Genomic DNA, 71313 nt, shown 5'->3' with positions numbered 1-71313 from the left:
AGCAGTTTATAATACTCTGAGAAAGAATGATTTAATTGTAAAGAAGTTATAATGGTGGCAGTTATGATTTGTTGCAAACGTGTTGAGGTAAACAGTAAAAAGACAGCGTTATTGTTACAAACCAGGAATATGCATTTGCATGTATTCGATTAGTCACCGCAACATCGCCGTGCTGCATGTTGAATGAGAAGGTTGTGTTTTGTCATGTAGAGCCAACGTTTGTGTGAATGCGGCCGAAGAGCACAAGGTTCAACTTGTTTTTATAGGGCAACTCTCCCACTCTTATCCCCTTTCCTTCAAAGTGTGTTAATTCTATTCAGGTCTCTGTAGAAACACTTATACGGTCATTTAAGGGCTAGAGCCCCCTATTAACCTGCAACTGGACTCCCTTTAGCTGAGCAGTAGGTCAGCTGGCTCAACTGTACCTGTGGTGTGGCAGGTCACATGCTAACCTTTCTTAGGCGACTAAATGTGATCAGCTGTAAACACAGTCATGATGAACTTTTTGGGCTGCAGATGCTGAAGCATTAGATATATAAACAAAACATGTGGTAAAGTAGTCTGAGCGATAAATCCGACATACTTCAGCTCGTCTAAAATGGCGAGAAACAAAGACTACAAATGATGGAAATGATCCAAAAGGGGATACATGGACTGCAACAAGGATTGGATAAAGACTTAGCAAGCATAAGCCTTTATATCTCCAAACGCATACAACATGCAGTCTTCATTAACAATACGGTTTCACAGACAGTTAAGGTCAGAGGCTCGGGATAGAGGTAAGACGATCCCAGGCCTGTGCGTAAAGTCACCCCAGCAGGTTTTCATTACAACTCTGTGTGAAAATGAGACGCAGCTTGTCGCACCTAGTGGTCCATCTGTAGCCCAGTAACTCTTTATTCTTTCTCTTTCTCTTTCCCCTCCACTACCATCCAGCCTTCACCCCTTTCTTTCCTTTTTTTCCACGAAGAATCAACGGCTAAACTACTGTCAAAAGCAATTACAGGATGTATGGTGCAGGTTCAAAAGAAAGCAAAACCCCAGTGGAAATGTTTGAGGAATCAATTTATTCGATGTTCATGAAGACTCGGCCCTCAGTGTGAGGAGCATCAAAGCCATGAGGACTGCTGTAAACCAAACCGAGCCCTGTTTCTTACCATATTCCCCATAGTCCCAGGCTGCCCAGATCCATGCGGGATTCTGGGATTTTGCGCAAAATTACATCTGATCAGAACAGATTAAACGATAGGCTTGGTGAAAATCTATTTTGTGTTTACTGTCAATAAATCACTTGAAAAGACCAAATCCAAAAATGAAGGGATCCTCCTAACAAGTATTGTTTGTGTAGTCATAGCGTAAATCACTGCAAAACCACAATGTTGCACTGGGTTAAATGTTACTTAATTCCCATGAATATGGACACTAGAGTTTTGTTTGAATCAATACACCTTCCTGCCTTAGTGCACCAAATCTGTATTAATCCGCAGATGAAAATAGTCCGTAGCCAATGCACAATTTAGTCCTGTTTGAGTAATGTTGACTAAAACCTGCAGCTGCTTTAGGAAGTTACTGAGCCTCTAAATTTAAAAAGATTTACGTCTCCAGTAGAAACAAATGGGCTTCGGACTGAGTGCTATAAATGGGCTCGGGAAGTGGGAGATTATCGAGAGACAGACTAATATAATGTTGGTTTTGCTTTTTTTTAAGGGTGTTTTGTGGAAAATGTATAATAATGGCAGCCTTATTCTTTAAAGAAAAAGTATTTTACAGAATAACTTCATTGGTCTGAAATCTCTTCTGGAGGATTTTGCTGACTATTGGTATCAAAATACTTTGCTTGGACGTCTTTGAGAGGGTCTATACCTTTACGAAAATGTTGTTATCTGTCTGATAAAATAAGGACTAGAATAAAACAGATCCCCAAGCCCTCAGTGTTAGGACCATTAGTATTAATCTTCCACGGCCCTTTGACTGCCAACTGAGAATCAACCGTACAGCGCTGAACATTGTCCTGATGTGCACTAATGAGCTTGTTAACTTCAATCACTCCTTCTGCATTGACATTTGGGAAAGAATTCATCCCATCCAAGAGGAAGTAATCTCATTAGAGCTCCAGAATCATATAGATTGTGCCTGCTTGGCGTAATTGATGTTCCTATTGTACAGGTCTAATTGACTCAGTATGGGGCTTCAGAGCAGCTGTGGGACACGTAGACGACTCTACCAGACTTTGGGAAAACCACATGCATATTAGAAATGTGGGCACTGTACATAGCAGTACAAGATTGCTTAAAGCTAAACTGCAGTGTTAAAATACTCAGTTACAAGTAACAGTCCTGCATTCAAAATGTTACTTAAATAAAAGTGCATAAGTGTTGGCATCAAAATATACTTAAAGTACCAAAAGTAAAAGTACTCATTGTGCAGAATGTCACATTTCAGAATAATATATAATGGACTATAATTATTGATGCAGTAATGCTGCAACTGGTAATGATATGGCTAATTGTAACTGCTGTGTAGCTTAATCTATAATAGTACATTTTTTATATGTTTATATTTATATATATATATGTAATAATAATCTGACTAGTAACTAATATTGTCAAATAAATGTACTGGAGTAAAAAGTAGCATGAAATGAAAATACTTAGGTAAAGTACCTTAAAACAAATGTGCTTAGTTACTTTCCAATAATGTAAGATTGATCCCACTCTCATGTCTGTACGATAAAACAGCAGCTGTTAGCTTAGCTTAGCATAAAGACTGGAAACAGGGAAACGGTTAGCCTGGCTCTGTACAAAGTCAGCCTGCAAGCATCTCTCCTGCTCACTAATTAATGAATTAAAGCATGTTATATCGTATTTGTTTAATTCATACAAACCCTGACCCTCATGCAAAAACCAAAGTATATAAATGACAAGTTGCAATTTTATTAGCTTTTATATGCCAAACAACGTTTTTGCCTGAAAGCAGTTAATCCCGTGGTGACAAGACTTCAGGAAGTAACTTGTCATTTTTACACTTAAAAAAGATTTAGAGATACAGATATACTTTAGATTTAATGTGTTAGTTTGTGAGCTTTAGAAGAGCTGCTCGGCATATTTTGTTACCTTTGGACCGAGCTAAGCTAGCTGTTTCCACCCGTTTGCATTCTTTGTGCTAAGCTAAGCTAATTAGCTGCAGGCTGTAGCTTCATATGTACCATGAAACAGAGATACAATTACTTTTTAACCACGCCTTCGTGTCGAGCGTTAATTTCTGACGACGTACATAACCAACGCTCTAATCGGACGCAGTATACGCGAGGCAGCGTCATACGAACACGTAGTTAAAAGCAAGTATATCTCCGGCCTTACAGACATGAGAGGTATTGACCTTCTCATCTAGCTCTCGGCAAGAAAGCGAATAAATGCGTTTCCCAAATTGTCGAGCTGCTGCTCTAATGGCTTGTGATGACCACCATACAGCCATGCAATGTTAGATCGCTCAAGATTTGTGTTACAGGATCTAAAAACAGTTGAATTGTATCTTAAACTACAGCAGTGAGCCAGACAGACTTACGCTTGCAGGATGTCTATGGATCAGTGTGACAAGCAGATCCTTCTGTAGGGCCCTGCTCATTGACCCCTGACCGATACTGAAGCTGGAAGACTCACACTGTGAAGGGCTCTCGGGGGATATTTTACAACTTGAACAAAGTACAAGCAGCTTTTCCGTCAGAGAAGTGTTTTCTGAATGACCTGTACCTGATCACCCCATACGGAGTGGGGAACCTCATAGTCCTGCCCCTCGCCACCTTTACACATTCCTCACAAAAGGGATGTTGTTGTTCTCTATCTAATTAGCAAATTAACTTTTACTTCATGAATGAAAGTGAAAAGATACATTTATCTTGAGTAAGGGAGAGTTTCCCACTTTTTTAAGGAGGTTTTTAAGTCAAGATTTACAGAAACAACATGACTTCATTAGTTATGTTTGTCAATGTGGTACTTCTCCAGTTTGGTTTCCTTTTTTGTCCTTTTTATGATTTCATCTCATTTATATTTTTTATAAATATATTAAATTGTTAGTGATTCAACGTCTTACTTTCTAATCGAGATATTAAGGATTTTGCGCAAATAAAAATAATGTTTTGAAATTTAAATTACACTTAAACACTTTAAAATCAACAATATGGCAGAGTGGCTTGTACAAGTCTCGGAATAGACTTTTCCTGCTCTGAGAATACAAGTGATTATATTTTATGATCACATAAATGACTCTACACTTTGCTGTAAGTAGGAGTAAGCTGCTCAGTAAAGGTTTGTTATTCGTTACACTCTGCAAAAAACTTTTCTATTCCTAAATTGCCTTTTTGTAATTTTTAAGGAAGTTTGATAAATGTGGGTCCTGGATCTCAACACTGCATTAGAATAGTATTGTGCTGTTGGACTTAGATTTATGACACTAATTAGCAACACTTGTGTGTGTTGGATGTAAATGCAAATAAAAAAGGCAATTAATTTGATATTAAAATGTGTTTTCTTTCCACTAAGTCTTGAAATTAATTGACTTCCTACAAAGACAAGTTCTCCGTGACATGAACAAATTACCACTCTGCCAGAAGTCATGTATCGTTTGCCTTTTGACAGTTTATGTTGTGAAATATAATCTCACATACCTTCATCACAGGAATTTGGGGGTTAGAAAAAAACTAAAGAGAAAAACCACCCCTCTTAATTTTAGCGACAGTGGCAGCGGGTTAGCAAGTGACCCACAGTGACCCCTGGAATACCAGACACAGGCTCAAGTGTAAATAAAGGTTTGGCATTCATTCCCAGTCGTGACACCACAACAAGGACACATTTGAGAAGTGTGTGTGTGTGTGTGTGTGTGTGTGTGTGTGTGTAAACCTGAACAGAAACAGACTTTATATCAAGTTCAGCCCAAACTCTGAACAACCTCGAGTCAGCGATTCTAACTCTTAACTTCAAAACAGCAACTCTGCACCATGAAACAAGATTTGACTTGTAGTTGCTTTCTACAATTTCAAGAATGAGACAAGGCCGTTAAAATGTATCTATATCCGTACAGAAAACAGATTTCCAAGATCTTTTGTTTTTTTTACATTTTCCAGATGTACGTGAAATTATTTATTTCCTCTGACACTGTTTTTTAGTTACTCCTAGCATCATGCAGGTACAACTGATATCTCCACTCAGGAGCATAAAGTAGGGAGGGGGGGGGTCAATGGCCGCTTACCTGTTAAGTTTTGAGACAGGATCACTGTTGCGACACTACAAACACATGCACGCACAAAGTTTAAAACAATACCAGTATCGCTGTCGTGGCTGATAATTAAGAGTAATTTTATCCAGACTTACAAGTGATCCAGATAAGATCGGAAGGAAAACAGCACATGAAATTATATTCTTTGTATCTGTTTTTCTTAGTATTTGAATTGTGTATTACTGGTTGATCTTGATTCTGCACACTCAGCTCTGTTTCATAATTAAAACAAATGTTCCGTGTAGAAGGGAAGGAGTTACTGCACGGACATTAGGAAAACCATAAATAGGCTCAATACCTACAACACATAAAGACACTATTCTCAAAACCCTAGAAGAACTCTAACGTATGTATCAGAGTACTGTATATATATATATTTTTAATACCCTAAAACAGAGTTACTGAGCTACCGGCAGTGCTGTGAGATGAAACTGGATATTGTTTGACAATACTTTTATAGTCATTGATCCTTCATTCTTGTGACAAGCATAGATTGTGTATAAGAAGTGGACGTAGTCACTGACGTCCCTCGTTGGTTTGTGGACTGCGATTTTGAAGGCATTTTGGCCGTCGCCATCTTTGTTTTTTGGAGCCAGAAGTGACATGAGAGTGTGGAGAAGATGCTGACTTTCTGAGCCAAAACATGTGTTTTCAGTGAGTTTTCCTTTCAAAAGCCTTGAGCAAGACTAGATTATTATGTCTACTCTCACCCCAGTCAAATGTTAATGTTAAGACAAAAAGAAAAGATGGACTAGATTAACCTCAACAGTTTAGAGAAAGCCTTCATGTCTTGATGTATTCTTTCTTTCTTTTTTAACCGTGCTCTGTACTTTGTCTTTTCATACTTCATCTTTTCAAACATACAATGTCTGGCATTCTTATTTCACTACTCTGCAAAGTTTATGTTATAACTTATTTCCAAAAATAGAGATGTTCTCCTCCGTCGAGGTAAGTGCTTTTGTAAGAGTGCCAACTATGAACGTTAAGTCGTCTAATGGACCCACAAACATGTCATCACCGCTTCCCTGATGTTTTCATATGAAGAAGGCAACATTAAAACCCCACATGCTGAATTCTCCGACTGTGGTAACGGAGGAAAACACCCAAAATGCACTCCGAGGGAATCACCGAGCCCTTAATTATTCCTCAGTGCACTCCCAGAAGAGAGCGTGTTAGCATTTACTTACAGTAGCGCCACTACCTTCGGAGAGTGTGTTTCTGCCTAATGGCAGATGGAACGAGCCTGAGGCGGTGCGCATTAAACCCGCAGAGTCCTGCTGAGAGGAGGAGGAAAAGACCCTGAGTTATCCTAAACTCTTTGGGGAGACACTTCACTGCGCACACACTTAAAAACCTCACATTAACTAAATGATGGCTGCCCTTTAACGCCGAGGGCTTTTCCAACCTCAAACATCCAACGAAACGACCTCCTCCAAAGTGCTCCTGCTGTAATCTTTTGACATTCTGTTTGTATTTGTCACAGAAGGATGAAACAGAAGCCCTGTGAAAGTGTTTTAGAGCCTCATCACTGTACCACAAGGCACACGACCAGAAAGTAAACACAGCCACGCTTATCTTACACCGTAGTGCTGAATTAAATATTCTGCAAATCTTTGCTCGACAGTCCTGGTTAAATTATGATGATGGCACAATAGTGAGCTGTAGCGTTCCAACTAAAACATCCAGCCAAGCCTCATACTGCCAGAGGTTACGTATGCCCTATCAGATGACACATCCAGTGTATACAAGCTTAAATATAACATTTATTCTAATCCATTCCATGCATGATGTCTAGGTTTTAAGGCTGCTATTACTACTGTAATGGTAAGCAAGAAGTGACAAACTCACTCAGTGTCAGGACGATGAGACTGCTTTGTTTGCCTTATTTCTCGAGGAACAACTTTTGTTACTGTTGCTCTGCCAAAGGAGCATGAAATATCCCATTGTTTATAAGAAAGTATTAAAACCAAAAGCTTCATTGTATTGTGATAAAATCAAGCTGGCACTCCATGTTACTTCATGGCTTAATATTCAAAATGATTTTAGGGTTGGTGTGTAGAGCACGCATAATGCATAATGCATAATGCATAATGCATAATGCATAATAAAGTCATTGTTCTTTTTCAGGCTAAGCCTAGTTTGCTCCAAAATTAAGAGTTTACAATACAACTCAAACTAAAAACTACATGCAAGCTCAAATGTGTTTCAGTGTTTTAGAAACCTCAAATGTGACCTTCATGTTTAACAACCTATGAATACAGAACAAGAGGTACACCATCAGTGAGCACAGCTGTCTGATGTTTAGAACATTGAAAACAGTCGGTAAATATGCTCATTTGCTTTCTTAGGCATGTTTTTGAATTTCCTAAAAGAGAGCCAAGGTATATGCTAAGCTAGGCTAATTGACTTCTGGCTATAGCTCCGTACTTAACGCTCACATGTGAGAGAGGTATCGTTCTTCTCATCCAATTCTAAGAAATGTTGAACTACTCTTTTATGTTTAAATCTGTCCCCCTCCTGAAGTATGCATTATGTAGATAACACCGTAATGTTCTTGTTAGCCAAAAAAAACATTTTACTTTACTTAAATATTGTCTTCTGTAGCTTTAATAGACAAATAAATTATGTACAGACATGAAACGACTGAGAAAACTAAACTAATGTAGAAATACTACAGGGAATAAAAGGTAAGTCAAAAGTTAAAAGTAGTTCAAACAATCTAAAATTGTAAGATATACTGTAGTGTAAAGCTACACTACAGTATATCTGACCTGTATATAAGTACATTAAGAAACACAAGATTCACAAACCTTGTATACGGCAGTATATGGAATAGTTAACTATACACACATGCTTTGTGCTTCTGCAGATTATCCTCAAAGTGAAGTGGATAAAATTAACTCAACATGGGACACTGTGTATAGTCCTGCACAAGCACTTTCCTGGGCCTGGGAACCCCCAACACACACACATACACACACACACACACACACACACACACACGTGCACACATGCACGCACACACACACACACACGCACGCACACACACACACACACACACACACACACACACACACACACACACACACACACACACACACACACACACACACACACTGAGCTTTTCCTTCTGTCTCCCACATCTGTGTCTATGGCCCTAATTGTTTAATACCTCTCCCCTTCCAACCTCCCTGTGCAGCCGAGGCACTAATAGGCCCATCAAAAACCTGCCGGGGCCTCTGATTCTTGTTAGCCCGAACTTAACTCATGAAGATTTCACTGGTCAGTGGATGAAGTCATGCTACTCGCCACCTGTGTTTATTCCACATGGTTTTTGCGGCTGGATTGTGTATATGAGTGTGCGTGGAGGATGGTAGAGTGGTTTGGAAAAGACGTTGGTTGTTGCTTCTTCAGAGGGCTGAAGGAGAAAAAGGTTTTCTGCTCTGTTTCAGTCTGTCTGTCCTTAATTCAAGCACGCTGTTGAAATTGGACAAAAAAAAATAATAATCAATTTGCACATTTTGGTCAAAACACAAAGACTCAAAGCTAGCACCACCAGAGTGATTGACACTTGTGTCTGCGTCTTCTGCCAGCTGTACTGTTTAAACTTGATCTACGAGACACACACTGAGGGACAACCAGTGATAAAGAGGGAAGACTGTTAGGTTGGAAAAACTTGACCCTAAAGTTGTTTGATCCCCTCCATCCTCCCGATGTCCCCACAGACGAAAATGGATGGACTGCTTTTGGACTAGAAGGGAGGAAAGCTGTCATTGCCACCTCGTCTACGCTGTGTCAGACGCAGCCGTTTGAACCTGAGGTTGGGGCATAAATCTCCACCCTCGGGCCAGCCTTGACATTCTGTTCCCAGATGGTGCCTCCCCTGCTGTGGACTCTGCCCCAAAGGGGCCTGGCATCTCAGCCAGACCCATCCATCACAGGGGAACTAGGCCCTTATGGTGGGAGCGGAGGCCCTAGTAGGGAGCACCTGCCCTGTTTTCACCCTTGTAGCTAAAGCAACCCCCACCCTCCCTTGCACACTTCATCCCCCGCTGCTTCCCTGAGGGGTTAGAGGTCACTTAAGGGTGTGAGACAACTTTGCATGTCCAAAAACACTCTTTTTTAAGGTGACATTCACACTTTAAAATCTATTAGGCCTCATGTTACAAGCAGGTCAAAGGTTGAGATATGTTAACAGAAGGCCACACAAACTACAGACAAAACATGAAAAGTACTCGAGTCAAACTCATGCTAAGAGAAAAAACTACAAAACTATACTTGAAAGAAATGCCGTGTGACATATGGACAAATGGACAACGTTTTAGAAATCAAAAAGGAAAGCTGCAAAGCAAAGATCAATCGCCTTTAAAATGAAAAAGAATGTTACTTCTTCACTTCGAACAGCTTTTTTTTTACAAAAGAATTGTACTCCTCATGTTTTTGGTCCATCTGTTTTATATATTGTGGCCCAAAAAACATCACTGATTTGATTGGACCCAAATGTGATGCTTGAGGCTCCTTCATACATCCAAAGCCTGTTTGACCCTCCCTTCTCCTGCCCTCCACCGACAAAGCTCCCTTTCCCTCTCCCCACTGGTCTCGTTCAAGGGGCTCCAGGCCTCCGTGTGTGTGTGTGTGTGTGTGTGTGTGTGTGTGTGTGTGTGTGTGTGTGTGTGTGTGTGTGTGTGTGTGTGTGAGGAGGATGTCTAGTTCCAGCTTAATGGGCTGCCAAGTATCAAACCACCTGTAGGCTTAAAAGGTGGCTCTGAGAAAACGTTCATTTGACGCAAGCACAGTTTGATGTTTGTTTGTCGCAGCCAACGACCTTTGCTAACGTTGTAGTGATAGACATAAACAACTAACCACTGGTGGATAGCCATATTTTGGCATATTTTATTTATTTGATCATAAACGAAAGTATTGGACAAAATAAAACTTCCAATGGTTGTTGTGACATTTCAATCAAAACCACAAACGCTAACCTCATGGAGGCACTGGGGGAAAAATCATAGGATGACCAAAGTCGTTAGGATCCATCCTCTGGGCATCAGACATATCTGTGCCAGATTTCATGGCAATCCATCCACTATCTATTAAATATAGATATTTCAGCCTGAACCAAAGTGGTAGACCGACTGAAAGATCGGCTAAAAAAAACAACGAGCATTTTGGAGTGGTTTCATATGTTTCTGGACATTTTCTACACTTTTATAGCCATGAAACTAGATTATTGTTGAATCCAATGTTTGATGGGTTGAAGATGAAAAGTGCCAAAGAATATATTTAGGATTTAATCTAAATATTTCTGAGCTGTTTCATTTTCAAAAGTGTCTGTCTTTCTGCTATTACATTTGGAAGGAATTGAAGCTCAATAAAATAACAATGACACCACTTGTTCCACTTTGAAAGGGAAATATTGTCAACTAGCAGTGGAGGAGGGTCTTTTATTTAAGTAAATGTAGCAGTACCACAATGTCATGGTGCTCAGTTACCAGTTAATGTCTTGAATTGTGTTCAAGATCAGAATTATTAGTAGAAACATGTACATGTAATGCAAATGGGCCACTATCATAGTGTTATTCTATATTACAATATATCATTAGATTATTGGATCTAATTATTGATGCATTAAATATTGCAACATATTGACTTTTTAAACTTCTATTTTCATATGTTTTGTATTTAAAATCTGCAAAGTAACTATAGTTGTCAAATCAATGTAGTGGAGGAAGAAGTACAATATTTACATCTGAAATGTATTGCTGTATTATTACAAATAACAAGTACAAGTATCTTAAATGTGTAACTAGTACAGTAAGTAAATGTACTCAAATACTTCCTGCTACTTGCTCTGGGTCACTCTAGTTTATTTAAAGTGGTTCTAATATATTTAAGAGGTACAGTAGGAAAGTCGTGTTTTCCTAAAACTGATACTTCATGTTGTTTTGGAATGAAACTCATAAAACAATTAGCGATAAGAAATCTACTAAGCAACAAGTATGTTCTACATGTTACCACCCTCTCTTCAAATCCTAGTTCCCAGCTCTGCTCAGCTCTCCAACATCATGTCTGTGTTAACATCCATCAGAAGCAGGCACAGCAACACACTCTGGCGTACATCATCCCACACGCTTGTCAAACATCTGAAAAGAAGATAGAAAGGAAGCTCCACATGGTTCTGATAAAAAGAGAGGTAAACTGTGGTCAGCGCAGTTTACTCGTTCCCGTTCTGTGATTAATTATCTATGTAAAGTGCGTTGTGATTCTTTTGTGAAGACTGCCGGAGAAATGGCTGTATGCCAAAATTAGTCCGCATTATCAATAAATCATGACGGTTAAGTCGTTTTCTTCTCCTGTCAAACGTGAGGAAAGAGAGAGAAAACCTAAAACATTTGGATTGTTTCCAGCTTGCAAATGAAGCATACAGCGTGCTCTCAGTGTGACAATGTTTAAACAATCTTTCAGCAACACAGCTTAGATGAACTTACATATTTATGGGAAAATATCAAGACTCTGCACATATGTTGATTGTCTAAAGTCAAAGGGCCCCAGTGGTAATTTATGATACTGAAGATGATTTATGTTTTTGCCACAAACCTGGTGACAGACGGTAAACACATTCTGTTTGTCCTCTGAACTAAAAACGTATCTGAATTCTGTGCAGATATAGTTCACCTGCAACCACTTACTCTACACTGATAAGAAACAGAGCTGTAACTGTGTTGATCGTTTTATAAATAACAAGCGGATAATCTAATTTAAGTTATGATCGGATTTTCTCTCCAAGTTGTAAAGCGCTGTGTGTTTTAACTCAGGTCCAAAAATTCATTCTCAACATTTGTGTCAAGGTGAGATCAATTCCACACTCAATAAGCTTCTTTTATAATCACAAATATGAAAATATCAAAGCACCATTAGCTTAATTTGTTTAATATATTTTTATATTATGACCCAATAGCTTCAAAACTATTGACATTTCCTTCTGCTTCAACTGTCATTTGCAGTTTAATGCTTAATGGCTAAGCATGCTAAAACGCTAAAGTTGAATAGTTAAGCATGCTAACACACTAAAGTTTAATAGCTAAGCATGCTAACACACTGAGGTTTAATAGCTAAGCATGCTAACACGCTGAAGTTTAATAGCTAAGCATGCTAACACACTGAGGTTTAATAGCTAAGCATGCTAACACGCTGAAGTTTAATAGCTAAGCATGCTAACATGCTAAAGTTTAATAGCTAAGCATGCTTACACGCTAAAGTGAGATGATGAGCATGGTAAGCAAAATATTTGCTGGACATGTTAACATTGTCGCTGTGAGCATGCTAGCTTACTGACGTTAGCATTTAGCTCAAAGCAGCGCTGTGCCGAGGTTCAGCCTCAGAGCTGCTCGCGTGGCAGTAATAGCGTCAAACAATGTAATTTAACAAAAGATCTAAAATGTTAAATGCTGTCAAAGCACAATGTCTTAGAAGGACTTTGTGTCATAAAATAGTGTCTAAAGTTGGAAAACTTCTTTAGAAATCAGGAACTATCTGATCAAAGAAAAATGTAACAAGATTTTGACTCTGTCCAGACATTTCCGCAAGCTTTCAGTACTTGACCGTTTCCAACACTTGTTGCAGATACATCTTGATTGGTATATACCCAGCCACATTATAAAAGTTAAAAACTACAAAGGTACAAAACAGGTTGTTCTGTTTGGAAGAAAGTCGTGGCTTTGAAGGCAAGAAAAAGGATCATACTGAGGAACTTGCATAAAGATATACTTTTTTTTTTTTAACTTGAAAAAGAACAATATATAAAGTATAAGAAAATATGCACAAATAAAATGGCTTTTGAAGAACAAAAGTTGAAAAGTTGACTGCCCATACTGGAATGAGCTGCTTATGCTGTTTTCAATTTCCAGTCTTAAGTTCAGTCTATAATTTATACCATCTTTCTTGTAGGCCTAAAAGAATTTCACAAGAGTTCCCAGATGCTCTTGTTATAGCTTTACTTACAACAGGTGGAATTTGTAATGATCATTCTCATGATACAAATCTGCATCACATACACAACATTTTATCTGTTTGGGAAGTCTCTCCTCTGGCACCGAAACATAACATAACCAGGATCAGACTGCCATAAACAGTTCTGTATATCAACTTCAACTCCATCAACATTTAGCAATGCATCAACACCTTTAAGCACTTTTAAAACATGTAATTATAATACCAACTGTGAATGTGAAAAGTGACTGTGACCTAAATTCCTTCAGTGCATCATACAGCCTAAAGTCCCCTGAGACACAAAGCCAGAACAAGCTGGAAACCACAATGCAGAACTTGTTTGGAGGCATCTCAACAGAAGAGATAAATATGAAATCCAAGCCTGGATGAGAACACAGCTGTTATTTGTCACAATTCCTCTTTTTTCCAAGTGATATATAATCAGATTGGACTTTCAAATGATAGCTCAAAAGCCATTCAATATGTGTCAACTGGTTTGTGATCATTTGATTCACAGACATTTAGTTTGGGAATATTTTCTCACCAAAGCACAACGTCAACTGAAATGATAAGGGCCTTAAAATGGGTCCTGCTCCACATCTCTCTTACAGGAATAACAGCTCCTATATCATTTCATTTATCCTTGATCAACAAGACAAATGTTGTCTGCTCCGAGCGACCACTAATAGTAAATGATGTTGACGGGACAGTTACGTCAGTCACTCAGTTGGTTTTACATGCATTTAAGTAACTCTGTTAACATTTCTACAGTAAAATGACATTTGTTCCATTTATTAATTTGTCTTTAAAAATAAATTACCAAGCAAGAAACGTGGTTCCAGGTAGTATCAAAGTATACCATACATGGTGTATATAAAGTTGGAGGATCAGGGGTTAATGGGGACCAAGCAGATCATTTTAGTGCAAGGGTTACCTAACAGGTTAATCCGGTTTTGCTGGGGATTACAGTCAATTTGCTTTGAATAATCTCAAGTATGTATTGTACATAAAAGGGTGTTTCTGCCAATTCAAAAACTTTGCTGCTGCCAAAGAATCTTCCTGTACTTGAGTCCGTCTCAGCAGATATACTGACTGACGGGCAGTTTTTGATAAAGATCTACCGAACAGTTGTAGGGAATGTTGAGCTGTCTGCTGAGACACAGAAGCTTGTTTGGCCAGATCACCTGACATGGCGAGAGATCTCTTCCATCAGCGTGATCCGGAGACTAAAGACCCGTTGAAATCACAAAAACAGAGGAGCAGAGGAGAGGCTGAACTGAGTCAATAAATAATTACGCACCTATCAGTAACTACATGCAGGACACACTTGGCTGGTATGGTTCTGGGCCTGATAGTTTATTATCTTTCTTGAAACTATCTGATAAAGACTTTAGCTCCTCAGCTTCCTCAGCTCATGTGTTCCCAGAGGGCGGCACATTTGGATTAACAGCAGACCATGTGAAGCCATGTTGAATCACTTTGTATTTCTTTACTTTTCTTAGAGAGGCAATAGCCTGAGACCTACCATTCCCAACTTCTTTTTAAATGTGGAATGCAGTATGAATTGCTTACTTTGGTAATTTTTAAGAAGAAACATGGGAAAACACTGTGGGTGGCCGTGGGAGGAATTGATTCAGGAAAATTATAAGCAAAATACGATTCTATCATACATTTTAAAGAGAGGCACTTCAATTCCAATATTTTATACAGCAGTACATTCTTAGTTTAGTAAAATACATTTAAATATACATTTCCTTATTCTCATCTACAGTAAGAAACACATAGTGTACATGCATAAGCTAATAAATCATCCTGAAAAATCAGTACCACAACATCACTCCTTTTAAATGCCGAATCCAAGACAAGTACTGAAGAAAGTTTCTTTATTGCAATTTGTTTGAAAATGTATTAATATTTAAATTCATACAATTCTCTGGCAATTGTACATAAAGTGTTGTTTATTAACATTGTATATGTTGTCTACAGTCAGCACACACAACACTTGTGAAAGGAACAGATCATTTCTGTACATGAGAAAAAGTAAAACAGCCAGAACCTGGAACTGGTTTATGAAAATGTGTCTTCATGTTGACTAGTGACAACAAGACAATATAATCCCATACGAAATTAGTGTCAGTGAAGAATCCCACATTTTTATGTCTCCATAAACCTAGACTCCTTTCTAGTTTAAAAAAAAGACTGAACAATATAACATGGAAATTAAGAACAGTCCTAGATTAAAGGAATAAAATAAATTATGTTTGTCATTGGATTTATTGGCATTTAATTGGCAGAATATAATAAAGAGAGATGCAAACATGGGTCTGTATTCAAAATCCTGCTTTTTATGATTCCAGGAAGATAGACATAACCACAGAACAATGTTGCCTTTCTTTGCTTATTAATGTTAAACCAACCTTGTAAGGTTTCCATTTAGAAGCTGCAACCAACTGTAATAAGAAAGTGTTTCATTTTCTGCTCATACAAATATGTTTACAATAAAACATTCAGTAATTAATTGCTGACTCGAACATCTGCTCTTATTCAAAGTGCTGCATTACAAGAATATAATGCAAGACTGAGTTCAGGCTTTTTCCAGATATTCGTTTTATTACAGAAGCGAGTTATGAAATCAACCTCAATTTAAGTAATTAAATGAGTACATTATGTTCAAATGAAAACTTTGCCTGGTATTGCTCCTTTGAGACTAAACTCATGACTCCTCATGAGTCTAAAACCATAAAAATTGGATGAATGTTGTCAAAAAACAAAAGTCTAAACTAAAGTCCCTTAGGAAAATACCTTCAGATGGCGAATGAAAGATAGAATGTCACAAATAAACTTGATCAAAGTTTGTGTCTACACCTGGATTTCTGCCTCCAATAGGCTTGCAGTGAGGGGCCCTGAGTCAAGTCTGATACCCCCAACCCCAGTCTCAGAAACAACTGGTGAGGCACTGGGGGTCCTAATGGTGAGAGAAGACAATGATGGGGAAAAAGTAGGCGTCATGGCTGAAGGGGTAAGTCCTGTGTTCCTGGCTAAAGGGGAATACACATATTTGCGATAAGAGCGCTTCCTTCTCAGGCTTGGTATACGCCCTGGCTTTCGTGGAGGTACAGTCCTAATACCAGGCTGAGCCACTCCTGTTATAAGAGGCGGTGGGTACATGAGACAGCTTGCCTCTGCTGCTAAGTCCTCACGGCCACCTTGAAGCTCCTCATCAGGAAGCATCCCAATATCGGTGAAAACCGAGGCCAGATTCTGGAAGCGTGGCTCCCAGTCCAAAATGTAGTCCCAGCTGTAGCTGCCCTGCAGTTCCTCCTCTAGACATAGAAGTGAAGAGAGAGAATCTGCAGAGGCATGGGCTTCTGAGAGCGGAGCGTACCCATTTGTCTTCATACTATCCTCCAAATCCCTCACCCTAAGTATGGCAGGAAGTAGTCCCTCACCTCCCCCCTCCTCTTTGAAGTGGTAGAGGCTTTCTGTGCTGGCCATCCCTGAGATTAAACGTTTATTTACAGATAAAATGTGCTCTGGCCCTACATCGATAGAGTGGCAGGAGATATTGTCCTCTGGTAAAGCAGAGTCTGGTATCTCGATGGCCTGGTTTCCTGGCACAGATTTGTCTCTTTTACGGCAGGGGTACTGATTAATCCACTTGATCTCCTGGTCCTCAGCTGTCTCACCTTCTGCTGATCCACGGCCGCTCGAGTCTGACTGATTGTATGGGTTTGATATGTCCCTCTGGGTCACCAAGATGATGGGCCGTTTAATCTCCTGCAGAGAGATGGCACTTTGGCCTAATGGATCTACCGAACGAGCCTGTGCCGTTGTTCAAGTTGACGGCAATGGCAGTAGCCTTTTTGATTGCCGCTTCCTTGATCTTGTACCTGAGAACTAAGCCCACAAAAAGGAGGAGGACAAGGAGGAACATGATTAGTGAGACACTCAAACTGAGCATGTGTGCATCAAGAGGCACCCCGGTGAGTGCCTCTGCTGAGCTGGAGATATTGACGAAAACTATGCAGGCAGTGGTCCTGGAGGTCAATCTGGGACTACCTGCAGACACCACCAGCTCGATCATGTCCTCATGGGCATGGCTGCCTCTTCTGCGATATACAGGACCTGACACAAAAATGGCACCAATTGTTTTGTTTATTGAGAAAAACGGCGAGGACTTTATAAGGGAGTACTCCACCAGCCCGTCTACCCCTCCATCATGGTCCATCGCCATCACGTAACCGACTGTCTCTCCAAGCTGGGCGTTTTCTGGCAGAAGGAATTGGTAACGCTTTTGGGTGAAGACGGGACTGAACTCATCCACTCCCTTGATGGTCACCTGCACTCTCACTGTAGCTGCTTTGTCGCCTTTGTCTCTGGCCTCCACGACAAAGCAGTACTCACTCTCTCGTTCGTAATCAAAGGTCTGTCTGGTGTGAATGTCGCCTGTTAGGGGGTCGATGGCAAAGGCCTGCTTCTTCTCAGGGCTGCCACTGCCATAGTCCATGAAGCAGGAGGACACAACAGAGTAGGTGAGCTGACCGTAGGTGCCTAAGTCATTGTCAACAGCATGGACAGAACAGGTGTGGGTAAACACTGGAAGGTTCTCCAGCACAGAACAGTTAACAGTAGTGAACAAGAAGTAAGGAGTGTTGTCATTTACATCCAACACTGTGATGAAGACCACTGTAAAAGCCACTTTACGTTCTTCAAATGATTCACCACCATCAGATGCTCGGATGGTGAGGGTGTATTTTGAGTCTTCCTCATAGTCAAGGGAGTGGTTGACCACCAGAAGGCCAGACTGAGGGTTGAGCTTGAGGTGGCCTTTGCTGTTCCCCGAGATAATGTCGTACCGCAACACGCCATTAGTTCCCAGATCAGGATCCTGAGCATTGACCTGGACCAGTCTGGTACCTACATGGCTGTTTTCACTCACCTGTGCATGGTATCCTGTGCTGGAAAAGACGGGGGCATTGTCATTGCAGTCTGTCACAGTCACCATAATGACAGCAGTGCTGTTCAGTGGAGGTGTTCCTCGATCAGACACGCTCACTGTTAGTGCGTAGCTCTCCGTTGTCTCACGGTCTAAAGGGTTACATAGAACAAGTTTTCCTACATTTCTCATCTGACTCTCAAGCTGAACCATTTTTACTTCCAGACAGAATCGCTTCTCCTCATTTCCCCTGATGATGGAGTAGTCCAAATAGGTGTTTTCAGGGCTCCAATCTTGGTCCTCTGCAGACAGCGTCAGTAGGGTGGTGTCTGTGGGCGTGTCCTCTGGGACGGTGAGCGTATAGATGTCCTGGTGGAACAAAGGTGTATGGTCGTTGGTGTCCAGAATAAGCACATCTATGGAGGTGACAGTAGACTGCACAGGATCGCCTTCGTCTTTGGCCTCAACCAGAAGATGGATCAGGTTGCTGTTTGTGATTGCCTTCAAGGGCTTATTGGTGAAAACAGACCCTGCAAGACAAAACATGTGTTCATGAGTGAATCATTATTTTATTTTTTTAAAGCTGCACTAAAGTGCAATGTGATAGTTGCTTTTTGTGTCTAACCCACAGACAATTACCACCAAAGCTTTGAGCTCATTCTTGTTGTTCTCCGACCCACTGTACAGTACATTACCTTTCCAGCACCAACAGACAAAATTAGCGTCTAACTCGTCATCATAGCGGAGCATCTAGCACGCTCAAGAGCCAGATTTTTCTGTCAGGAGTTGGTAGCAGGTAAAGTAAAGCTAAAAGGAGAGTGGTCATTGGATTTAGGGTTGACAGGTGGTTAAAAACATGAATGCTGGAATTGTTTCTCTTCAGATCAAGAAGCAAACAACATGTCTGCTTGTATGACAATATACTGAAAGTTAGATAAAAAATTGTCATTGTCATTATACGCCGCAATGCACGATATGTCCTATGTGACTATTTTTTTAATGAATTCCATGTGCGGACCGTAAGAGCAAATTTTCTTCTTGGCTAACAATAAAGTGTTTGTCCGTTGAATTTATTGTTCCACTTCACTGCCACTTAAATGTTTATACATGATGACTTTATTAATTCTGAGGCACTACTCTAAAGCAGCACAATTCATTGTTTGTGAAACAAATAGGCATGGAAAAACTGAGAGGCGCCGCACCACAAAAAGCACCATATTAAAGTTTTGATTTAGAGAGCTTTAGTCAACATTGATGCAATTTTAGTGCTCTTTACCGCAAAACATGGGCAAATACATTTCTTTAAAATTAAACTTTGGAGTTCAAACATGATAGAGGCCCATAAATCACACTTGAGTGGAAAAGACTTGCCAGAAATGAGGAGTATTGGTTCCCTTTCAGCTCTGTATAGGATTTATCTACTTTCTTGGGTTTAGACATTTTTAAAAGGGAGATACCAGGATAGGCATGGCTCCCAATGACTTCTAATTGCCTTCTCTGCTGCAACTCTCTCCCCCCCGTCCAAGGAACTCACTTGCACATCCAAGACTACTAAAATGTAAACACTGGAGAAATATACTGCTACTGGCAGAATGACAACTCTCAGTAACCTCTGATATTGTATGCTGAGCAGCTCAGAGCCAGGCAAGGACTTTCTCTGTGCCCTTTTCTTTGGCGTGTGGCCCTTTAACAATGCCAGAAAAACTGATTTTAGATGAGGGAATAGCAGGGATGAATATGAAAGTCAGACCACCGGACAGTCATAAGTCATTAAACTTGTAAAACTTGAAGTAATGTCTTTTACATAAGATCTGCAATATATTTTGGATCATTGTTTTATCCCTCTGGTGACTTCTTAACATCTCCCTTTTCTATATATGTATAATATACACACTGAGGGTTCACTGTCAATTAGACATTTATTTTTGGAGCTAGTTTCAGGATGTCTTACCTTTGTCTGGCTCGATGTAAAAGCCTTGTAAAGGAGATGAAAGCAGTCTGTAGGTGATCTTCCCATTAAGTCCAGAGTCTCTGTCGGTAGCGGACACTGACAAAACTAACGTGTCTGCTGAAACTAATTCTGACAACTCCACCTTGAAGAGAGAACAAATAATGAGTCTGCAGCAAGATCATGATGTATACTCAAAATCCAGTCAGATACCACTTCAGAGACCCCTCAAATGGACTTTCAGCAATACAATACAACAATTAACAGTTGAAAACTTTTTTAAACTTCTGACTTGCTGGATCGTTGAATTGAAAGAACATTTATTAATTATTTACTAATATTTTTAAATACGCACCTGATGGTTCTTTATAAAGTGATTAACCGGGTACTCCACCGAGTTTAGAAATTAAGTTCAGTTTAATAAAGACCCAATCAATTTTCATTATGCGAAATCCAGTGTTTCACGAGATTTAGCCATACTAAAAGACTAAAAGTCAGAATCTCTCAACCTATGCCTGAAAAGAAATCTGATTTATGTTCATTCTCCAACTTTACATAAGTGACAGACTTAATCACTGGAGTTCCTCTTCAATGACAGTTTCTAGTAAACCATCAAGTCTGCAGTTTGTGTTAGTAAGTCGTCAATAAAAGGATTATGCTACAAAGACAGAGTTATACTGAGGGATACTGCACATCAGTATGTATTTTCATAACCTGGCAACCCAAAAGTTGTCCTTCTTAATCGCTTCATAAAGCATTAATAAACAACTTTATATTGCAACTTTTACATCCTTAACAATGCATGCTTTGTTAGAAGATTGTTCCTTTTACAGTAGGAACACAAACACTGGCTTGGTGACACAAACCAGTTGGTTCATAGACCCTCGATAAATATATCATCTGTACCTGGTAGGAAACCTTGGCGAAGACTGGAGCGTTATCATTGACGTCAAGCACTTGAACTTTGACCTCTCCAGTGGTCTGGTGGAGGGAATCAGAGGCCCAGACTGTCAACATGTACTCTGTCTGCTCCTCATAGTCCAGGGCTCGAGTCAGGGTGACCACACCAGTATATCGGTCGATAGCAAAGGGAACATTGGTGCTACTGTTGTCTGCAAAGCTGAAGGTGATGGTTGAGCTCAGGTCCACATCATTCGCAGTCACCTGGGTGACCATGTACCCTGCTGGCAGATCTACAATAACACAGAAGATGTCAAAAATAAGTCCACAAATACACAAAGAAAAATAAGACAGTTTATATGTCTTAACACATGTTTATCATTCAAAGCAGTCAGAGAGCAGTGGGGGTTGGTCTTACTCTCTGCTATAACAACAGGCTCCATGGGGGGGATGGTAGGGCTGTTGTCATTGACGTCCACCACTTGGACCCTGATGGTGGTGGTGCTGCTGAGCGGAGGGTTTCCCCTGTCTGCTGCCTGCAGGACCAGCCTGTAAACAAATGATGCCACTTTGCATTATGGATAGTGTATGGATGTATCATGCTGGGCTGGAAATGTATGGAATAAAGTAATCTCAATAACAGAATTAAGCACATATTTTAGGTATTTGTACTTTTTGTGTACATTCTTAAATCAGTCATTTTACTTTCACTGGACCAGATTTTTGACTGTACTTTATTTTGAAAAGCAGGAAATCTGTCAGACGGAAAATACTGTATAAAAGTGGATAGTCATGATGAAATTGCTGGATTAAAAGCCCATTTTGTCAAATTTACAAGATCCCATTTGCAATATGAAAGCATTCCCTCTAATTAATTTATAGTAGACATGTTTCACTAATTAAACCAGTAAGTAGCAGCCACATTACCCCTCTCACTGTGACCACACACGTTGACTTTACTTTTATTGACTTGCCATTTAAACTCATTAAGAAGTCTTGCCTACCTAACAAAGATAAAACAATTATTATTTTGTCAGCATTCACAACTGCAGCTTCAACAAGGGTTTGACAATGTGCCGACCTCATGGAAGGTGTGTTTGTTGAATGCAAAGAAAATAGTTTAATGTTAAAACTTAAATATCCGATACAGATAACTTTGAACATGGACGAAAAATCCTTTATCAGAAAACTCACAGTCTGCTTGTACAGCGAATACTAATTACTTGCTATAACTGGATGACACTCTTTATTTCCAAATCACAGATCTACTTTTGTGTCGACTATCATACGTTCTAGAAATGTTGACATAATACTTTTTGAAATTGTGAGCTCAGCGTACTTGTATGAGGGGGCGATCTCACGGTCCAGCATAACATTGGTAGCAAGAATCCCACGAACAGAGTCCAAGACGAATGCTTCGTTAGGGTTACCGGACACGATGGAGTACTCAATCAGCCCGTTCATCCCGCTGTCAGCATCAGATGCAAACACCTGTAGAAAATATGAGCAGTGGTTCATAAGATCTTATCACCAGAAATATATGATTTACCTTTTTGGTGTTTGGCTTAAATATGCAGATATCTACCTGCATGATGTAAGTGTTGTGCACTTGTCCCTCCCAGACAGCTGTTCTGTAGTTGCCGTGCTCAAAGACTGGTGCATTGTCATTCACATCCAGCAGGTTGATGGAGACCCTGCAGTGAGCTGTCTGCAGCCCATTGTCAGCCAGCACCACCAGTTGCATCTTAGGGCTCACCTCAAAGTCCAGAGAGTTATCTTTCTGCACACGGATCTCACCTGGAGGAGATGAAAAAGCTAAAAATATAACAAAAAGACTTTGCAAAGCTCTTTTTATATTTAAGTATTCTTTTTTATCAGATTAGGGAAAAATGAAGGCAAAATAAGGTAAAGAGAAACATAACTTTGTATCCATTAAAAAAGGAGTTGAGAGAAGCACTTTTAGGTTCAAGTTTGTGTGGTAACCCATAAAAGTATTTGTTTCTATGTCAGTATAATAATGTGTATTTAAGTCTAACTGTTCATTACTTTATGTAGACATGAATCCAAAGAAGAGTTCCGGGTAGAATATGATACAATCAGCTGGGCAACAATCATAATTTCTGTCAGGAAATAGCTGTATATAAACAACCAGATGAAGCAGATAAGTTGAAGCAGCCTTTTGAAGAGGAAAATAAAATAACAAGAGCCCAATATGGTTGCATTAGAAGCTCTTATTGGTTATACATAAACAATTGAAGACTGGAAATCAAAAGTAATTTTCTGGATGCTTTTGTGGAAAATAAAATGGATGAGTGGATGAGAATTTTATGCTTTTAGCATAACTCCAATGATGAAAGCATAGATGACGTTCCTGCATACATAACCAGAATAACATCTGCTAATCATAACCAGTGAACTCCAGCAACAACTTTGCATGGACGGCAAGAAAAAAGGACCAAAAGCACTGGTTTTGTTTGCAAAATTTCACGTTTCATACCTGTGTGGCGGTTGATGGAGAAAATATAATTCTCGTTGCCACTAAATATGTTGTATGTGACCCTTTGTCTGCTATTGGTTTGGTCACTGGCCTCCACTTTGGCAATCCAAGTGCCTTGACAAAGAGAGAAGGAAACGGTTAATGAGGTTTTGAATGGCATAAAAACAGAAAAATAAAGGCGGTAAAACGTACCAGCTCTACTGTTCTCCTTGACGGTAGCATTGTACACTTTGTTTGTGAACTGTAGCCCTTCGTGTTCTCCCTTCAGATGGATAAAAACCAGGCAGGTGGAGGTTAAAGCGGGTTCTCCTTGGTCTGAAACCACAACCTGCAGCTTCCTCCCGGAGAAACCGGCTCTCACTCGCCTTCTCAGTGAAATCTCTCCGGACTCGCTGTTGATGTCAAACAGGTTTTCCTCATCAGACAACATAAACTGTATAGTCCCATTGTCACCCTGGTCACCATCTGATGCCAACAACGTGGTAACTATCTGGTTTGGTAGAGTCCTCATAGAAACCCATGCGTTGATGGGATTCTGCTCACAGAGAGGCACATTGTCGTTCACGTCCTCCACCTGTATGGTCACTGATGCCACAGAGCTCAGCGGGCCTTGAGCGCAGCCGTCAGTAGCCACAGCTCTGAGGGTGTACTGAGCCCGGCTCTCTCTGTCCAGAGACCTCGTGGTGCGTATCACTCCTGTGAACGCGTCCACTGAGAAAGTCCCCTGGCTGTTGTCCTCTGTCAGAGAGTAGGTGAGGTCCCCGTTGGACCCCTCGTCGGGATCGAACGCGCTAACACGCAGGATCTCCGCTCCTAGAGGTAAGCCCTCGCTGATGGAGGCGTGGTAGCTCTTACGGGTGAAGGAGGGGATGTTATCATTCTGGTCCAGCAGCACCAGCTGGAGTTGGGTGGTGGAGCTGAGCTGGGTGGGGCCATAGTCATGGGCCTGTATGGTGAGGGTGTAATTCTGCCTTTCCTCGCGGTCAAGGACCCGCGTGGTGCTGACTGCACCTGTGTGGCTGTTGATGGTGAAGCGACCTCTGTAGTCCTCACCTAAAGACAGACAGAAAGTAAAGAAGATTTCCGAGTTATCACAGTTTGGGTTTTATCTTTGTAGATTTGTCCATCACTTCTTTCCATTATGGTGGCATCTCAGTTATTGCTGAGATCTCGATGACATTGTTATAACTACGTTTGATATGAGTGCTCAGACATTCACACAAGAGCAACTACTTTACCCCCTTTTTTCTGACAGTTGTTTAAAGATATAAAGATAGTTAATCAGCAACTCAAGGGCAAAACAAAAACATGTAAAAATGACACCAAATTTCCCAGACGAGGTGGGACAGTTTAGCCAAATTATATTAACCACTTTGTTTGAAGGTTGATAACTATTCAAGGTCGAACCAGTAAGTGATCGGTTAACTGGGATGGATGTTTATAATCCATTTTATAACTTTCCTCCATTTTCTCTTCCAAATGTTCTTGGCTTACCTCAGCGTCAGATCAAAACCTGTGTGATCGCTTAGTTTCTTTCCCCTTTAGACTCATTTCTAACAATCTCGATGAGTTCCCGGATCTGATCTATTAACTTGGTGAGTATAATATTATTACCAATATAAATTATAGCCCAAACTACCAAATCATGATCCAAATAGCTTGATATGCACTATTCTGTGTTTCTTACCTAAAATGGAGTAGTGTATAGTTCCATTTTCCCCGTGGTCGGGATCAGAGGCCTGAGCCGTGTGGACCACGCCGGGAGACAGGTTTTCTGGCAGACTGATCTGGAAGGATGACTGCATGAACTCCGGAGGGTTGTCATTGTCATCCAGCACAGAGCACAGCACTGTGGCCGTGCCCGACAGAGGCCGTGTGCTGCTGTCCCGAGCCTGGACTGCAGACAGGAATCAAAAGGAATTCACGCTCACTTACAATTTTGATAGTCATGTGGAATCAGTAATGGAACCAAGGACGTTGGGATAACAGTATATATATATATATATATATATATATATATATATATATATGTGTGTGTGTGTGTCTTAACCACTGATAAATACAAGGGAATAAGGGAACACGACTTAAGAGTCTACAGCAGGTGTCTTCAATGTTTTTCGGGCCAAGGACCTCCAAACTGGTGTAGCGTGCAGGGTGCAGGGACCCCCTACTGTATACTATTGTACACAAGAGGCTTTAGGAGGTCTGTGTGACATATCTGCAAGGCTCTACTTTGCACAGCAGTGCTTTAAACTGAATACTAACATCAACGTGCTATCAATGACAACTCTAACCTGCAGATGTTCAAAAGTATAGCAGCGGGTATAGCCCAGTGTTTAACATGTTCACCATCAGACATTAGCATGTAAGGATGCTTACATTGGCTAAATATGGGCACTAAACACAAGAAAAACCAAGTGAGACTGACGGGAATGATATTAAGACACATTTAAGTATTGGACACATTTATATTCTAACCTGATGATTGTGCTAGAGTCAGAGGGTTAACATAAGTCTTTATCATTCATCGTCTGCGGATCATAGATATTTGTACCAAATTTCAAGAAAAATCCTTCCGGAAGTTGTTGATATATTTCAGTCTGGACTAAAGTGGTAAAGTGGCCGACTGACCGGATGCCTGATAACGCCATCCATAGAGACACGTCGAAAGCTGTGTAAGCAGCTCAAAGAGGCCACAGACTGCTGTCAGAGTAGCTCATTCAACAGTAATTTACTGTAGCTATATATTGGAAACATAAGTATTGCAGGGACAGTGTACAGTATTGTTCTCAGTCTCCATCTCTGCTGACCAAAGACTGAACCCAGATAAGATTTTTTAATATCAGTACAGAGAAAAATCCTGTCAACCTAACGTAAACTGCAACAGTTTTTAATACACGCTGAAAATAAGTTTGTATTTTCATTCCTTCCAAATTCATGAGCAGCCCGCGAAAGTTATCCCCACATATTTTTGGTATTTCCCAATAAGCCCTGCGTGATTTTGGCCCAACTTCAAGACATTCATGCTTTCCTGTTATTATATTTTGTTATTATATTTAATTGTTCATCATACTGCTGACTGTACAAATATTATGATACAACATCTGAAAGCAGTTTATCACTAAACACTGCCGAATAGTTTGAATGTAATTGCTGTGCAGTCCCACGACAGAGTGAAAGCAAACACTTCAAAAGGCAGCGGGTGCAGTCAGCAGAGGTTAGATATACTGTACCTCAGCCCTTTAAAAGTGTACGGTTTCCTTAACATAAATCAATCTGCTGAATTATGTTGCCTTCATGCAAAAGACCTGGAATTCTTTATGACTTTGGCTGTGAAGCATGTCGAGAGAGAAGGTAAGAGAATGAGAAACAGAGAAACAGAGAATTATCTGTGTTTGATAGAGACTTTATATGTTTTGTTTTAGAAGCTTTAAGTACTAGATCTTTTTATAAGCCTCTAGTAGGAAGATCTGAGCCAAGCAGGGACATTGTACAAAGAACAGAATCACAGGAATCATGTTTGGTTGTGCTTATATCCTCAGTGTGACACTGGAGACGTCTTTCATTCAGGACCTGATCGCAGCCATTGATGATACACTTCTATTCAATACAAACTTAATGCAGATTCTAAACGTCCATCTGGTCATTTGTGAAACCAACTTCAGCCTGTTTTATTTTTCTTCTTACCCATCAGCTCCTGATTGTGATTAATTGCCACTACTTTTTCCCAACTTGTAAAAAACTCAGAAGGTTTTCTTTGTTCTCCGTTGACATTGCAACATAAATGCTTCTGATTCATTTCAACGAATAAAATGTCTGATGTGATTAATCACTCACTCACCTGCTGAGCTGAATCAGGCAAATTATCCAAGATGTCTGTTTCAACAATTGTCTCACTCATTAAATAGGTGGCCTTTGCTGTGTGAAGTAGCGCCACTGGCCATTTTCCATGAAGCTTAATAAGCTTAAAATTATATTTATCAAACTTCTTCTGCATTTTAGGTGAGGTGAGAAGCTTCTGTGGGAAACCCTGGAAAAGGGCAGGATTGTATTAAATTACACAGTAGTAGTAGTAGTAGTAGTAGTAGTAGTAGTAGTAGTCGTGGTAGTAGTAGTAGTAGTAGTGGTAGTAGTAGTGGTAGTGGTAGTAGCAGTAGTAGTAGTAGTAGTAGTGGTAGTGGTAGTAGCAGTAGCAGTAGTAGTAGTAGTGGTGGTAGTGGTAGTGGTAGTGGTAGTAGTAGTGGTAGTAGTAGTAGTAGTAGTTGTAGTGGTAGTAGTAGTAGTGGTAGTAGTAGTAGTAGTAGTAGTAGTAGTAGTAGTAGTAGTAGTAGTAGTGGTAGTAGTAGTGGTAGTGGTAGTAGCAGTAGCAGTGGTAGTAGCAGTAGCAGTTGCAGTAGTAGTAGTAGTAGCAGTAGCAGTAGTAGTAGTAGCAGTAGCAGTAGCAGTAGCAGTAGTGGTAGTGGTAGTAGTAGTGGTAGTGGTAGTAGCAGTAGCAGTAGCAGTGGTAGTAGCAGTAGCAGTAGCAGTAGTAGCAGTAGCAGTAGCAGTAGTAGTAGTAGTGGTGGTAGTGGTAGTGGTAGTGGTAGTAGTAGTAGTAGTTGTAGTGGTAGTAGTAGTGGTAGTAGTAGTAGTAGTTGTAGTGGTAGTAGTAGTAGTGGTAGTAGTAGTAGTGGTAGTAGTACTAGTGGTAGTGGTATAGTAGTAGTAGTAGTAGTAGTAGTAGTAGTAGTAGTGGTAGTGGTAGTAGCAGTAGCAGTGGTAGTAGCAGTAGCAGTAGTAGTAGTAGCAGTAGCAGTAGCAGTAGCAGTAGTGGTAGTGGTAGTAGTAGTGGTAGTGGTAGTAGCAGTAGCAGTAGCAGTGGTAGTAGCAGTAGCAGTAGCAGTAGCAGTAGCAGTGGTAGTAGCAGTAGCAGTAGCAGTAGTAGCAGTAGCAGTAGCAGTAGTAGTAGTAGTGGTGGTAGTGGTAGTGGTAGTGGTAGTAGTAGTGGTAGTAGTAGTAGTAGTTGTAGTGGTAGTAGTAGTAGTGGTAGTAGTAGTAGTGGTAGTAGTACTAGTGGTAGTGGTATAGTAGTAGTAGTAGTAGTAGTAGTAGTAGTAGTGGTAGTGGTAGTAGCAGTAGCAGTGGTAGTAGCAGTAGCAGTAGTAGTAGTAGCAGTAGCAGTAGCAGTAGCAGTAGTAGTAGTAGCAGTAGCAGTAGCAGTAGCAGTAGTAGTAACATGCAACCCTTAAAGTGAAGTGACAAAACATGACCATGACACCCAAACTTCTTGACAACAGCAGTTTCAGAGCACTGTTTCTATCCACACTGCTGTGTCTCTCAGGTGCAACAGGTTCGCACCGTGTGTGTTTGTGTGTTTGTGTTTGTGTTTTACCTCTGAGAGTGAAGTGATGCTGCTGCTCTCTGTCCAGGTAGGAGGTGGTGGTGATCAGACCGGTGTAAGGGTTGATGCCGAAAAGCTCGTAGCCGTGGCCGGGCAACAGGCTGTACCACACCACTGCATTCTCCTCTGGGGGAGGAACACAGGATGTTAATGTTTTACATTATACTACAACTGAAACACTAATACAGACCTCAAACAAAATCCTCACTTCATCGAATGTGAGGAAAATATAGCTGCCATTGTTATATATCTCTCTGTCATTAAAAAGTCAACTCTCTAAACAACCAAAACACATCAGGATTAAGGATTAACTGAACTTCTAGGCGACGACCCTCCTTTGCCCGGGGTGAGGGTCCTCTGCCTCCTCTCTACATTGCTGTATATTTAATATAGTGTTTTCATAAGACATGGAAAGCAGTCAATAATCACAAGTTCATCCATAAGTTTTTTCATGTCTAAAAGAAGATAATACTTTCTATAATGTTCAATTAAAACTGATGAATCTTAGAATTCGCAGGTTGAGTTTAGCTTATGTGGCTGCTTCCATTTTTAGATCTGATGCCATATTGAAAACAGAACCGTGGGGGTGAAGTAAATCACCCAATGGCACGAGTCACCTTTAAAAAGAAAAAAGAAAATGGGCAGGGGAGCAAAACCTTAATCTGAGCCCTTTGCTGCGCTACTCTGGCTTTGTTGCTTACATGGTTCTTCTATTGGCAGCCATGTTTTAACCAACAGATTTAAAGTTACACACAAACAGAGGTGGTGAAGCTTATTATTGTCTAGCAGCTGCTACTGAACAATATGTTCGTTTTACATCATTTACAGAAATGTTACAACTTTCCTGTTCATCTGTACTGGACGTTGAATGGATGAATGGATGAATGGATGAATGGAGATATAAGACAATGTGAGTGTTTGATGAGGAATAAACGGGATGGCAGGTCTTAAAGGTTTACTTGATCTCACTTTGAAGAGGAACTACTTTCTACTGAAGAAATCTCAAATCTGTTTTTTCTGGAGTAAAGTGAGAAAACATGTGTTTCTTTAGTCATGTATTTAAAACAACAGTCATGCTGTTGTATGTCAGGATAATAACTTTGGTTCTATAACTACATTGACTCTCATTTCATTAGAAACAGCGTTTTTAGCCGTCTGAAAAGTGTGTTGAGTGACCATTTATGGATGCCAAGAAGCTCCACAGAACAATTTAAAAGGTCTTTATGATATAAAGGTATGGGTTGTATTTTTTTTTAAATAGAATTTTAACCGAGAGGACAACGCAGCTATTCTTTAAAAAACATCCCTCAGAAAAGTGAAATCCAGTCCACGCAGAGCAACACGGAGGTTAACTGTCACACTCGTTGATATTGCACATCTCCTCTGAATGACTCCAACACATGGAAAATGGATACGGAGACCAACACAGGCACAAAACAATGGTCATCATTGGGGAGCGTTGGGGGAAAAAAAGCAGCACAAATGATAATCAAATCAGACTGGTGGGAGGGCGGGCTGCCAGACGAGGCGATTTGAGGAGACGGATGAAAACACGGCGCCTATTGGCACAGATGGCTTGTATTATGGAAATCATCATGAGAGAGGACCTTTCAAATCTCCCTGAGGAGCAGTGTGCTTGCTGTTCTTGGACAATTCTCACCCCCAAGAATTCAAAGTTCACATCGAAACCCCTCCAGCACAGATCCTCCTGCCACATGCCCTCCACCTCCAGTATTTAAAAGGACTCGTACTGTCAACATGACGAGATGAAGTGGGATCTAGGAGGCCCCGCGCACAACGTGTTAAAATAAACAGGGCTGATGTGTAGATTTGTGAATATGATTAGGGGTTAGATGAATGAGATTTGCTGGGATATACAGTGGACAGGAAAAAGATACAAATGGAAGAACACAAGGAGAAAGGGTGCAGGGGTTGGTTTCAATTAAACTGCTAATGGAGTGAAACAAAACAGACGATAACCTTGATTTACTGCAGCGCTGAAGTTTAACAAAAACATGGCGGAGTGAGCTGCTGCTGCTCAACTCTTTTGTCATGTGGTACTTTGCTTTAATGACAATACAAATAAACTGCTATACCATTTCTAAAACAGAGAAAATTCTTAATACATTTAGTATTACTGGTACATCAAGTATTTTAAATATTGCAACAGAGTAAAATATCAAAGAAAAGGAAAAGGGTTCATATAAATACACCGCTGTGTTAGAGCTAAGACGCTTCGTTTATGAGTTGTATTTTATTTTTACTGTCACCATTTGGTTTTATGCATGTTGAGTGTGTGGTTTGAGGCTGTTAGGCCTCAAGGACACGTGCTAGTGCTGCCATCTAGGCACTGTAGAGGCACAATGCCGTCTTCACGTCACAGAAGGACTATTTCAGGCTAAACATGAATTAATCAATAAGAAAAAATAATCACTAGTCACAGCTCTGGATTAAATATAAAGTGTGTTAAACAATTAACCAAAATCCTTTAACTCACTTTTATATTACAGCATCAACACATAATTAAACCAAAAACATGCTGATAGTTCTCACCTGAATCTTTGTCAGAGGCAGAGACCCTGATCACTGGTTCTCCAGGGTCTCTGTTCTCGGCCACACTGGCGTTGTAGATGCTCTGACTGAAGACAGGTATCTGGTCGTTCACATCCCCGACCTCCACTGTCAGAGTCTGGGTGGAGGAGAGCGAGGGCAGGCCGTGGTCGACTGCACGGACGGTCAGACGGTGGAAACGTAGTGTCTCATAGTCCAGAGGGGCCGAGAGAAACAAGAGGCCTGCGGAAGATGAAAGAAGAACTTTGAATGTGATGGTCTCTTATTCTTGCAAGCAGAAGTGAGAGTGATATGCAACATAACAAAACATCAACGCTGATTAATCAGGATGTATTTTAAGTAACTTTTAACATTGATTGTTGCTTTTTAGCTAAAAGTAATTAAAACAATAATTTAACTCAAAATTAAAGCCAAACCAATATTGGATTTTAGAAGCCAAACCAATATGAGTAGAGTGTGTTATTATATCAGCTAATATCATTTAGTTTTCATCATCACATGAAAAAAAACATTGTTCATGAGGATCTCAAAAAAACGTTTTTTAAATAAATAATTGTACCTACAATAAGTACTGCCTGGGACATTTCAACTTGTCAGTGCTTCCTGGTGGGCAAAATATGTAACGGAAACACTGTTTCTGTAACGCAATTTCTACATTTACACCATGCCTGGCCTATCTATCGATCATTTTTAATGCATTAAACCATTCCCTGTAATAACCCTACCTGTTTCCTCCTCCAGTGTGAAGAATCCTTTCTTATTTCCTCCAATGATGACGTAGGACACGACCCCGTTTTCACCCTGATCTCCATCTATGGCCACAAAATGATGCAGCAGACTCCTCACTTCTGCATCCTCCATCACCTGAACTGTGTCCGCTGATACAAACACCGGCCGGTTATCATTCACATCCAGCAGGAACACCTGAGCCGTCACTGACGTCTGTTTCCGCTCGTCCTTCCTCTTCGCCTGGTCGGTGGCTGTCACAGTGAAAGCATAGCTGGGGTTGGTCTCGCGGTCTAAAGGCGCTGTTACAGTCAGGCTCCCCGTGTGAGGGTTGATCTGAAAGGGGAAGCGTGATGAAGACCTGCTGAGTTGAGAGTCAAAGCTCAGGGAGTAGCGGAGGGCACTGTTCGGCAAGGTCCCATCAGCATCCCTGGCATGAAAAGCAAACGCCAGCGACCCGACCGCAGCGTCCTCCCACAGGCCGAACATCACCAGTTTGTCGAGGAACCAGGGCGTGTGGTCGTTTACATCCTCCACCATCACACTGACCAGCACAGACATGTTCACTCCGGGAGCGAGTCCTACATCTTCAGCTCGGATCATGAGCAAGTACTGCACGGCAGACTCGTAGTCCAGCGGCTGGTTGATGTATATGTCACCAGAGGAGCCGTCGATGCCGAAGTGAACGCTCCCATCGCCCTCGGAGATGGAATAATGGAATCTCCCTTTATATGAAACACCGGCAGAACCGATGACAGTCGCTGGCTCCGTGTTCTCTTTCACCGTAAAACACCTCATAATTTGGTGGTCAGAGCGGCCGTACAGAGCCTCTAGTCCATGAACCTGCAGGTGAAATACGTACACTGTGACATTGTCATTGCCAATCATTTACACATGTGCATTACTACTTACAGATCCCATTGTACCTACAAAGGCACAAAACATTTCGTCACAAGTATTTTACTTTATGATTAAAACAACTCATTTTTACACTTTGCAAAGTCATCCCGCGGGCCGGATTGGACACTTTGGTGGGCCGGTTTTGGCCCCCGGGCCGCATGTTTGACACCCCTGCTCTAAACGAAGAGATATAAAATCCTCTGTAAAAAATGTATAAATGTCTCCCCCTGGTGCCAAACTTAGGCAATTTAGAAACGTGTTCTTTACTTTCCTACGTCCGATTAGGCTGCTAATAATACAGAAGGCACAGTGGTTTGAAGTAAAGGTGTTTAAACTGAACACTATAGTGTGTTGATGGAAAAACAATGGAAGAACAATAATCCAAGAAACCCAACCTATACCCCAGTAATTTATGTGTAAATCCTATAATTATAATACAGATACAGAGTATATCTAGCAGTGATAGCATGGAGGCATGACTGTACCTGTACATGAATGACCGCAGTGTCCTCCAGCGGTGAGGCTCCGCTGTCCTTGGCTCGTACTCTCAGAGTGTAGTACGGTTCGGCGTTCTGGGTAAAAATCTCCGTGGTTCGGATGTCTCCGCTTTCACTGTCAACCTCAAAGTGTCCAAAACCCGCATCCTCTAAATCAGCTGAGAGAAAACACAACACGGTGATACTGAGGAACTCATCAATAATGCTGTAACAGGAAAAGTGCATACACACATATCTCACCTGTGGCCAATGAGAAGGTGACTGTTCCATTTTCTGCCGCATCTAAATCTTTGGCGAACATGTTTGTCACCAAGGATCCTGCTGGTAGACCGGCCCATATCTGCAATGAAGAGGAACATGTACAGATTGGATATATAAAGAACCACACTGCACACTTTAAAGATGCACATATATCTGAACAACAACAGAAAGGATCTCATCTGATGAAAACATTACTGTTAATGCTCCAGATGAGTCTTTGAGGTGCAAAACGAAACTGTGTAACGAAGCATCAAGTCACTCATCAAGATGCTATTTGACAGAAGAAGTAGTGACTGAACTGTGCTGATCCGGCGAGCAAATGTGATACAATTGCTGCTTTTCTGGGGAATAGGACAGTGGCGTGTGCTGACATGTTGAGATGCAGGTCATTGCCAATGTGCACATAAACATAGAACTATCCCTTGATAAACCCTTTTTATAGTGCTATAATCTATAAGGAAATCTTTCTTACCTCGTCTTCCAGGATCACACATGCTCTTGCAGGATAATATATACAGGTAAGATGTTTACCTGAACGTTAAGCTCCTTGCTGGCCGGCAGGTGTGTAAACTGTGGACGTGTTATCGTTGATGTCAGTGACCAGGATGTGAGCGCTGGCGGTGGCATTGAAACGAGGGTGGCCCTGATCTGTCACCATCACCTTCAGACGGTGCTGACTGTGCTGCTCCCGGTCCAACGCCACCCAGTTGATAATTTCACCTGGAAGGGTACATAGAAGGGACAAAGAGGTGAGGACGGCTGCACAGTTAAGCAAAAATGTATCAAAGGTGTGTTATTGATGTGAATCTTTTTTGACCTGTTTTAGCGTTGATGCGAAAGAACTTCCCGTCCGTGAGCAGGATGTAGGACAGCTGGGCGTTTTTCCCAGAATCCTTATCCACGGCTTTGACTGTTCCCACCAGGCCTTGAGGCGACGACCCCTCTGACACAGTGAAGTAGTAGACCTCGCTGCTGAACACCGGGGGATTGTCATTGATGTCCAGCACCAGCACGATCACTGTGGCTGTAGCTGTCATGTTCGCCAGCGAGGCCTCCCTGGCTGTGGCCAACACTCGAAAACGAAACATGGATTCTGTCTCATAGTCGAGATTAAGGGAGAGATACAGCCATCCGGTCTTTGGGTGAATCCGAAACGGAGCAGGAGGAAATCCGGCTTCTGCCTCCAAGGAGTAATGGAGGCCTGAGTTCGACAGGTGAGCTCCTCGGCTCCGGTGCGCCCTCACCTGGATGACCCTTGAATCTTTCCTGTAGCCCTCCCCGATCTCCACCTGGTAGACTAACGTCTCGAAGGCGAGGCTGTGTTCGGCAGCGGTGCGGTCCACATTGACTGTGAGGCTCAGGGTAGAGATCAGGGAAGGTTCTCCTTCATCTTTAGCCACGATTTCCAGACCGTACCTCTGCTGATGATCCGCCTGTAAACTCTGATTTAACGTAACTGTCCCGAGGTTGTGGTCGACAACAAACGTACCATTTCTGGTACTTTTCAGGTGATACCGTACCCTCCCGTTGGCACCACTGTCATCGTCGTGTGCATGAGCGATAAACAACACTGTCCCTGGGAGCGTGTTTTGAGACACTGTGATGGTGTCGCTGAGTTTGGGGAAAACAGGAGCGTTGTCATTAATGTCAGCGATAGTAATGTTGACCTGTGTGGTGCTGTAAACTGGAGAGGTGTCGGTGAAGGACTGAAGAACCAGCAGGGCGTACGGCTGCGACTCGTGGTCCAGATGTTTGATGTTACTGATCAGGCCGGACTTCGGGTGAACGGAGAACAAACCTTGAGGGTCTCCAGAGGAGATTCGGTAGGAGACTGATTCTGAGTCTGTGAAGAGAGTTTTTTTATTGGATCAACAAAACATTAAAGGGTTCTCCTAAATGTTAACACTTTAAATTCACTTATCTTTAGCCGTTGACAAAAGAAAACAAATGGGGTCAAAGAAAAAAAGAATAAACATTAATTTATCCAATATAGTAAAGGATCACCATAAGAACATGAACACACAGCACACACACATTGAGTAATTACAGCGCAGCTCAGAAGGTGTCATTAATCCCCTCCAAGTGTTTTTTGCACTTCGACAGTAACTAACATCCACCGAAACAAGCGGAGAGCTTAATGGCGCCCGACCCCTGTCAAACAGGCACACTTCTGTTGTTTCCACTTTAAGTTGAAGCGTTAATCTGTTCATTAATTAGACAACCTTAAATGACTGTCTAGTGGAGTGGAGTGGTTTAGCTGCTGAAGGGATTAAGTGGAGTGGAGGCGCCAAACAACAGGACTATAACTGGATAATCCAGGAAACTCTCCAAAGAGAGAGGAGACTGTGTTACTGTAGATGAAATATTATGCAGCACACAAGCTGCTGTATCTCCTTTACTCTGTTCCTATTTGTATTTATAATATGTAAAACATTACTCACACAATACATCAAATTAACTCTCACAAAACATATATTATATTATAATATACATATTTATAATAAAAGTAAATCCTGCACTAAAATCCTTTATTTGTAACAAGACTATCTTTGACCTTTAAGAATAATAATATGGAACAATATATCGTAGATTTGTCTTTGACCCTTCGTCATCCGTCATCTGTACATGAGGCTCAGGAGGATTAGAGATTAAACTTCCTCTTTACAGTCTCTTCATGTCTGGAAGGAGATTTGAACGATGACAATTGTCTTTGTCACAATAATCCGTCAGTTAACTTTATTTACTTATTTGTGTTTTAACTCTCACGATTCTGGTGTGTAAACTGAGCCGAAGATGAGCCGACGCTCTTCTTCATTCTAAAACATGTGCGGTTCACTTTGTGAAGCTGGCTGAGAGACTTCTGTGTAAGGTGACGTCATTCTTAGCTATAATTTGAGGTGGTTCATAGACCAATATTTAAGCTTAGGCAAAATTCAACTATAATGTTGCAAAGTAATTATAATCGAGGGTCTATAAAATGATTTTTACAGATGCATGCTGGTACTGGTGAAAGAGCATTAGATATTTAAGGATGTCAACATGGTCAGCAGGTGGAGCTGCAGCAGAGTCTGGGATCCATAAACCATAAAGTCATAGCTCCTTATAATCCAGATCTTGGCTGGGATTCATCGTGTTTTTAAGTTTTATTTACCACTAACTAGCTAATTCAGCTATTAATATGAGATAAGCACTCACCTGCTGGGTTTATGGCCTCCACTGTCCCCACAGCAGTCGCTGACGGTGCGTCCTCAGGCACTGTAAAGGTGTAGCGCGACCTCTGGAACACAGCTGGAGCCTGGGCGCTGCGCAGAACATTGATGGTGACCTCTGCAGGCCTGACTGAGGTCAAGCCCTCCCCATCCTGCGCTGTTATTGAGAGCTTCACACTGGCTGCACCCAGGTGGGTGAGAGTGGAGGTCAGGAGGAGCATTCCTACACGGAAATATGTTAAAGTTCAGGTCATACAATCAAAGTTTTGCTTCGTTTAACTTAATTAAGTTGTTATAAATAATAGAAAATAGAGAAATAGAGATAGAAATAGAGAAAATAATCATTAGATTGTATTAGTAAAGAAAGGGAGTGTTAAACTTTCTTTGTACAAAAATACAATTTAGACAACAAGACAAACGTTATTTAGTTAAGATCTATAAACAGTACATGAATTCCAATGTTATAAATAACATCCACATACATTTAAAACAATGACCAAGGGTGCAGCTTTCCAAATTCTTTAAATTAAACTTTGTTCACAGCCAGATTTGCAACATGCTGCATTGGTAATAACCCCATTACATTTGTCAACATTGAGTTTACTGTATTTATAGACTGAACTGCATGATGACAGATGGGTCAGGAACGTCACCTAAATGCAGCCATGCCTACGTTCTCAGAGAATACTACTGCTCACACTGTTTTTAGTTTGCACGTGCAGGTAGAACTACTTCAAATACACTTAAAAATGTCTTATTCCACTTATTTAATATTTTATTCAGTATTACATTGTGAGTGTACATTTTACGTGACACTCGGCCACATGGGGATATAAAGCTTTGGGCCTCGTGCATCGCTCCTGCTGAGCAGTGACACTGGCAATCATATCATGGAGACTTACACAAAGTAAGTAGTTGTTTATCCCTGAACACTGGGACTGCCCGTCACACACGTCACTAAGTGAGGGGATCTCTGTGACAAGTCCCTGAAACTTGGGATTTAAATACAGTTTGAAAACTCATTTAAAGTGTAACCAGCCATCTGTGTTTTCTTACGCCCGCCTACCTGTTTGTTTATCCAGTGCGAACAAACTGGACATGTCACCAGGAAGGATATCGTAGGTGACGTGCCCGAAGCTGCCAGAATCTCTGTCGGTGGCGATGACGTTGAGGATTTCTGTGCCGGGCTGTGTGTGGCTGCTGATGCTCATCGTGTACTCGTCAGGGTTAAACACTGGAGCGTTGTTGTTCAGGTCTTCCACCTCGATGTGCACATAGGTTTGTGCGCTCAGGCCTCCCTGACGTTTGGAAAGTGAGGAAAGAAGAGAATTTTGTAAGAGAAATGCTGCAGTTTATAAATCACAGAGTAAAATCGTCCGTGCAAATCTTGTTTCGATCCCAGTGCAAGGAGTAAATTAGAAAGGAAAGGGTAGGTTTCGACACAGTATGTCAAAGCTAATTATTACTAAATGAAGCCCACTCACTGGATCTTCAGCTTTGATCAGAATGTCGTGGACCGTATGCCCCGAGTCTCGATCAATATCCTGAGAGACGCACAGCTCTCCAGTCTGCGGGTGGATTTTGAAGAGAGGGTGTTTGTCCTGCATGTCAAAGCCGTCAGACAGAGAGTAGAGCAGCGTGCCAAACTCAGGGCTGTCTGCGTCTGTGGCGACAACCTTAAAAGAAGAAAAATACAGTTACATAGAAGCAACTAAAACACTGTCATTAACATCTGAGGTACAACAACGAAACAATCCTCTTGCATGTAATGATTGACTTAATAAAAAGCAGTGGAAAAAGACAATCTGCCCTCCGACATGGATTTGACATGTAGTGTATGATTGAAAACACTTAAATGTAAAATGATCTGTGATTCCTTATGACTCGTCCCCGTTGGAGGTGGCTGTTACTCGTCTTTGGAAAACTTAAGCCCTATTTAACAGTAATCCTTTGTTTGCCTCGACTAGAAGGCCGTTATTTACTGTAAACACTTTACCTGCGTATGTAAACAAAGTAACCTCCAACATGGACAATATTTCATGTCGAGTTTCATCTTCTAAGAATACTTTCTCACAGGAGTCTTTACGTATACATGCATACTGTGTATAGAAGTATTTATTTTACCTGCCCACAAACTTCATATACTCAACCACTCTCAAATTCTTCTATATTCCTTCATTCCCTATTATTATTACATTCTTCCTCCACACACACACACACACACACACACACACACACACACACACACACACACGATCTGCCATCCAACTTCTCAAACTCTCCTCAGTACAGCATATGTCATCACTGCGGTTTTAACCAACACAGTTTGCTGCAGTCTTTGTGTGTATTGTTGTATCGTGTTATGTTTCGTCTTTTTCACCTATGTTTATGTCACGTTTCACTCACTTTAAAATACAAGACCACCATGTTGTGTTTTTGTTGCAAGTTCTGCTTCTTACAGAGAACATAAGCAAGGAACCAGCTAATATTTTTAATTGATTTCGTTGTAGTTTATTTTTAAATAGTTAGATTCGACAAGATTCGACTGCACCTTGGCAAAAAAATAAAATAAAATAAAAAGTTCTTATATTAGTTTAGTTTATTTGTATCTAATAGTTGAATTTGTATTCTATTGTTTCTGTATGTTGCACTTTTATTTGGCTTCTTTTGGTATCTTTATCTCTATTTGTATTTATGTACTTGAGGCCTTTTCTGGTACACACGAACACTTAGCGTCGCCAACACATTCTTCCTTTATATGTAGAATACATTTTGTTCCCCCCCCCCCAAGTATACAGTTTGCAGTTGTTCAGCCCTTGTAGCTACACATCTGTTATAAACAGTAGTGCCACACTGTCGTCAGCATCACCGGTCAATGATTCTACCTATCTAACCGTGAATCATAATCCTCTTCTTGTTCTGCCAGTGAAGGTCAACATAATAAAAGCATAAAACAATCCAGACAATCAAAGGGTGAAGAGTATCACTGCAGAGGAACAACAGGCGGCCTAACTGCAGAGTGAAGACCCGCCTCAGATCCGGCAGAGATCCTTTCATGTCCCACTGCGCCGCTGACAAGAGACACATCTCACAGATAGAGCGCTCACTTTACAGCCCTAAAGATGATATCATCTGCGTTTATGAACTCTGATCAGAGGGACTTTTACAGACATGGGTCAAGGTCTGATTAGATGTGTAACACACCCAGCAAACTTTACATCTCTTTATGCCAAACGTTCTTCCAGCTCCTCCAAGTTCAAGATATAGCTCATTTGTTTTCCTGTTTTGTATTGCAAATGGACTATCTTTGCGTTTTGGATTGGCAACTTAAACAACTTCCCCCAGAGCTCAGGGACACAGATTTGTCATTATGTTTATAGAGTAAATGGTTAATCTGAAAATAAATCTAAATCTTAAATTGATTATGAAAGCAGGCAGACAGACCTAGTTGCTTTCACTTTCCACCGCTCACTTTCACCTCACTTCTTTGCCGTGTTGTCTTAGAAGAGTCTCGTATTTTAGTTCATCTGAATAAAGTAAAAGGGCCTAAGTGCATTTGCACAACACCACACACTTATTGCTCAGGCTTGTGATAGATCACCCTACGGTGAAAAGATTTCCTGATTTTCTTTGTTCTTATTTAATCTAATTAAATGCAAGATATAAATGGTGTTTACAGACAATGTGTTGGTAAATAAGGCTTCTTTTGTAATGGTTTCAGCTTGTGTGCCAGGCTGCAGGATTGTGGTACCAGGCATCACATCTGTCATATCACAAGTGACAGTGCTGAACTGGAAAGTGTGTGTGTGTGTGTGTGTGTGTGTGTGTGTGTGTGTGTGTGTGTGTGTGTGTGTGTGTGTGTGTGTGTGTGTGTGTGTGTGTGTGTGTGTGTGTTTAAGAGGAACACTGACGTCTTTATGCATACAGACTGAAGGCTACGTTTGTGTTACGAGACGTAAGAAAGAGACAGCAAGACGGAGCATAAGATGTTGAATTTCTCTGCTTTGCACACAAATCTCAATATCTAGTCGATATATAACTGAGAATTGTCAAGATCGATGTCTGGATTGTGTTGTTCTGAAGTGGTTCCAAAGATTTCTGCCATTTTACCCCTTAAAATAAAGCATAAGTCTACTTGTGTCGTTATCAATAACTGCATAATATGCAAGTGTTTAAAAAAACAAACATATTTTTAAAAGTATAACGAGAAAAAAACTAGATTAGAGATTAGAAACTTCTGTTTTGACGTGAACTTGCATAACGCCTCTTGAGAATCGAGTTCTTCATCTCATATGGCGTGTAGGCCTGAACAGGACGGAATGAAACTCGCCTTAGTCATCATTTAGTCTTGACAAATAAGTCAACTCTATTTTAAAGAACATTTATTCTTCTGTATGTAGAAAAACATTATTTTGGTAATCATCTCATTATATTGTGACCCTGGAGGTGTCGCGGCCCCCAGGGTGTGAATTTCTGTCATAGAGGGCGCCTTAACTTTAACTTAACATTGCACCATGAGGAAACTGCAACTATTACTTTCATTACCGATTAATCTGCTGATTATATTTTCAAATAATCGAGGACAATGTTTCTGGAAAGACACGTTGCCGCTGAACATTTAAAATATTATCTTTCAATGCTTTGACCACCAAAAAGATTATTCTGATGTCTTAAATCTGGCTGAGGGGCAGTGTGGTGTTAAAGACACTGACTCCAGTCTGACTGGGTGCCTTTGTGCCATTTCCTCTCTCCATCTTCATTTCCTGTCTGCTTTCTACATACAGTGTTATGTAATAAAGGAATATCAATGCCCCCCAAAACACCTTGTAAGGTGTACTGGTGTGAAGGCAAATATTTTATGGACAGATATCTCAAAAAGCTGGACAATAAAACAAAACTACTCCCTCAACATCCCCCTAAGAGTAAGTGAGAAGATGTCGTGTTTTGACACGCTTTAAGCTAAATACTCTCCAACATACTTGTAAAAAGCAGCTCCCAACGTCACTGTGCTCTGGTATGGACACGTTGTACAGCTGCTGCTGAAACACAGGCTCGTTGTCATTGACGTCCTCCACCAGCACGGTGACTGTAGCCGTGGATGACAGAGCCGGTTCCCCTCCATCAGACGCCACCACCAGGAACCAAACCTCCATCTGTGTCTCTCTGTCCAGAGCTGCAGCTGTTGTGACCAGGCCTGACTCCGGGTCAATGCTGAGCAGGCTGTCCTGGTTGGACTTCAGGATGGAGTATCTGACCTCTGAGTTGACGCCCTCATCTGCGTCTCGGGCCCGCATCTGGATGAGCGAACTCCCCTGAGGAGCGTCCTCTGAAACGCCGATGATGTACACATCCTTCTCAAAAACTGGGTGGCAATCATTGGTGTCAGATACCCTCAGGAGGAGGACCATCTCACTACTCAGAGGTGGGCTCCCAAAATCTGATGCTTGCACCTTTAACTCATACAGATCATTCTCTTCCCTGTCTAGCTCTGCATTGACACACAAAGCGTACAGATAATCGTCTGTCTGCTTCAGGGTGAACTTCCCATCATCCTCCTGAAGCGTGACGGTGACGCTCTCCTCCTTAAAGTCGGGGTCTGACACTGAAATCCGGGCCACATAGTCCCCGATCGCTGCTGCCTCTGAAACCACTGCGTCTCCTGTCTCGCTGAGAAACAGCACACTGATGCTGGGACTGTTATCGTTGATATTTAGCACATTCACACCCACAAAAGCGCTGCTGTATTCAGGTTGAGCCCCGTTATCCCTCGCGCTGATGATCAACTCATGAAAAGCCTGAGTCTCATAGTCGAGCGGCTTGTTGAGATACACCACCCCACTGGTTTCGTTGATGGAGAAAATCTCATTCGGGTCACTCTGCCGCCTGTTGATCTCATAAGTGATTCTGCCGTTGTCGCCCAGGTCGAGGTCAGTGGCGTGGACCTGACACACTGCAGACATCAGCGGAGCATTCTCTGGCAGCGAGGCGTGGTATTCAGTCTGGTTGAATATGGGCGGGTTGTCGTTCTCATCCAAGACGCGGATGTTCACCTGAAGAGTGCCCGTCCTGACTGGGATGCCGCCATCGAAGGCCTCAATGGCGAGGGAGTAGAAGTCCTGCGTTTCTCTGTCTAGTTTGCTGGTGAGGATGAGATTCAGGCTCGGGTGGTTCTCAGATCCACCGCGATACTCCAGGTAGAATAACTCCCCCATCTCACTCTCTGTGATCCTGTATCCCTGGGTACCAAACTCACCTTCATCCTCATCTTTAGCAACTACAAGTTGAAATTGACTCCCAGGGGGGCTCAGTTCTGATATTTCCAAGTCAACCTCCTCTGAGGGAAACACAGGTGAGTGGTCGTTCACATCTTTCACCTCTAGGTACACTTTGATCATCTCTCCTGTCAGGGTAGCTGCCACAAACTCATACTTATCTGTGTTCTCTCTGTCCAGGATCACGGCTGTGGAGATGATCCCCGTGTCTGCGTCTATTTCTAAGTCTCTGAACACATAAGAGTCTCTGCTCTCTGAGATGAAGAATCCAGTGCTTGGCCTCCTTAACCCCGCTCCCAGATCTCCAATGATGGTTTTAGCAGGCAAGCCCTCTTTAACAGACAGCGTCAGGTTGAATACCTGTCCGAGCGACTGCGCGCAAAGCAGCGACAGCACGAGCGTCCGAAGGAGCGAAGTTGCGGCTTTTTTGCGACCCATTGCTCCTTTCCACATGGCTTTGAACTCTTGGTTTGTGAGTCGAAGTTAGACTACATATTTCCCTGTCCAAGTCACACTCTTGAATCACATTTCAGAGCACCTCTCCAAAATAAAAGCACCGTGCATTTTTGCGCGCAGGAAAAAAGCCAGCAGTCGTTCTCCATCACAATATTCCAGCAGTTTATTGTGTGGTTTTAGAGACTAGATATCCACACATCTAGTAGTGTAAATCCCCCTGGACTTCTTCACACTGAGAAGCCACAGAGCACACACTGTGCGCATGAACACACCTCCTGCCAGGCGGCACGTCCCACGCAGATCGGCTCCATCTGTGGCCCCGATTGCTTAAGATTTAATTAGGCCGAGAGATTAGTGCCGCGTGCTGAAAGGTGGCATAGTAGCCAATGTTTTACCTGTTGAAGAACAAGGGGTGCAAAGTAGGAGATACAACTCGTGCCGAGTGAACTGTTGTGAGAAAGTTGAGATAATACAATATGTGATGCAGCTCGTCTGATTCTGGTGAAGTGGTTAGAATAAATCTAATAAATAAGACGTTTGACGAGGTTCAGTCCGTGTGGTATTAGGACGTCTCCCTCGACTGGTAAAAACGAGAACTGCACTGTAGAAGCTTTAATTGTAACCCTCCCACCAACAGACAAAACAAAAAAGCAACATTTGAGTTCGAACAAGTTTATTTGGCCAGAAATGTGCTCAAATATGTATCAATAAAGCTTTGAGCGTCTAAAATGCTGCTCAGACACAATTTAAAGTCTCTGGATGTCGGTCACCCTTTGTAAGCCTGTGAAACTTTGTTGATGTGTAGAAATTATTTGTATCGTTAAAAATAAATAAAATGTGCACAACAATTCTGAGAAAAGTCTGCACAATGTGCGTGACACTGAAGTTTTAAACGCACACAGACATTTGAGGTTATGAGTTGTGCCTCGTCATCATTTCACACTCATGATATTATTGACCCTTCACTGAAGCCATAGCCATGTGCCAAGTTCCAAATGTGTTTTACTATTCATTTCATTCATACATGTAACATTTAAAATCAATATAAATGAAAACAATTAATGTTGCTTTCTAAATATATTTTCAAAGTAAAATAATCGACTGAATTAAAAATAAATAAAACAATAACCGTGGAAAAGCTTTAGTGCCGTGTCAACAGCTTTCCAAAGCAATGCAACATATCCTGGAGAAATTATGTTGAAAGAACAACAATTACACCTGGCACAGCTCTTTCAGCACCTTGATTATCACGGTGCAGCCCTCATTGGTCCTGCAGGGTTCAGTATCCATCACACAGCCTCCGGTTGGGCCTTGCAAGCACTGTAACCAAGCAACAGATGTAACCTGAGCTGTATACCTGAGTAACCGAGCAGCATAGCTGCTGAGTCTCCCTTTACCTGGGTCCGTTTGTTCAGCCACTCCACAAACACAGACGCTTCAGACGAGCTGTTCTCTCACAGATTATAGTGAAAAAGAGGGAACATGCCATCTCATATTATGCTCTCCTACCAGTGGGATGACCAGGCTCTGGTGAAAAAGATACACGACCGTCTCAAAGATGATGGTCTGCCAGTGTGGATGGATATCGAAGGAGGGGTGACGGGGAACATAAACGACTCGTGAGTACGGAGGAATCATAGTAAGTGATGGGATACATTAAATGCACGAGTAAGAATACATTTGATGTGTGTGTGTGTGTGTGTTTTCAGGATGGCTGCAGGTGTGGAGGAGGCTGTGGTGATTTGTCCGTTCATGACTCCAGCTTACCAGGCGTCCCGCAGCTGTAAGAAGGAGCTCAACTATGCAGACACCAGGGAGGTCATCATCGTGCCCGCCATGTTGACCAACAACTGGGAGGCAAGCGAGTGGCTGGGGCTGATCACCGCAGGCCTGCTGTGGGTGGACTTCAGGTGAGGAGGCGAAGACTATTTTAGAGATTAGATCATCACCTGAGCTCTCAGATATTTTACATCTCACCTTCAACGGTGTCGTCTCTCTAGAAATGCGCAGAAGGACGAGGAGCACTTTGAGATGTGTCTCAGGTCTCTGGAGGAGGAGATCATGTTTAACGCTGGTCACCTCCTGGCAGTTGAAGAACCTCAGAGGGAGCAGGTGGATCAGCCAGAACCGTCAAAACCACACCTGAAGAAGAAACCGGGACGAGGGTTTCGCCACGCTCTCTCAAAGCTCTACATCCATGAATCAGGTAGATACAGGTTTACACAACAATGGTTTCTCTGGGGACCACGGATGATAAAATAATCCAGTCTCGACCAGCGTTGGCGTCCCTGGGATGTTTTGACACACTGAACAATTTTCATATGGATCCTTTGTTTGCGAGAAAGTAGTTCCAGCGACTACTGTTCACACCGAGTGCATGGCTAGATACCACTTAAGAAAATGTATTTCTTGTACTTGTGGTGAACCCTTTGCACACTGAAATTATTCTATTAAAACGTGTGTATGTGAGGTAATCTCTTGTGTTTACAGGTGAGCAGATAATCCCCCCCACTGAAGACTCCAGAAACACAGTGGAGCTCAATGAGACAGCTGGAGATCATTGTTACTGGGTGGAGATTAAGGGCGACGGCTGTAAGTACTACAGGAACGTCGTCACCAACCGATACCTGGGTAAGTACACAAACTAATCTTCACTAAACAAAATAAACGGCAATTATGTGAAAAAACTTTTATTAAATGGGAGCAAAGAAAATAAACGTAACATTGCAAAAACCAGAAAAGAAAAAAGGACACGCTTGTTTCCGTGTCTGTACAACTGGCAGCTTTGAGTCAATGCAGTTTTCCAACGCACCCTCTGCAGGGTTTGACCCCAGCAGGAACCAGGTCCACTCTGAGGTCAGTCCGGCTGCGTCTGAAGAGTGGCTGATGTTGGTGGATCTGACGGACCAGAGCCACCAGAGAGCCGTCATCATGAAGAACAAACACTCGGGGAGGTTCCTGGCAGTCCACAATGGCCACTTTATTGGACTTACATCGTACAATGAAGACTGCAAATGGTTTTTAGAATAAAGACAATGTGGCCGCTTCAAGTCGAAGACACATCAGTTAAGAAAAAGCAGAAGCTAAACTTGATGGGCGTATTTTACATCAGGAGGTTTGATAGAAATACAATTAAACATTATTACTGTGACAAGAAGAACAAATAAAAAATCATTAGAATCTTTTTCTCTTGAGGATTTCTGGTTTCCAGTTGACGGGGTGGCTTTCCTCTGTCTGCAGGGAAGGAAACAGAGCCGTCAAACTTTCAATCCGACGCCGGAGAACCCGACACTACAATTCAACCTTTAGATATATCGTGTAACTTACGGCGGTGTCGTCCTCTTTGTACACTTTTATGGTCTTGTCGGCCTCGGCGGTGATCAGTCTGCTTTCGGAGTTATCGAACTTGCACGCAAAGATGCCAGACTCGCTGTCCAGAGACCCCGGCTGCACAGCTGCATGAATCCGCTGGAAGTTGTAGCCTGTCCTCCAATCCCACATGTGGATGGTTCCATTGTCGGCTACAGAGGGAACACAAACGTTTATTGAGTTTCTACTACTGTAATCACCTGTATCATTTAAGAAACATAATCTTTGATTAAGAATTGAACGTTTGAAAAAGTTAAAGTGACAGCGTAGCTATTTCAGACTTACCTCCAGACACCAGCACGCCATCAGAGTTAACAGCAAGAGTGTTGATGATGGCGTTGTGGCCTGACAGGTTCTGGATGAAGTTGCCATCTGGGAACATCCACTGCTTGATATTATCAGCAGAGCCAGAGGCAAACGTGTATCTGTAAAACACAGCAAATAAGCATATACGTTAAGCATATTAATAACTCTTTGTCTGTTTTATAATGGTGTTAGTGTAACAATCTTTTTATATTGATTCCTTTATAAAATAAAAAAAGCCCCAAATGTATTCAATCAAAAGGATACAAAACAAATGGAAACCAGCAAACGTTTATTAACAGCGAACCAATAATCAACTGTTGACTTATTGTACCTAATTAAACAACGCGTGCTAGTTCAGGGTAACTTACTGTCTCGGGTGCAGCGCCAGAGTTCGGACAGACTTCTTGTGGTTTGTCAGAGTTGCTCTAGTTTTTCCAGCAATCAAATCCCAGAGCCTGATGGTTGAATCGTGGCTGCCTGCAAGAAGTGTAGAAGTGGTCATCTGAGATTAATAGTTAAAAAAGGCCACAACCAATCAGGTTTACGTTTCATCGATGATGCGTAATAATAAGTTTGGTATTCTTAGGCTCTTTAAACAGAACAAAGTGTATTTACCGGTGATGACTTGTGGTTCTGCAGCCTGACATCTCACTGTGGCGACAGTGTTGGTGTGGCCGGTGAGTGTGTGCACGTTAGCTTTTGACCTGATGTCCCACACCTGCATGGACAGAGAAGAAATCAAATGAGTTGAATTAATTAATTCTGCAGAGGCCTGAATACTTACACATCATACTCAAGTCCCCTGATGGAGGGATGGTCTCTCTAAACTTCATTATTTTCCTCCTGCAGTCTTTAAGTGGCAGAGAGTATGTGTGTGGGTGCACACAACAGAAACCTACACCAAGACCAAGTGAGAATGCAGCGTGAGCACGTTGTTCATTATCCAACTGTAGTTCCATTGTTTAATAAGTGCTGTGTTGGTATAAGGTGACAGATGCAGACATCTGATAGCCAGAAATGATTGATGCTTGGAGAGCACAACACAAGATGAAGACCTGAACACAAACCACAGAGTAAATCCACCAGGAGCAGACAAGGCAGGCTGCGCAAAAACATTCAGAAGCTGCCATTCAATGCGTTTGGACGGCCTGCTGGTCCCGAAGCACCACTTTGAGTTCTGTGTTCAGTCAAGTTTCCACATCATCATTCATACATTTAGCAGCGAACGTGCAAAGTACCAACTTACCCTCGCTGTGGCATCTCTGCTGCACGTCACCAGCACGTCAATAGTTGGATGCAGGTCTATATCATACACAGCACTAAGGTGTCCGTGGTAGTGCCTGATGACCTAATACACAGATTGACATTGTCAGGAGAATCCAGAAATCAACAAACACGAAATGGCACTTTAAGGCTTCAGGAACTCCATCACATGAACCACCTCCTCATTACAAAGTCTCACCTTGTTGTACTCCAGATCCCAGCACTTGACTTGCTTGTCTTCTCCACAGGAGAACAGGTAGGGGCTGCGATTGCTGACCGCCACACCTCGCACTGTACTGATGTGTCCAGTCAGGGAGAGCTTCAGCTTCCCACTGGCCAGGTCCCAGATCTGTGGAGAACAAACAGCCTTTGAGTCATACTTGGGAGCATTATCGAACATTTCTAGAAATAATATGTCCAGAGTAGGGACGTTATTGTAAAAGCTGCAGTTGTAAATACTTAAATAAGTGCTTCGATAGTGACAGGGAAAATTAGTTTTACTTTCAACTTTACTCACCTTTATGGTTCTATCAGCAGAGCCTGTGACAAACCACTGATTCCCCGGCTCCACAGCGATGGATCTCACCCAGCCAAGGTGACCACTGATAACCTGTCAGATAAAACATACTACTGTTAATAACGCAGAGGAAACATCCCAGATGTCTCGCATTGGCATCAGAGCGTCAACTGTATCCAAATAAAAAGGAAAACAACGCATAAAAAGGGAAAAGTTCCAATGATTTTTAGGTACCCGGAACAGTTTCCATGGAGGATGCCACTGGGGTTTAGGCATGGTTGGAGCTTTCCTGGAGAGCGTAGAATTTCTGGTGCCTCCGTCCAAGAGAGACTAAAATAAACAAACATTAATTCATCATCATGCACTTTTCTCAGGGATTTTTACAGCAAGAGAAAACAAGATATCTCATCAAGTGGGGAAAAACCCTGCGACCTACCACAGAAGTCAAATGAGGGTGCGATCTCTCTCCTCCTCCCGCATGTCGATGGATGTCACCAACACTGGCAGAAGTGCGACTTATGTCATGCCTAAAAATTCAACAACAACACATGAATATTGTTTATATATGAATAAATTATGTTAAAATCCTTTAAAAAAAAGTCCTGAAAATGTTCTTAACCCTGAACATTTATGCCAAATGACACTGTGGAGAGAAAACAAAGTGTACCTGGCCTGTGAGGGCGGCAAGGCCAGCGCCATGGAGAGGACTCCTCCCTCACTGGGATTCCTGTGCATCTTTGTGTCAGCAGTCAAGGATACTCCTATTGAATGAAAAATACTTGTATAACACACTAAAATAATGGTGGTGATGTTCAATGACTGGGATCAGAACCATAACAAGCATGCAGCTTGGTTATATTAATAGCATAGTACTGACCAGGTCCAGAGGGATACGCATGTGTCCCGGTGATCAGGTATTCTGGGTCATCCCCTGAAACGCATTGGGGGGGAAACAACACACAATTGAGCTTTTAGAGCAACAGGAATACAACATGGAAATTATCATCAGTCCAAAAATAAATAACTATTAAAAACATTTTAAATACTGGAGGCATGAAAATAAAATGTCTGCATGATTGTGTTTCACCATAACTAACTGTAAATGTTTCCTCCTCACCTGGCTGTGTGTAGCTCTGGTGGCCGAGCATACTGCCAGGAAGCTGTGACACTCGGTCCTTCCCTTCCTTCAGGACAGGCATGTGTTGAACTGCACTATAATCCGCCTTCAGTTTCACACCCATCTTCACCTTGTGGCTGCAAATACAGGAGACAATAATGCATCATTTTCTCCTTCAAAACAACTTTAAATAATAAAAATACAAAAAATAAGATTTGTCTGCTATAATGCTTAACAATACAAAGTGCAAGGCTTTGAACAGTTCTGTTATTTTACTAGAAGTGAGCAATATTGATAACATCTTCTCTCGTGGTATTGTATGCAACTGAATATCAAAATGCTGATTTAAAAAAATCCATTGGTCTATTTTTGGTTAATTCAGTGAATAAAATACCTGAAAGATCCATGACTTCATCACATTAAAAGATCAATATTACCATACAGCAGTCACATGTTATATTCCATTATATATTAATCCCTAACCCTATATTTAATATGCAATTCATTATATAATGATATATATATATATATACATATCATATTATTATTATTATAAATATTACTTATCAATACCATAACAATACATGTTAAGGGTATTGCTCAGCCCTGAGTTTAAGAGTCTTATAGTTGCAAGCACACTTACAAACTCACATTATTTATTACAAGCCAACAGACATTATAACATATATATGCTGAGAAGGGGAGCATTTAAGCGTCTTTGTGTTACAAGAAAATCGAAGTGTAATGTAGTATTATTACTAATATTATTATTATTCTGCCCAATCTCCCTTGTTAAACAATTTTAATTAATTTATTATTATTTTTAAACAGCTACTATAAAAACACTGTTTAAGCCTAAAGATCTGTGACACTTTTAAGATTTATTAAAAGCATTAAAAAAGTACAATTTCACTTTTATTTTCCTCTGTAGCCTACTGAGGTCTTATTTAATATTACAACACAAACAGCTGCACTTAAACTAGTCAACGCTGGACTCCAAGGGTAGTTTTAAATACAGAAGACAAGATTTTTAAAATACCTAAATGTACTTTTAGAAATAAAGTTCAAACCTTTCATCATCCAGTGCGACGGACTTCGCATGGTCGGACACAAACATATCATGCGTCCTTTTGAGAGATCTGAAGACCAACGTGTGGACGGAGTGCTTCTGGACATCCTGTAGAATTAAATGGTTATCTTTAATAACATTATATTTAACCAGTACAACAAATGCACCATTTGAAAATGACTCTACCCTTCAATATATGTTATACAAACAACACATCGTATTGTAAACGTAACGCCATGCAGCAATTAGCCGGGCCCGGCACGGTATACGTTCTGTAGCGCGTGAGCGGGAGCAACAGAAAAAGCCATGAAAAGACTTCAAAGCTGGACTTACCTCGGCCATTGTTGTGATATGAACACGGATAACACACCGCAATGGAAGAAAGTACTTTTTTAAAGGAGTATAGTTTAGTCACACTCAAAAAATATATCACAATCCAGAAAACATGACAATCCCCACAAGCCGAAGACCGTACGACCCGGAAGTAAACATTACCAACAGCTGCTAGAGGTTTGTCAGCGCCACCTGGCGGTCAGGAGGTGTAAGCAATGCAATTCTGCAAAAACAAGAAAAACAAATAAACATTCGCTAAGATAATGTATTCCAGAAATTATACTTTTAATTTTTTCTCATAATTATTATTATTATTATTATTATTATTATTATTATTATTATTATTATTATTATTATTATTATTATTATTATTATAATTGTATATTGATACATACGTAAGTTACTTACAGTGAGTACCAGGCCATGTTTGCCTAACATAACAAATCGGTTAATGGTTATCCAATCCTTCAAGGCCAAGTGTGTGGGTGGAAATGTTGCGATATTATAACCAAACAATCTTGTTTAGGACTTAAATTCTTCTTGCAAGTTTTACTACTTTACTTTACTCTTATTTTTATGAGACCAATCTCAAAAACACCTGTTGACTTGAGGGACTTTAAGGAGTGAGGGGGTCTGTACGGCACAGCTATTCCCTATATTAGGCCATACAAGGTCATTTGTTATTTTGCAAGACCATCTACAATGAGCCAGATGGAATCTGGACTTCACGTGTCGTTATTGAGGATAGGGTAATGATGCATGGGGACATGCACCATTACACAATGCAAAATAAACTGTCCAAATGTGGAATAGAGACAACAACAACATGACAACTGTGACAATACAATAACAACTCTGCCACAATAACTCGGTGTCCTGAGTGATACGGAAAATGTAACCAGATGAAGAAGTTTTCAAATATTTTATTTAAGTAAAAGTAGCAATACTACATTGTAAAAGTACTTCAAAATCATACTTAAAAGTACAAAAGTATCAAAATATACTTCAAGGTGTGCAGGATTTGGAGGCATCTAACGTTGCGGTTGCAGATTGCAACCAACTAAATACCCCTCCACTCACTCCTCCCTTTACAAGACTGCAGTAATCAGAAGCTGAGTGCAAAGCCGGTGACTGTGGTATCTTTCAGGACCTGCACGTCGCTCAGAGGCCGTCCTTACACAACTTCAGAAGCAACAAAATTCAGGCACAGGCGTGTCGGAGAACTCTGGTGGCTTTCAGATAATGTAAAAACGCGAAAAGAACTGTTCTGCATAAGAAGTCATTATGCAAAATGCCCTATTTCAGATTCATATATATTATAATTAACGGTGCATTAATGTGTTCAACACTTTAATATTGTAGCTGGTAAAGGTGGGGATACTTTTAGTTACTTCATATACTGCTGGGAAGCTTAACCTATAAGAAATACATCATCATTTATTTGTTGATTTATATTTATATGCCACCTGGGCGCCTCCCTAGGGAGGTGTTCCAGGCACGTCCAGCTGGGAGGAGACCCCGGGGAAGACCCAGGACTCGGTGGAGAGATTATATCTCCTCACTGGCCTGGGAACGCCTCAGGATCCCTCAGTCGGAGCTGGAGGATGTGGCCCAGAGAAGGGAAGATTGGGGTTCCTTACTGGAGCTGCTGCCCCCGCGACCCGATCCCCGGATAAGCGGTAGACGATGGATGGATGGATATTTATATATATATAGCAATCTTGAGATTTTAGGGAGGAAAATATAAAAATTCCTCAATGTATTTGTTGGACAAATAAATTAAAGTGAATGCGTGAAACATTTTTCAGAGGATTATGGCAGAACAGCATATTAAGATGAAACTTTCTTTAAGGAAGAAATCAAACCAACAGGTAAAGAAGATACTCTATGAAGATCACTTTTATTCAAATAATTAAATTACTTAGTAAATCTATACTGGAAGGTTTCCAAGTGCCTGTTTGAAGTTCTTTGAGCAACACTGCCTTGATCAATATGTTTCAATTATTCATTTAATTTACCGACTACATTAGCGATAGTTATTGACAGTTATGGTGGTGTAGAATATATTAGACATCATGAGCAAATGCAGTAGAAGTATTTATTTCAAGGCTGTTGTATTGTTCATTCATACAGGTGTTTATTTCTGGTCACTCGGTGTACTATGACAAAAATACTCAAACGTTTGCAGAGTAAATTCAGACAAATCCTATTTTTTAGCGTCGTCTCTTTTTACACGGTGCTTCTGTCCCATCGCCACATTGTGTTACAAAACAGCTGCTTGCCATATTGACTTTACTAGATTGTGTCTCCTAACTGGCAGCAACTGAGTAAGACTGACTCAAGAAGTAATGACCAATAATAATACAATTTATTTAGTGCTCAAAACAACACTGAGGATCAGTACCCTGCTGGATCAGATCAGCAAAACATGCACGCATCACACATCATATAGTCAGAAATGTTATTTAATTCAAGGCAGTTTCAGTGCTGTTGTGCACTTAAATGCACCACAAGCATGTTTGTATACTTTTTAAGATTCTAATCCGCCAAACTGTTTCACCCCAGTCTGCTGTCCACCGCCTCCTACAATGCGATTGAGGGGAATGATCTTCATGGTGGTCTCTTTCAGGGAGTACCAGCGGTTGTGCCATGTGACCCAAATAATGCCGTTGTCAAAGCCAAATTCACCTGCATCCTTTTCTGTGTACCTGCCACCTAGACGAAGAGAACACACACAGTTTAGAGTGGACCTCAAATTATTTTTACCGAATATATGTGCTTGTATATTTGGTCTTACCCTGGTAGTATTTGCCGTTCAAATGGGCAGCGTGACATCTGTTCATCCACCAGCCGGAGCCGTCCTGCTTAGCGCAGTGGCCATCATACTTGTCATTGTCCTTGTCGATGGTACTGAACTGCATGCCATTGTGAGACGTGTAGAACCTGTCACTGGGATCATCACCAAAATCAAAGCCATTGAACGCATCTCCAGCATCACCGCCAAAGTAGTAGCCGTATGTTAGACGGTACATGTCGTTCTCTCCTTCAACTCTGAACATGGTGTAGTCGGCATGCCTGGAGAAAGGAGGCCACAGAGAGGAGAGGAGGAATAATATGAGTTTTTGGTAAGCTCTGCTGAGTCATTTCTTTTTCTTCTTCAAAGGAAACCTCATCATCAGGGTCATGTTTACATTGTCAATGAGTCCCTTTGCTCTCCTCTTACACAATCTGTTATCGTGTGTATACAAACCTTTTGTTGCCCTCCCAGTCAACAAGCTCTATCCTCAGTACAGTTGGCATGGTCGTAGTGGCCGTCAGGAGATGTATCTTCTCGTTACCGAGCCAGAACTCTGTGGTGTCATCTGGTGAGAGATAACCGAAGCCCTGCTTGTACTGGATCCAGTCCTTCTTGAAGTCCACGCTGCCGTCACGTCTCTGTGGACATGACAAAGTGCTCAGTGTCGGGGGCAGGGGACGGTCTTTTGAATTGTCCTCATTATATTTTACGTTAACCTTCACTTGTCAAATGTATGTATTAGTCAGACATCTGATTTCACACACAACAGGCCTCGATATCATCTCATCAAATTAACTTCTTTAAGTAAAAAAAACCAAAGAGTTGGAACAAGTCTTATTCCTATAATTAGAAACATGCTAGAGTGATGACACTCATACTGTCCTGACCTTTTGTATGAATGAATCAATCTAATCCAGCTATCACATAGTGGCGTCTAAGGTGGCGTATTAAAAAATAAGATTAATATAAAAAAACATTATTGTATAAATAAATAAAACTATAATATTATTGTAAAATAATACATATTTTCCGAATACTATGCTCACTGAGACAAAAAGCAAAAGTTAATGAGTGAAATGTTTTGTATTTTTAACCTGTTGCAAGCGTCCCTGATGTGTGTTGCAACTTGTCCCCAGGGATGTTACAACTTCTGTCTTCTTCCATTCAAATAAATATTGTGAACGACATGTCATATGTGATCATCTTTAAATGGTACGGGTAATTAGCAGAGATATGTAAGTTTAATATATAAAATGAAATGTATATATTTAATCTCTTTCAGTCATTAATGGGGAAATTAATTGTACCAATTTAGTTCTGTTATATTATATATTGGGGTTTTTTTTGAGTCACTGTTAATGACACTGGTGAAGGCTTTCTGCTTTTAAAGATGAAAACATTAGGGTTCAGCCCCCCATCCCACCCTAATTATTTTCATACAGTCCCTTATCAGTTGATGGCTTTCAGGGTTTGCAAGCGATTTCTCTGAGTATTAAGTTCCACTTCTTTGATAATAATCTAGGACTCATCCAATGCAAGATAGAGACAATAAAGAGTAATTTTCCTCCCAAGTGAAACATACCCTCTGTAATACTGTGAAGCCACCTCCAAAGCCGTCAATCTCACAATAGACCAGGAACTGCTCAATGGCTTTCGCTGGCTTCACATAATAAAGCCCACTGGTGGTGGCGCCTTTGTTTGCAATATCCTGGCAGTCTGATGAATAAAGGAAAAGTTCAAACATCATTAAATGTCACAACAAAACATAAAATACTGTCTGGTGCACTCCAGAATAGTAAAGTTGTGTTTTAAAACAAGACACAAATAATCACATATTCCTTCCTGTTGTTTGATTTATTATGTGCACATTTATTTGAATGATAAATCTAAATCTAAATCTAAAATAAATATGTTTACCGTGCATTCACCATATTGATTTTAGTCTCTAACTAAACACTGAAAAAGGACATGTGGTTCAGAGGCGTGATTGAGAAACTTCTGGCAATCGGCTAAAGGTCATTGATTTTAGTTTTTACCTGATCCTGTGAGGGGCTGGATCTCAACTGAGTCTTTGCAGGGCTCACTGCATTTCTGCTGCAGCTGAATGGAGAGCTGTTTCAAGTCTGACATTCTCCTCTCGTTGGATGAAACTAAATTCTGAAGTTCACTGGAAATAGGGAACAATTTTGAGTCGTACAAGCTGTATCCTAAGTAAGAAGTACAGTGAGAAGTACAAAACAATGACGCTCAAACACATTTTATAAAAAAGATAAGACAAGAATAAGAAGATATGAAATTTAAATGGAAGACGTGAAACATAACATAAATTTGTGCTTTTTTAAATGTCAGGAGTGAGTCTGAGTTCCTGTGTCTGTAGGGGAAAGAGGAGGGGGCTTCAAATCGCCCCATTATCTGTGTTCAGTCCAAACTGTGTGGGCGAGGAGGGCTGGCGTGCATTGACCTGAAGGCGTGGGCGGCTGGGCGAAGTAAAAGTAGCTAAATAGGTTAGTTCCCTGTAAGTCACTCTGGAAAAGAGCGTCTGCTAAATGACCTGTAATGTCATTGGTAAGGACACTTACCAGTTAAAACTGGTAGAAGTGGAGCTAAGTTGATATATTTTAGGACGTGTTCACACCCTTGGTGTGGTTTGTTTTTCTATAACCGGTGTAGCATGAAAGCACGGTGGAATTAGTAAGCTAGCTAGCTAACTAGCCAGTCGCTAAATTAGAAAACAACAACTTAATGCTTCATCCACAAACTCACGTCACAGCGTAGGAAAGCACATCTCACGCTTGAGACAAATGTTGAGTTGTACGAGAAGCCAACCGTATGACCAATAATCACAAATACATTCCCACCACATGACTTTTGTTTACAGTTGTCTGTTCTGTGTGTGTGCTGAAAAGAAATCTGGTGCTCATACACACCCTGGCTTTATAAATGTGAAACAGACACAGTGACTCGGACCGAGCCACACAACAATATTCCAGCCAATCAGCAACAGGGGACGTAAGTGCACAGGACAGGTGAAAGGCCATGGATGTATAAAGAGAAAGGCAGTGGCAGCAAGAGGGACGGTAAATCTGGAAGGGGGGGGGTGTATTTGTTTTGGTGTTGAGTTCAAATATCAACTATTTTTCTCCAGAATCTCTGACTCTACCTTTAATTAGCTTAAAATTGTATTTAAGTACAGCACTTGAGTAAATGTCCGTTACTTTCCACCGCTTGGTATGAAAGTTGGTATAATTTCAGCAGTAGTAATGGTCACTTACAATATTTGCTGTTCCTGTGAGACGATGGTCTTTTCAAATCGTTGAACATCGTCCAGAATACTCGATGATCTTTTGAAGTCTATGTCTGAAATAAAAAGTCACTGTCAGTGGTGATCTCAGCGCAGTTTCAAAAGGTTCACCACAGTTGTATAATACATTAAATATATTAACAACAGTTATTCAAATAACACTTTTCAAAACAAGTGCTATTTAAAGTAGATAACAGACTAAATGATCTTGTCATATTAATAACGGGACTCAAACCAGTTGTATAAAGACCGGTCTTATGGCGATATTTAATGGTACCAACTGAAGTGTGTTACCTGGCTGGGAGGTCTTTTGAGATAATATAGTCGTATCTTTCATGTAGACAGCTGTTTCTTCGGCCCCCGTGGTCAAATTAGCGATTGTGTCAAGTTGCTCTTGCAAATCGTCCAAATCCCTCTCCACCCCCGGTATATACCTCAGCATGTAATCTGCCACTCCACATGTTGTAGGACAGTACTTTCCCTGAATACAGATAGGGCAAGTACAAAAACATTTACCATAGTGTTGTATATACATATACAATCTACACAGAAAAAACTTTTATTATTCTTTGTAACTGCATACTTACAAAGCCATCATTTGTGGTGCAGGATGCCAGGTTGTCTCCTCTGATTTGCTACACAGACAAAGACAAAACCATTGAGATGTTTGTGTGCGAGTGATCAGCGATAGAGAAAGCTCTAAATTCAGTGACTTACTGCTGATGAGAAGGAGAAAAGTAAAAGAAGTCCCCCTGCCGTCGCAAAAAGTGATGGAGCCATGTTGCTTTGGCCACAACTTGTGGTCTCGTCTTCTCTGGAGAATGAAAGGCTGCTCGTCTCTGTGGGATATTTATCTGAACAAGGTCATTAGGTCAGTGTTTGATAAGAGGTTCAAATGCAAACATCCCACTCACTGTGCGGGGACAAAGCTATGACTCAAAACATCCAAAAGAGGTCATTTCCGAGATTTGAGTCTGTAATTGATAACTGTAGTCGAGAACATAAACTGTGTTATTGTGAACAACCCAATGATTTACAAAGAAAGTTGAAAAAAAGTTTGGCTCGTCTTTTTTACGTCATTGCCTTTTATATCAAGTACTTGGACTGTCATATATATATATATATATATATATATATATATATATATATATATATATATATATATATATATTTTATAAGAACTAGGACTGGAACACAGTTTATTTTATATTCCTCTTCACCAACATCAAAGCCAAAGTCTTTCCAAACAAAATGTCATTATAACAACATGTCCCTGTAAAACATTAACATCAGTGTGCTGTCAATAAAGACGAACCAAGAATACGAGACAGACACAAGACCACAATATGACCACGGAAAATACTCTTTCTACGCTAGTAGATATCAGTTAAAATATCGTATTAGGATATCTTATATTTACAAAAGACCATTTCTGGCAGGATAAGAAACAAAAAGAAGGAAAACTTCAGAAGACATAATACAAATATATATGTTTTTAAAGAGTACTCAAATCAGATGAGATTCTAAGTTGACCCTTCGTCATCATTTTGAGATTGTTTGTCAGAGATTTGAAAGTCAAAAGACATTTTCTTTTTATTTACTACCACAACATTAAGAATTGTTTTTCTGAAATGATCATCTCAAGGACATAATGTCGGACGTTGACACAGTCGACTTCGGTTAGCTTCATACAGTCGACGTTGTGTTCATACCTTACCTTAACTAAGCAGGTACTATTTTAAATATGATGACGAAGGCCTCCTCGCGTTAACAGAGTAGTTATTTTAAGCCAACCCACAATGCTTCCCTAATTAAATATAATATAATATATATAATAAGTCACCAATTTCACTTACACAGACACAATTCTGACTTACTTTTTCATAACTTTAATTTGTTTTCCTTTTTATAGTTCCTGATAGTTGCAGATAGAAAAAGTACCCAATATAGTTGCTACTTGCAAACAGTGACACAGACCCACTCAAAGACTAAACTCACAACAACACTGATCCTCTTTTTGGTAAGTGGTTATGATTCAAGCATCATAATATCACTCGAAGGTGTATATTAAATGAAAAACATTAAATGATGAGCTCTCAGGCCGGACACTCATTCTGACTTCTTCACTTGATTTGCAGTTTGACGGTGTTGTTGTTGCTGTTGACCTCTTATTTAAAACTTGGCTGCACTGGGAGGTAAAACCACTAGTGGGAGTGGAACCACAATAAACCAAACACATGTACCTTACAATCAGCGAGCACGCATTCAAATTCAAGACTTTAGTTGCATTCAGGACACAGCAACATAGTTCCTGTTAATAAAAAGGTCATACATGCAACATTATGAAGAAAAAGAGTTTGGATACATTTGACTGTTTGCGAGGACGTTTTCTGTGAGATCCATGTGACAAGATATACATATTTTGTCCCCAAAAAGCTAAATCTGACTTATAACTACACTAAAATGTAATTGATACACTGTATTCATGATACATTAAATGTAACCCCACTTAAAAAGGGTGTGCAGCTGTGTCTCTGCTAAATGGTGACACATAAGAAACAACGATGAATCACTGATGGAGTTATACAATTATGATTAAAGTAGGCAAGGGTTTTACCATTTATCTTAACATCATTGTTTGCCAGAACTTAGGTTGATGAATCCATTCACATTTTGTGAGAGGCTGCGACACCTGTTGCATCATAAACCTCATGCAAAACAAAATCACATTATTCTTTCAATGGGATTTTCTTGCTAAACCAATATTTGGCCAATAAAACACAGCATTACAATTACATTTACAGTTTTAGGAAAACAATTCTTTCATAATGCCATTATATGTGCAAAAGTGTCGCAGATAGAATCTCACCGGACCTCTTACAAGCGTCAATCAACAACGGTCAGTGTAAACTTTTCTCAATTCTCAAAATGGTTGATTTTTGGAGGTGGAGGGGGGCTCCAGGGTTGAATAGTGGTGGGGTATGCGATGCACTATGGGCGGGCGCGACACAGCAGAACCATATTTCACGTCTCTGGAACAGTAAAACTTCACAATTACCTAGTTTCCTTCATATTTAGCACAGGGCTCTGGTTTCATCCTGCTGTGCTTGTTTGGGTCACACTGGAGATACACTTATTCTCTTGTGACAGATGAGTTCGAGGCTCTATCACATTATAAATGATATGCATTCTTTACCTCTGCTGGGTGAAAGTGAGTTAAGGTGATATCAAAGAGTAAAGTGCAAAGTTTTTACTTTTTTGACTGAGGAATGTTTGCACTTCATACCATTCAAAGCTACTTTCAACTGGTCTTATCACTCCAATATTCTGTATGCTGCACAGTTGAACTACAAACACAAATGGATGTAGTTGTTGATAAGTTAGAGGATATATTCTTCAGGGTGCGTCAGGCAAACTTTTTTTTTTACATCAAAACAAACTGGAGATTTTGGAACAGAAAGAAAACTCAATAAGGCTTCATCTGTGCGCCCCGTGTTGACATTAGATGATAAATTGTACCTTTACTACCTCTGTGTGACCTGGTTTTATGTGGAAAGAAACAGGCCCAGGACGGTTATAAAGCCTTGTTGACCTGAGAATGAACTGCCAGGCCCATGAACCTAAACACTGCTGAACTTTTGCTGAACTGGCCTCTTGTTGAAGAAACACCAGATGGAAAGAGTTTCTTTCTTTCTCAAAGTGCCACGAAGACATGGGCGGCACTCTCTCCGAACACTGTGTCCAGGATGTTAAGATGTGCTTTGGTTTTTGTTTTTTTTGTTATTGATGCAATCAGGCATTAATGCCAGGCGGACATTCTCACATTGTGTGCACTGTGACAGGATGAACAGAGAAGCAGTTCAAATGTGTTACTTTAAATGCTGCTAAGTTATTGTTTTTCAAGAAAACATACTTCAGTGATCAACTTATGTTTCAAGTCTGAACAACAATGTTGACATATTTCACAAGAGGTCTGACAAGGAATTAAATTTAAAGAGCTTTAGGGTCCCCCAGTGGTCAAATACGTCTGGAGTCATTTGACCATAGTTTAAGTCTCCCCCAGGACAGAGGCCAAAGGTTTGTTGTAATGCCACTTCAGAGTTCAACCCGCGGTCACAGGCGGTAAGTCGACTCAGCTGAATGTAGATCCACGGTAAAACATGCAGCGGGGTTGAAACTTTGTTTTGTTGTCCACACAGCATGAATGTACATCTCAAGTTTTCAAATATTGTGATACCAAGGAACTGAGTTGCTCTGGATATGTGACTCTTAATATCAGCACTGCCATATAGATTTATGTTTCTCTGCTCACCCAGTTTGGAGTTGGCTTGTTTGGTCCTGGATCAGTATTTTCTGGGTCAAATGATGAGTGTGAAGCCTACAGGATTAAGGTAATCTGGTAAAAGAATGTTTTATCCCGGCATTTGGTTCCTTTGAGAAGATGCAGAGCATCCAGTACAGCCGGATTTTTCCTAACACTGATCCTCGATTGATGATGGGACAGAACAGACTCGCCACTGTGAGCCAGCAAAGTCCTCTGCACTTCATCGTCTGGAGGGTAATCAGCTTCAGTCTCATTAGTTTCACAGAGACTAATCACCGCAGGGTAAACAAAAGAGGGAACATTCAAAAGAAAACAAATATTAAAATGACAACCTTCAGTTTAGCAAGAATGAAATTGATTAATCCTCATTTTATCCACTCATTTCTTTTCGTCTTTTTGCAGCAACAAACAATATTTAAGTTAGCTATAGACTTAAGCTTTGAGCTTGTAAAGATCAGTTGTGCAAAGTAGCAGAGTAATGTACTTAAGTACAACTTCGAGGTATTTATATGCTTCTTTTTACTTATACTCCACAACACTTCAGAGAGAAATATTGTACTGACAGGAGACCATTCTGAAAATGAATACACTAGTAGTATGCAGGACTTTTACTTGTAATGGAGTATTTTAAGGTACTTTTACTTAAGTAAAGTATCTGAATACAAACTAAAGTCAAAACTAAAACCTCTCCGGAAATCAATCTGATATTAATCCATTAAAAACCATATGAGAAATGTATTCCCTTTAAACTGAATTAAGATTAATGACTTACATGTGTCAATGTATTTCAATGAGTAAAGTCATAGTGTAATTTATTGCTTTAGACATGTTGGTGATACATGATATTAAAGCAGTATTCATTCATCCTTTTTTGGTCCTTTGGGAACAACCGCCAAACACAATACCTAAAATACTGTCACTGAACACATTGTTATGGTGAACATGTTAGCATACAGTTGCATATATGCAGTACACATTTAGCAGACACTAAAAAAACACCAATATTCCCTCATTTATAGCTCTGGTTTTGGGCTCCACCACAACGTCTGAGGGAAAAGATTAAGTCTTTAGCTGCTAAATGCTCCGTTCACTGCGGACTTTGTCTGTCTGCCATTAGGTGCAGACTATGTTGTGTACAATGAGTTATCGATGTCTTTTCTCTCAAAAACAACATTACTACTGCAGCTGGAAATGATGATGAGAGCGGTGCGAGTGAAGCAAAAATAGTTGCGTGTTAAAAAATAAAAACAATGAACTCAAAGAGGCTAAAACGCTCCAGAGCTGAGGGTGATTGCAGGGTTGGGTGGTAATTCTCTGTAGGTCATCACTATGAAAACACACCTGTCACATTACAAGTAGTCATTGTCTATAAATAATATTGATAAGTGAAGCTTTAAAGTGGATTAACAGTGATTGTGTGGTTCGGTTTTGTTGTCATTTGTCTTTTCCCAGTTTAAAATGATAGGGAACACAACTGAGCACATTACTACACTTAGGAACAGTAGTTAGTCTGAACAACCCACAGTAAAAACAACATTTAACTTAAAGCTACTGCACATCTGGAACTAACTTTTGGATAACTTATACAACCCTTACTTTTCTCACTTTCACACCTCCGCCATTAATGATTCATTTCCAAACCAGTTGTATGTTTGCTTTGTTATCTTTTAAAATGTCATGATGTATCTCTGTTGAAACTCGGACTTCGTATATGTGTATTGCAATATTAAGCACCTACGGGCCTCAAGCTAATTCTCTTCTTTGTTGCCGTTCGAGATGATTAATGGAAGTGTTTAGTGGAGAGCAACGTGGAGAAAAATGCAGCAAAAAAAAGAAAGAATCAAGATGCGCTGGTGGAGGTCACTCCTGGCCAATCGTGTCCTCGGGATTTCCTCGGAACTTCCTCTCCTCCTCGTGCCACTGAGGATAAAAATCTCATTTCACGAAAACACTTCAGGATATTTCCCCCCCGAAAACTGTCACGATGCTGCAGCTGGTTACATTCATTTTGGAGAAGCTGTGTCTTCTCTCCAACTTCAAACTTTTGAAGTCCAGCTGGTCGGACGATGTGGACCGGGAGCGGCACGCGCAGCGCGGTTCCTTACCGCTCCTCCGAAGGGGAGACCTGCTGGAGGTCCCCAGAACCCTTTTCACCCACTACGGCATTTATTTAGGCGACAATAAAGTCGCCCACCTGATCCCTGACATCCTGCCTGTGCTTACAAACGACAAGAAGCTCATCAGTTCTGTCATTACAAACAAGAGACTCATCTTCGGCTGCATCTACAGATGCGCCACGGTGCGCGTGGACACATTAGAGGACTTTGCATACGGCTCCAACATACTGATTAACCCCCTGGATAAAATGATGAAGAATCAAACATTGCCCAACGAAGATGTCGCTAAGAGAGCTGAAAAACACATCGGAGTAATTCCGTACAGTCTGCTGTGGTATAACTGTGAGCACTTTGTGACATATTGCAGATATGGATCTGCAGCCAGCCGTCAAACAGAGAAGGTATAGTCCTAAACACTTTTTCTGTAAATCAGTGCAGAATTAAATGTCTATTTTAAGTGTTGCTATGGTTATTCATCATGTAAATTAGTCCATTTACATTATTGTTAGGCTGGATTACATACGGGCACTTTAGAGTTTATTATGACATGGCCATAGAAAAGGATGCTGTGTTCAAATCCTCATTTACTTTTAAACTTACTTTAAAGTTCGTTTGTAGTATGCTAAGTTTAATCATGGCATGTTATGAGCCCCAACCTGCAGCCTTGTTACTTTGTATTTATCACCTCCAAGTTAGATACATTCCTCACAACAACCTAAAAAACAATCAGAACTCATATGTTACAGCTGCTTTTAGTAAAATGCACCATTTGAACATAGTATAAGAAAATGTGATCTTAAATCTTAAGGTAGGTCCACGTTTGGTTAATGTTTCCCTTAAGAAATTTTTAGCTGAGGTGGGAGCCCCCCAGATCCGGACACATCTCTTCTTGTGATCAATTTACTTAGTAGATGACGTCTACACAACATACCAACCTCATTCAATATCTGCTCCTTTTCTCTTCAGGTTAATGTTTTCTTTATGTATTTGTTTCTGGTGTTAGCAGAAGCTGTCTCCATTTCCACCTCTGCAAGAAACCCTGATAATGAAGGGCAGCAGTGGGTCATTTGCACATTCCCAAACAAATCTGCAAATCAGATTAACAGACTTTGGGTTTTTTAGGGCGCCTTGCACTTCATGGCCAAGTGGCTGCTCAGCTTTGCCAAGTTGGGATCCATCACAGGAACTATGTGCTCTGAAAGATAGGATTTTAAGACTTTCGATCAGAAATGTTCCGTAGCCATTGTATAAACTTCTACATATTATGTCAAGCACAACATTAAATAATGAACTGATTGTCTTTTCTTTGTAGTTCTGCGAGTGCTTGAAATCAATCATCAGAGACCAGCGCAGCGTGATTGTCTCAGGCCTCCTTGGAATGATCGCCGTCGTCTGTTTCGGCACGGCATCGTCAACTACGTTACCCACAATCCTTATAACCTTCACTCTGTGGATGGCTGGTTAAAGGAGTTCAGCAAAAGGAAACTACAAACAAACAAACAAACTGAACTTTTACTTTTACTTTTTTACTTTTACTGACCTGAAACCTCCTCAGGACTGTGCCCTCTCGCCATGTGACGCCTTATGAGTCCGTTACAACTATACTGTCGTGTGTGTGTGTGTGTGTGTGTGTGTGTGTGTGTGTGTGTGTGTGTGTGTGTAGACAAAGTTTAATGTTTCGTGTTGATACATGCATGAATAGTTTCCTATATGACTTATATTTGCTCTCTCATAAAAGTGTGGGGAAATACATATTTAAAGAAATGATAGGAATACAGTTAGCGATTCATTTTTGATAACAGTCAAGTATCAACTAAAGTGAATATACAACATCTGAATGTAAGGTATGTATGGTGGGAATTGTATAGTAGTGTTCTTAATATAATGTTGTAAATAGAACAAATGTTTGATAAACAATTTATTTTTTACTTGTGTGCCTTGTGTGAGTGGACTCTCCATACATCTCCAACTGCATGCCAGTGCGAGCCGAGGCCTAAATTAGCCTTAATTTGTGTGATATTTCATGATGTATTTTCTTATTGAGATGGAATTCGTGGAATTCTGCCGATACAAACTAAACCAAAGGGTGGAGAGAAGTGAATCTATTATACTAAAATAAAGATACTTGGTTAAAGAAGTGAGCTCTTTATTTCTGCAGAAATGGAACAACAAAACAGAGTGTCAAACGGTCTGCAGTGAAGTTCAAATACACTACCATGAAGCTCTACGAACAGAGAATACAATTAGATTATATTGTCACCAAGTGGGTGATAATGTTTACAGACAATCGGCTGTGCAACTACGCACATCCAGCTGATACAAGAGATACAAGAATACAAGGGGGACATGACCAGAGTGTAGTCTGGTCCCAATCGCTGTAAGTAGGACAAACATAAGATGAGCATATGAAGAATAGGACAGTACAAGACAAGATAAAACATTACCATTACAAGACTCAGGTTTCTAAAACAGCAATATTTATAAACAGATTCTGCATTCATATGCAACCACAAAGTAATAATCACATCAAAACATTCATTTTGGCTGTAATACGGCATTTTGCTGTATATTGAAGAAGCATTCAGCTGATTACCTTCCACCTGTCATTACATTTCTATAACTGCTTGATAAAAATATTAAACAATTCTAAATGTCCAAAAAAAGTGCTGAATAATAGTGAAACGCATTTTCAGGGCTCCATAATCTAGTCGACGAAAAACAAAAGCTGTTTATTTTTGGGAGCGATGACTCAATATAAAGTGACCTTCTAAATGAGGATATCTTTTGTTGCCAAGTCAGCCTTCTTAATGAGGACCCTTGACCTTAATACAACAAGGCCTGAGTTTCAAAATCCAACCACACAGCAAAGTGATTAGAGAAAGCTCCTTTATTTCTGTTTAAAATCTTACTGGGAGGTTGACCAATATCTAATCCTACTAACCGCTCTCGCCCCTCCCTATTCCAACTGGAATAAAACGGGTGTCGAGCACTTTCCCCGCACACTGCCATCATGTTTCTTTACCAACTGCTCAACGTTTTCTACGTCGCTTCCCAAAAGGAAGACGATGACTCTAAACTTGACCTGTCGATATACAATCGCGGTGATTTATTAGAAGTTCCCAGGACATTATTCACACATTTTGGCATCTACTTGGGTGACAATCGTGTGGCTCATCTCATCCCGGACATCCTTCCTGTGATTTCTAAGAATAAATCTGCAATTGCAAAGATGGTAACAAATAACCGCCTGCTGATGGGAGTCATCACTAAGGTGGCCAGCGTCAGAGTGGACTCCTTGACAGATTTTGCATATGGCTCAGAGATTCTGATCAACCACATGGACAAGGTGTGCAGCCAGCCTCCTTTAGACGGGGACGAGGTGGCCAGAAGGGCTGAGAAGCTCCTGGGCTCTGTGACCTACAGCTTACTGTGGTACAACTGTGAACACTACGTCATGTACTGCAGATACGGCATGGCCATCAGCTACCAGACGTTCCAGGTATAGTCTCTGACCTCCTGTCAGTAGAAAAGTTTACATTTTTCTGTCCATACTAACTGTAAAAAGATCCTTTGCTAACCAAATCCACCTTCTTCACCGTGTGTTTGACCGAAGTCAATATGAGGCTTCAGCGGGTAAAATAAGTAGGTTTCTTCCAAAAATCTGTTTTTCCCTTGACAAACGTTTCTTCCTGAGCTACGGTGGAAGGAAATGTCGTACTCAAGATGCAGAAACTTTGGAAGACAGCCATTTTATTTGCTGCCTAAGTCCGACTGCTGAAGCTTCATATTAGCTTCAGGTGAACTTTGAAATACGTATTTACATGAAACCAGTTTGTCCTCCATCCCTCACAGTGGAGGGATGCAGGGATTGCATTAGTCTGAACTTGAAACTCCGTCCATCTGATGTGATTAAACTAATCAAGGAAGTGTGGTTTACAAAATGCCCTGCTACTAAATACACCAGAAAGATCTATGACTATTATTTATGTCATGGTTAAACAACATAACATTATTAACAAGATTATTATTTTGAGCAAAGATTTAGAGTTTTATGTGGAAATCTTGACCCCCCCCCCCCCCCCGTACCCCCGCAATAATCTTTAATTCTTCACAAGTATTTCTGTTTTTGCATCCTGAGATTATCGCAGGAGAAAGGTCACACGCAAAAAGCCAAAGGTTTAAAGGTTTTCGTGGATTTAGTAAAAATAAAACCGTGTCAGGTGATGTTATTCCATTAATGATAGTGTGTGAATGAAGGTGTGTCATTTCACAATGACGACTACCTTACAGCTGAAACTAACTCACCCACATGAGGACATTTTCACAGCACAAAGTTGTTTGCTTCTGTGCACTGGAGTAAAAAAACAAACTTCACTTATGAGGCGAGTAGCTCCATCTAGTGTTACTTTATGCTCAAATTACTGCCGTTCTGGAGGTAACGAAGACCTCCCCCTTGATGGCAGACGTCTCCTGCACTGCTAATTTGTGATGAACTCGGTTTAGGATCACGGTCTAACTCTCACACTCTTTCTTGTAGTTCTGCACATCAGTACGGAAGATTGTTTGCAGCAGGATGAGTTCCTATTTGACTGCACTGTGCGGTGTAGGAGCCATCATGTATCTGGGCTGTGTGACACCACTGACAGTTTTACCGACGCTGCTCATCTCATTCACCATCTGGATGGCAGCCTGACGGCATCTGGCGAGACGGCTCTCTGGAGAAAGATTCATTCAACACACTGGTGGAAGCTGAAATGAAGTCCTGCGGTTTAGCTGCGCGACTAAAAGGCATTGGGAAACAAATGTGTTCACTATGATAGAAATGTATTTGACTTTTTATTTTCTTTGGGCAAATGTAGATTGTTGTAAATATATATCAACTGATGTTCGTTTTGTCTTTTTGAATAGAACATCTAACTTTGTATGTTATTCATCATTAACGTTCAACAGTCTCTTGCATTCGACATTAATCACATTTAACAGAAGCAGCTCGTAGATTTGAAATTGACTGAGATTAAGCTCAACAGAGATCTGTAAAGAAGAGAATGACCGATGGAAACAGTGACGGTGTATTCAGATGGAAGTGTTGTTGTGGATGCTCTTCATTGTGGTTCTAATACTGTATATGATGCTCTAGCTAAAAGGTTGGATTGGACAAAGTGCAATGAGTTTCTTCTTAATAGAATACAGTATAACTTTGATATATTGCAAAGACAAATGTTGTGCTCGTCAGTCAATTCAACATGCCTGTCTTTATTGTAAAACCTTTAAATGCCTTTATCTTATCTTCTCTGCTGTCAACAAAGTACATTTTATTCCATTTTATTTTTGTATTATTTTAGTTTTAATTGCTTCATTGCAGTGCTGAAATGTTGTAATCGTGGTATACCATGTAAAGCACTTTGTAACTTTGTGAAAAGTGGTGTATAAATAAAGTTTATTATTATACATTCCCTTGATTGTGCCCCATAAAAAAACATTTTAAAACATGAGAGTCCTTTGGAACAAATTACTGAATACAGGCTTAGGAAAACATTGCCATAAAACATAAAACAATCAAATTAGAGTTGAATGTTTTGCGGCAGAGAATGACTTTCTGTTATTGTGACGACAACAAGTATAAACGGCGACATTGGGAAACATTCCTAAACCTAATTTTAGAATTTCCTTTAAGAATTCAAAGCAAGCTAAATCGCTCTGCTAATAGACAAACTAATTACAGGATTACTTTGTGGGTGATTAATTATTTCAAGAAGGATCAGAGTTGTAAATCATTAATTGTGTCCAAAGGCAAAACATGTCAAATGATTACAAGGCCAAGGAGAGACACTAAGTGATGAGTAACTATACATATATCTATACATATATATCTATCTGTAATGGTTTTGAACAATCAGAAGCTCCTTGGCTTTAGCTTAGATAAACTATATGACTATATGTGCTGTACCTGCTGGACATCCAGGATAGAAACATGTGAAAGGTCACTAGGGTCAAACACGTTTATCTCTGCATTCAATCCGAGTAGCGCAGGTAAAGACCAGTGCCAATGAAGGATAATTGCCCTGCCACTACACTAAGGCACACATCCTGCAGAGAAGCACTATGTATTGATTCAAGAGAGGCCGATGTAATGGGCTCAAACCCTCAAGTTCTATTAAGCGGTGTGCAGGTGCAAAGTCCCCGCTGAGATTGAAGAGTAAGCCACCTCTAAAATTGACCCTTTTCAGCTTTTAGCCTGGATTCACTGAGGGAAATCTGATTTTAATATCTATATTCCTACATGGTTTCAAGGGTCTCCTTTATTTAGCTACCAATAAACCCATCAAGCATGGCTGATTTTGAAATCAAGTTTTCAGTTTCTGTAAAAATAGAATAGGACGAATCTTTACAGAGAGCACAAACAAAGAGTGTGTCTCTAGGAGAAAGGTAAGTAATGCTCTAAGCATAAACATGGTTACAATGTCAAGCATTCATAGCATCACAGGGCAAAGAAGCCATTACTCTACTCTTAGCCCTGATGAATTCGTCCATTAAAAAATCTTGCTTAAATATTTAATCCTTTTTACAGTCAGGACTTACTTTGTGTTTGCTATTTTGCCACAGCAGTAAGTTCCTATTTCTTTATTTTCAAATGTTTTATTCACCCATGCCACAGCCTCGAGGGATATTCCAGGTCCAAACATTACACATGCGAAATGATTCCCACACTGGGAGTTATTCCTCAATTTAATGATCATCTTTCCATCAGTTGTCCTTTTTTTAACATTTCAATTTAGGTTCAGATGCAGCAAACAATACAAATCTTTGCCGTTAGATTATCTTGATTTGAATGTAGAAATTAAAACAGTTGATCACCTCATGCATCTAAATCAAAAATAGGAAACATTGTCATCTACTGCCTTCCACTTTTACGCCAAATCGGCAATACGCCCTCTTGCTCGGACCAAAACTTGAACTTGACTTCATTTTGATCTCAAATACAATCTG

General features: G+C 40.7%; 6 protein-coding genes across 7 annotated transcripts; 3 read left to right on the top strand and 3 right to left on the bottom strand.

Moving 5' to 3' along the window:
- Positions 1-14920: 14920 nt before the first annotated feature.
- On the bottom strand, positions 14921-43810 carry dchs2 (dachsous cadherin-related 2). The gene is given in 22 exon segments (XM_029432397.1): positions 14921-17061; positions 17063-18726; positions 20148-20289; positions 21051-21337; positions 21463-21593; positions 22384-22535; positions 22630-22841; positions 23542-23655; positions 23734-24594; positions 25229-25438; positions 28913-29047; positions 31475-31714; positions 32218-33061; positions 33604-33773; positions 33856-33955; positions 34408-34452; positions 34454-34596; positions 34694-35719; positions 37072-37308; positions 38152-38383; positions 38570-38761; positions 42065-43810. Coding segments are annotated over 22 exon segments (9825 nt in total). The 3' UTR covers positions 14921-16119.
- Positions 43811-45240: 1430 nt separating this feature from the next.
- On the top strand, positions 45241-46843 carry LOC115007212 (uncharacterized). Its single transcript, XM_029429976.1, has 5 exons — positions 45241-45432; positions 45523-45723; positions 45814-46019; positions 46304-46444; positions 46635-46843. Exons 1-5 carry the CDS (start codon positions 45296-45298, stop codon positions 46841-46843), a joined length of 894 nt encoding a protein of 297 aa, XP_029285836.1. The 5' UTR covers positions 45241-45295.
- On the bottom strand, positions 46488-51955 carry plrg1 (pleiotropic regulator 1). The gene is made up of 15 exons (XM_029432407.1): positions 51788-51955; positions 51456-51562; positions 50386-50522; positions 50146-50199; positions 49936-50029; positions 49705-49795; positions 49503-49598; positions 49269-49361; positions 48951-49100; positions 48735-48836; positions 48104-48206; positions 47857-47965; positions 47468-47607; positions 47141-47334; positions 46488-47047 (listed from the first exon to the last, which is right to left on the bottom strand). The coding sequence occupies exons 1-15, from the start codon at positions 51794-51796 to the stop codon at positions 46988-46990; spliced, it is 1539 nt and encodes a 512-aa protein (XP_029288267.1). The 5' UTR covers positions 51797-51955; the 3' UTR covers positions 46488-46987.
- Positions 51956-53871: 1916 nt separating this feature from the next.
- fgg (fibrinogen gamma chain) lies at positions 53872-58691 on the bottom strand. Of its 2 annotated transcripts, XR_003832609.1 has the most exons (10): positions 58603-58691; positions 58473-58520; positions 58180-58366; positions 57857-57941; positions 56621-56751; positions 56167-56300; positions 55038-55222; positions 54585-54862; positions 54241-54502; positions 53872-54159 (listed from the first exon to the last, which is right to left on the bottom strand). XR_003832609.1 is itself a non-coding variant. In XM_029436949.1 (9 exons), the coding sequence occupies exons 1-9, from the start codon at positions 58663-58665 to the stop codon at positions 54318-54320; spliced, it is 1296 nt and encodes a 431-aa protein (XP_029292809.1). In that variant the 5' UTR covers positions 58666-58691; the 3' UTR covers positions 54240-54317. The 2 variants fall into 2 exon arrangements, 1 of the variants encoding a protein (XP_029292809.1); XM_029436949.1 differs by lacking the exon at positions 53872-54159 and having other exon boundaries at positions 54240-54502.
- A 5471-nt stretch (positions 58692-64162) lies between these two features.
- Positions 64163-66463, top strand: lrata (lecithin retinol acyltransferase a). Its single transcript, XM_029437923.1, has 2 exons — positions 64163-64727; positions 65639-66463. Exons 1-2 carry the CDS (start codon positions 64194-64196, stop codon positions 65789-65791), a joined length of 687 nt encoding a protein of 228 aa, XP_029293783.1. The 5' UTR covers positions 64163-64193; the 3' UTR covers positions 65792-66463.
- Positions 66464-67336: 873 nt separating this feature from the next.
- On the top strand, positions 67337-69762 carry LOC115012675 (lecithin retinol acyltransferase). The gene is made up of 2 exons (XM_029438400.1): positions 67337-67825; positions 68864-69762. The coding sequence occupies exons 1-2, from the start codon at positions 67337-67339 to the stop codon at positions 69017-69019; spliced, it is 645 nt and encodes a 214-aa protein (XP_029294260.1). The 3' UTR covers positions 69020-69762.
- The last annotated feature ends 1551 nt before the right edge of the window (positions 69763-71313 follow it).

Source organism: Cottoperca gobio, chromosome 1 (genome assembly GCF_900634415.1).
Source record: "Cottoperca gobio chromosome 1, fCotGob3.1, whole genome shotgun sequence".
Lineage (NCBI taxonomy): Eukaryota > Metazoa > Chordata > Actinopteri > Perciformes > Bovichtidae > Cottoperca > Cottoperca gobio.
Note: the sequence above shows the minus strand (reverse complement) of the source record. Positions and strands in the feature narration are given on the sequence as shown.

Bases quoted from the DNA above. Each gene is read 5' to 3' on its own strand.
- plrg1 (XM_029432407.1), bottom strand. The intron at 47,608-47,856 runs GTAAGTTACCCT...TGTGTTTTACAG, and splicing joins CTGGCGCTGCACCCGAGACA to ATACACGTTTGCCTCTGGCT. The intron at 47,048-47,140 runs GTAAGTTACACG...CCTTCCCTGCAG, and splicing joins ACAAAGAGGACGACACCGCC to ACAGAGGAAAGCCACCCCGT.
- LOC115012675 (XM_029438400.1), top strand. From the start codon at position 67,337: ATGTTTCTTTACCAACTGCTCAACGTTTTCTACGTCGCTTCCCAAAAG. The intron at 67,826-68,863 runs GTATAGTCTCTG...TCTTTCTTGTAG, and splicing joins TCAGCTACCAGACGTTCCAG to TTCTGCACATCAGTACGGAA.
- fgg (XM_029436949.1), bottom strand. From the start codon at position 58,665: ATGGCTCCATCACTTTTTGCGACGGCAGGGGGACTTCTTTTACTTTTC. The intron at 55,223-56,166 runs GTATGTTTCACT...TCATGTCCACAG, and splicing joins GCTTCACAGTATTACAGAGG to AGACGTGACGGCAGCGTGGA. The intron at 54,503-54,584 runs GTAAGACCAAAT...CTCTTCGTCTAG, and splicing joins GAACGGCAAATACTACCAGG to GTGGCAGGTACACAGAAAAG.
- LOC115007212 (XM_029429976.1), top strand. From the start codon at position 45,296: ATGCCATCTCATATTATGCTCTCCTACCAGTGGGATGACCAGGCTCTG. The intron at 46,020-46,303 runs GTAGATACAGGT...TTGTGTTTACAG, and splicing joins GCTCTACATCCATGAATCAG to GTGAGCAGATAATCCCCCCC. The intron at 46,445-46,634 runs GTAAGTACACAA...CACCCTCTGCAG, and splicing joins CGTCACCAACCGATACCTGG to GGTTTGACCCCAGCAGGAAC.
- lrata (XM_029437923.1), top strand. From the start codon at position 64,194: ATGCTGCAGCTGGTTACATTCATTTTGGAGAAGCTGTGTCTTCTCTCC. The intron at 64,728-65,638 runs GTATAGTCCTAA...TTTTCTTTGTAG, and splicing joins CCAGCCGTCAAACAGAGAAG to TTCTGCGAGTGCTTGAAATC.